The 71509-nt window shown below is 43.2% G+C and overlaps 3 protein-coding genes across 26 annotated transcripts; 2 read left to right on the top strand and 1 right to left on the bottom strand.

Moving 5' to 3' along the window:
- Positions 1-2555: 2555 nt before the first annotated feature.
- On the bottom strand, positions 2556-6851 carry LOC113013936 (golgin subfamily A member 6-like protein 22). Of its 5 annotated transcripts, none has more exons than XM_026155179.1 (8): positions 6696-6841; positions 5247-5315; positions 4994-5149; positions 4784-4909; positions 3585-3726; positions 3440-3493; positions 3019-3359; positions 2556-2727 (listed from the first exon to the last, which is right to left on the bottom strand). In XM_026155179.1, the coding sequence occupies exons 1-8, from the start codon at positions 6801-6803 to the stop codon at positions 2593-2595; spliced, it is 1131 nt and encodes a 376-aa protein (XP_026010964.1). In that variant the 5' UTR covers positions 6804-6841; the 3' UTR covers positions 2556-2592. The 5 variants fall into 5 exon arrangements, with proteins under 5 accessions (XP_026010964.1, XP_026010963.1, XP_026010962.1 ...); XM_026155178.1 differs by having other exon boundaries at positions 2556-3018; positions 3082-3359; positions 6696-6835; XM_026155177.1 differs by having other exon boundaries at positions 2556-3359; positions 6785-6851.
- A 193-nt stretch (positions 6852-7044) lies between these two features.
- Positions 7045-27808, top strand: LOC113013696 (uncharacterized). 20 transcript variants are annotated; one of them, XM_026154818.1, is made up of 23 exons: positions 7048-7292; positions 8681-8749; positions 8847-8957; positions 9087-9212; positions 10573-10787; positions 10925-11018; positions 16126-17022; positions 17123-17174; positions 17466-17640; positions 17725-17957; positions 18053-18124; positions 22610-22779; positions 23429-23683; positions 23786-23873; positions 23957-24162; positions 24273-24398; positions 24487-24591; positions 24704-24862; positions 24946-25071; positions 26127-26268; positions 26360-26413; positions 26494-27509; positions 27573-27808. In XM_026154818.1, exons 1-23 carry the CDS (start codon positions 7194-7196, stop codon positions 27705-27707), a joined length of 4725 nt encoding a protein of 1574 aa, XP_026010603.1. In that variant the 5' UTR covers positions 7048-7193; the 3' UTR covers positions 27708-27808. The 20 variants fall into 20 exon arrangements, with proteins under 20 accessions (XP_026010599.1, XP_026010611.1, XP_026010603.1 ...); XM_026154823.1 differs by having other exon boundaries at positions 27630-27808; XM_026154817.1 differs by having other exon boundaries at positions 26494-27389; positions 27447-27808.
- Positions 27708-53522, top strand: LOC113013773 (apoptosis-stimulating of p53 protein 2-like; the record flags this gene model as incomplete). The annotated part of the gene is made up of 12 exons (XM_026154921.1): positions 27708-27767; positions 43499-43663; positions 43832-44051; positions 44195-44317; positions 44620-44723; positions 45984-46380; positions 50258-51030; positions 51136-51273; positions 51461-51594; positions 51792-51958; positions 52448-52647; positions 53030-53522. Coding segments are annotated over 12 exons (2523 nt in total), but the record flags the coding sequence as incomplete, so codon positions are not given.
- Between the last annotated feature and the right edge of the window lie 17987 nt (positions 53523-71509).

A 71509-nucleotide genomic window follows, 5' to 3' on the forward strand; every position in this document is an offset into this window, starting at 1 on the left:
TGCAACAGATATTTGACTGATGTGGACACAGCATGATGGGACCACCCAGTAATTCCAACTACACAGACTATATCGATCCTTGGGGGAACAACCTATATATGGCATCAATCTCAATAAAATGTTGTAATAGAAACTGTACTGAATACCTCAATTTGTCATGCAAATCTTGCACCTAGTTCATGAATTCATTACATCTAGGCTGGTCTACTGTAATTCATTATTATCAGGATGTTCTAAAAACTGCCTGAAAAGCCTTCATTTAATCCAAAATGCTGCAGCAAGAGTACTGACGGGGACTAGAAAGAGAGAGCAGATTTCTCCAGTACTGACTTCTCTTCATCGACTCCCTGTTAAATCCAGAATTGAATTCAAAATCCTGCTCCTCACATACAAGGTCTTAAATAATCATCCCCACATCTTATCTTAATGACCTTGTAGTACCATATCACCCTATTAGAGCACTTTGCTCTCGCACTGCAGGCTTACTTGTTGCTCCTAGAGTATTTTACAAGTAGAATGGAAGAGCCATCACTTTTCAGGCCCCTCTTCTGTGGAACCAGTTTGGATTTTGGAGACAGACACTATCTCTACTTTAAAGTTTAGGCTCAAAACTTTCCTTTTTGCTAAAGCATATAGTTAAGGCTGGATCAGGTGACCCTGAATCCTCCCTTAGTCATGCTGCTGTAGGTGTAGGCTGCTGAGGGATTCCAATGAGGCATTGAGCATTTCTTCTTCAGTCACCTTTCTCACTCACTATGTATTAATAGACCTCTCTGCATTGAATCATATCTGTTATTAATCTCTTTCTCTCTTCTGTCTTTATCCTGTCTTCCTTCTCTCAGCCCAACCGGTCGCAGAAGATGGCCCCGCCCCTCCCTGAGCCTGGTTCAGCCAGAGGTTTCTTCCTGTCAAAAGAGTTTTTCCTTCCCACTTTCGCCACAGTGCTTGCTCATAGGGGGTCATATGATTGTTGGGTTTACATCTGTATGTATTATTGTAGGGTCTACCTTACAATATAAAGTGCCTTGAGGCGAATGTTGTGGTGATTTGCCGCTATATAAATAAAATTGATTTGAACCGAATTTTCTCCACAATAGATGTGTGTCGTTTGTCTTCAATGATGAGGTATCTGGAGACTGCTGTCTTCAAAAGTGTTTTGTCATGCTCAATGATGTTGTTTGACCACTGTCACTTTTCTGCAGCCATTGGTATAGCTAATTTGATTCCACCCCATGTTTTACAGGCAATCTCACTTTGGTTAAGTCACCCTAGCACTAGTGGTTTTAACTTAATCCAGATTAATTTAGTACAAGACTCAATAGTCCAGGTGGTAGTAATCACTGATTAGTCTGTGTTTCGGAAAGGGGATTATCAAGAACTGATTAACAATTATAGATTATATAGACGCATCTTTGTTCCCTACAAGAATTATGAGGAAACACTACACAATGTGTTACTCTTCTATCACTCCCAGTTTCAACATTTTGCCCATTTTCTTCTGAACAATTTGCCTGTTGTGCTCGAGTCAGGCTATGAGTGCATTATCACCCCAGGCTGTGTTTCAAAATAGCGCTCTATAAATGGTAAATGGCCTGCATTTGTATAGCGCTTTTCTAGTCCATAGGACCCCAGTCATTCACCCATTCACACACTGGCGATAGGAAGCTACATTGTAGCCACAGCTGCCCTGGGGCGCACTGACAGAGGCGAGGCTGCCGGACACAGGCGCCACCGGGCCCTCTGACCACCACCACTCTATAAGCAAAGTAAGTTTCTGGGGTGGCTGTAGCTCAGGTGGCAGAGCAGGTCAGCCACTAATCAGAAGGTCGGTGGTTCGATCCCAGGCTTCCTCCTGGCTGCATGCCAAATATCCTTAGGCAAGATACTAACCCCATGTTTGCCTACTGGTGGTGGTCAGAGGGCCCGGTAGCGCCTGTGGCCGGCAGCCTCGCTTCTGTCAGTGCGCCCCAGGGCAGCTGTGGCTACAATGTAGCTTGCTATCGCCAGTGTGTGAATGACTGAATGTAGTGTAAAGCACTTTGGGGTCCTTAAGGACTAGAAAAGCGCTATACAAATGCAGGCCATTTACCATTTAAAGTCAGGCAGGGGGGAGAACAAACCGCTGCAAAATTGAGGTCACTTTTTCTTTTATTAGATTAACAAGTTCAATGCGGCTCCCTATGTGGATGAGAGCAAGTGGTTCAGAAAATGTGGTAGATTGTGGTGCTTGGTCTTTCCCCCAGTGGTAGGACCTCTATGTACATTCTGATTAAGTTATGAAGTTTATGTGAACTTATTAGCCTTATGATTTTACAACTGAAACTTGTGTAGATATAGGACCAAATGGCATCAAATGGTTTGACTGTATAGTACAACATACCCCAAAACTTCAACATTTACATACTGACATTATATCTTAAGCTTTGACTTTTACTTCTTCAAGAAGCATGTCTCCTTTCTTAATTTGACTGATCTCACATATGGTGGAATTATATAATGTCAAGTCTGAGAGCACCAGTGATTCCAGAAAATAAACGTGACAGTAACTCATTGGACACAGTATTAGATGATCACTTTTTATTAACAACTCTTTTATGTAATAAAAAAAGTGGAATCTTCAAAAACAAATACAATGCAAAAGCCCTCAAATAAGGCATTTCTTGGGCTTACTGGGAGCAATGGAATAAATTGCACCTTATTTTCAGAGTCCTTTCCCCCTTCACTCATCTTCTCCTGAGGCTCCTGCTGTACTTTTTCTTTTCTCTTTCCTACTTTGGCTTCACTCTTCATCTTCTCCAGAGGCTCTGCCTGTATCTTTTCTTCCTTCCTTTGCCTTTTGCCGCTCATCTTCTCCAGAGGCTCTGCCTGTATCTTTTCTTCCTTCCTTTGCCTTTTGCCGCTCATCTTCTCCAGAGGCTCTGCCTGTATCTTTTCTTCCTTCCTTTGCCTTTTGCCGCTCATCTTCTCCAGAGGCTCTGCCTGTATCTTTTCTTCCTTCCTTTGCCTTTTGCCGCTCATCTTCTCCAGAGGCTCCTGCTGTACTTTTTCTTTTCTCTTTCCTACTTTGGCTTCACTCTTCATCTTCTCCAGAGGCTCTGCCTGTATCTTTTCTTCCTTCCTTTGCCTTTTGCCGCTCATCTTCTCCAGAGGCTCTGCCTGTATCTTTTCTTCCTTCCTTTGCCTTTTGCCGCTCATCTTCTCCAGAGGCTCTGCCTGTATCTTTTCTTCCTTCCTTTGCCTTTTGCCGCTCATCTTCTCCAGAGGCTCCTGCTGTACTTTTTCTTTTCTCTTCCCTTCTTTGTCTTCACTCTTCATCTTCTCCAGAGACTCTTCTTGTATCTCTTTCTCCTCCAGTTGTTCTTTATTTTAAGAAAATAATCATTTACTTACTGATTAACTTAACATTGTTCATATTGTGCAATATAATGTTAATATTTACCTGAGGTTATTATTGCTGCAGATGACATTCCACTTTGGTCTTTCTTGTTGTTATCTAAGACCATATGAGAAATAAATAAATACCACTCCACCTTAAAGTTCTTTGAATTTGTGTATTTTTACTACAGCTGCTGGTTTCCAGTTACCAGATCTTGGTATCGTGTCTTCAAAGAGAGTTGACTGATGAAAAGTGAGCCTCTTCAAGCATCTGGTTTGGTGAATCACCCTTTTTTCTGAACTCTTATTCACAGTCATTGCTTTGTCTTGGCTTACATAGGCCTGCTGCATCTGAAAAATGATGATCGACAAAGAAAAACAAGGTTACTTTAGCTCATCTAGATGTAATGTTCAGATTTGTTATGTAACAACTGGAATTTGGTGTTGTAATCGTAATGAGCTCATCGCCGTTTCCCTGTCCTGTACATATAACACACAGAAATGCAAGAAGAAGAAAAAAATTATAAACCAGTTTCATGTTGGTATTTATGGTTTTAGAAACAAATCAAACGGGAAGGAATGAACTTTAGCCCACTATTTGTGAGTAAAAGCATTTTGTAATAGTGCACCACTATAAGTGCCTGTGCTGATTTGTTAGCAAATACTTTTTGGACCGTCCAAGTCCTCAGAACTCACTGCTGGTATTATACATACACCAGCACGATCATTAGATTTACTGCAGCTTTCTACTCCTCCTCATGACCTCACTAAAAATGGACTGCAGCTAACTCACCTCTTCCTCAAACACATCTTTTCTGAATTGTCTTTGAATTTATCTGGTGGAGGTTTCCCATCATGTTCCATCCTCTTCGAATAAGCTGAGTTCTTCTTCTTCTTCTGGCTCCTCCCTTTAGAGGTCACTACAGTGGATCATCTGCCTCCATCTTATTCTATCCATAGCCGCCTCCTCGTTCATACCAACCCTATCTATATCCTCCATCACTACATCCACAAACTTCTTCTAAGGGCTTGCTCTTTCCCTCCTGCCTGGCAGCTCCATATGGAACAATATATTCACTATGCCTCTTCTACATATGTCCAAATCATGTCAGCTTTGCCTCTCTAACTTTGTCTCCAAACCACCCAACATGAGCTGTCTCTCTGATGCACTCATTTCTAATCTTCTCCATTCTGGTCACTCCCAAACAAAATCTTAGCATCTTGAGCCCTGCCATCCCCTGCCTGGCCTTGCACTGCTTGTTGCTTTGGATGCTTGACTCCAGGTATTTAAACTCATGTACCTTCAATACCTTTACTCCTTGCATATTTCATATGAGCTGACCATCTGACGTAGAAGAATACAAAGACATATTTTGTTGAATGCATTGAAACAGAGGACAAATTTTACCTTTTCCATGGCCACTTTGTGAATCATTTGTCCCAAATGTTCTGCTTCATCCTTTGAATCATCTTTAGATTCATCTTGTGTGGGTCTGCTATCATGTGTCCCATCCTCTTCAGATGCTGCCACCATCTGTTTTAAGAGAAGACAACAATATGTTTGGCTAATTTTTGATGGATTGATTGTGGAAGCAGTGAAACTGAGGATGAATTTCACCTCTCTTTGTGGCATAGGACACCCAGTTTTGTTTTTCATGGCTACCTTAGGAATCCTTTTACGTTCTTGTTCTTCCTCCTCTTCTGAATAGCCTTCAGATTCATCCTGTGTGGGTTTCCAGTCATCTGTCCCATCATCTTCAGATGAGCTCACAGACTGTTATTAGAGCAGAAAAATATATATTTTGCTCATTTTCCATGGATGTTTGAAAACAACATATTTACAGAAACTTAGCTGGATTTTTCTTGCCCACCTTAGGAACCCATTCTCTTGCTTCACTCTCCTCCACACCTGTCCTATCGCTTTTAGAAAAGATCACCATCTGTTTTTAGAAAAGTAACAGAACAAAACATAGAAAATAAAATAATTTCCAACAGTGCATTTTGAGGTCTAAGCATCCCAGAAACTGCACAGACATATGTCAGACATAACTTAAAACCACCAGTATAGGTTCATCAAGGCCCTGAGGGGAAAAACTACGTTTCCCACAAAATATTATGTTACTTCCGGTTTTGGCAGGTAATGGCAGACATGCATCCTTTTTTTTTTTTTTTAATTTTGTTTTTAAAATTTTGGTCGCCAACGGAGAGTGTTTGGTAGCGCTGTCCTCAGAAAACACCGTTTGTACTGTTTCGAATCATAACTCTGGTTTTACGTGGCCTATTAACACAATTAAGAGAATATCATTTGAAGTCCGCACTTTCAACACAAGTTGAAATGGAGACTGGGGCTGTGTCCCAATTCAGAGACCGCACGCTTGAAGTACGCATTCTGAGTGCGATTACGTCACCGCCACGTGACGACTGTCCCAACTCGAAGCGTACTTCAAATGCGCCGTCGATTTCCCCAAATATCAAGCGTGGTCCGGTGCACGCTTCGTGGTCCCATATATCCCACAATTCATAGCGCGGCGGTGGGTGTGGATAATTTTGCTGCAAAATCCACATAAAATGTAATAAATAAATCATATAATACAAAAATCAACTATTCACATTTCAACTTTTAACTATTTAAATTTTCATCTTTTTCCTTTTACAAATTTAAAGTGAAAACAACACAAAACACTGCAAACCACAACACAATTAAATATAAATTATAATATGAAAACAAAAAGAACATGTATATTCTCTGTCATATGGGCCCGCATGAATAAACTTTCTGAATCCTTTATCATCTGCAACCGAAAATAGTTGTGGATGATTACTATACCTTTCTATCCCTGGCTCTCTTTCTCTCTCTCTCCCTCTGGCTGTTCCTGTGCTACTGAGAGTAACTACCGCCCCTCCCCCCCTCTGCCCACGTGCAGAGTGAAGCGGAAAAACGTGCGAGAGAGAGAGCGAGAGAGAGAGAGAGAAAAAAAACCACGTGACGGCTCGCGATAAGGAGCCGGCTCGCGTCGTTCACGTCAAAGAGACGGCTCTAAGAGCCATTTCGTTCGCGAACGACCCATCACTAACACACACACAACAGCAGCCCCTCTCGCTCGGTTTTTGCATTTGCGCTCGCTAACAACGTGTTGCTGGCGCTCTCAACATTTCTGCCCGTGCGCGCTCAACTCTTTCTCTACACCGTTATATTTGTGCCACAAAAACAGCCAGACAGGACAGGGTTAAAAAAAAAACCAACCAAAAACAAGCAAACGAAAAAAACCCGACAAGGTACCTGTTTGTACTCATGTAACTTTTGAAAGTTAGCTTCATACCTGAGAGCTGGTACCTTCAAACTCTTTCTTCTTTCTTTCTTTCTGACAGTCGTATTGGCGGTTGGCAAACAATTGAAAGGTGCATTTACCTTCAAATTCATCATCCATGGTGCTTCGAAACTCTCACTAGAACAATCCGCTGCTGTACTCATGATCACATGACATAGATGATTCTGATTGGCTGCTCAAATGCTCATTAGGGGCGGAACATTTTTATAACATTAGTTACCATAGGGCATTGGAGCGTGATGTCACGGGGGTGGGCGTGGAAAGGATTTTGGCCTGATGCGCCATTTTCGGGGTCAAAATAATATGGCGCATCAGGCCAAAATCCTTTCCACGCCCACCCCCGTGACATCACGCTCCAATGCCCTATGGTAACTAATGTTATAAAAATGTTCCGCCCCTAATGAGCATTTGAGCAGCCAATCAGAATCATCTATGTCATGTGATCATGAGTACAGCAGCAGATTGTTCTAGTGAGAGTTTCGAAGCACCATGGATGAAGGTAAATGCACCTTTCAATTGTTTGCCAACCGCCAATACGACTGTCAGAAAGAAAGAAAGAAGAAAGAGTTTGAAGGTACCAGCTCTCAGGTATGAAGCTAACTTTCAAAAGTTACATGAGTACAAACAGGTACCTTGTCGGGTTTTTTTCGTTTGCTTGTTTTTGGTTGGTTTTTTTTTTAACCCTGTCCTGTCTGGCTGTTTTTGTGGCACAAATATAACGGTGTAGAGAAAGAGTTGAGCGCGCACGGGCAGAAATGTTGAGAGCGCCAGCAACACGTTGTTAGCGAGCGCAAATGCAAAAACCAAGCGAGAGGGGCTGCTGTTGTGTGTGTGTTAGTGATGGGTCGTTCGCGAACGAAATGGCTCTTAGAGCCGTCTCTTTGACGTGAACGACGGGAGCCGGCTCCTTATCGCGAGCCGTCACGTGGTTTTTTTTCTCTCTCTCTCTCTCTCTCGCTCTCTCTCTCGCACGTTTTTCCGCTTCACTCTGCACGTGGGCAGAGGGGGGGAGGGGCGGTAGTTACTCTCAGTAGCACAGGAACAGCCAGAGGGAGAGAGAGAGAAAGAGAGCCAGGGATAGAAAGGTATAGTAATCATCCACAACTATTTTCGGTTGCAGATGATAAAGGATTCAGAAAGTTTATTCATGCGGGCCCATATGACAGAGAATATACATGTTCTTTTTGTTTTCATATTATAATTTATATTTAATTGTGTTGTGGTTTGCAGTGTTTTGTGTTGTTTTCACTTTAAATTTGTAAAAGGAAAAAGCTGAAAATTTAAATAGTTAAAAGTTGAAATGTGAATAGTTGATTTTTGTATTATATGATTTATTTATTACATTTTATGTGGATTTTGCAGCAAAATTATCCACACCCACCGCCGCGCTATGAATTGTGGGATATATGGGACCACGAAGCGTGCACCGGACCACGCTTGATATTTGGGGAAATCGACGGCGCATTTGAAGTACACTTCGAGTTGGGACAGTCGTCACGTGGCGGTGACGTAATCGCACTCAAAATGCATACTTCAAGCGTGCGGTCTCTGAATTGGGACACAGCCCCAGTCTCCATTTCAACTTGTGTTGAAAGTGCGGACTTCAAATGATATTCTCTTAATTGTGTTAATAGGCCACGTAAAACCAGAGTTATGATTCGAAACAGTACAAACGGTGTTTTCTGAGGACAGCGCTACCAAACACTCTCCGTTGGCGACCAAAATTTTAAAAACAAAATTAAAAAAAAAAAAAAAAAAAGGATGCATGTCTGCCATTACCTGCCAAAACCGGAAGTAACATAATATTTTGTGGGAAACGTAGTTTTTCCCCTCAGGGCCTTGATGAACCTATACTGGTGGTTTTAAGTTATGTCTGACATATGTCTGTGCAGTTTCTGGGATGCTTAGATCTCAAAATGCACTGTTGGAAATTATTTTATTTTCTATGTTTTGTTTTGTTACTTTTCTAAAAACAGATGGTGATCTTTTCTAAAAGCGATAGGACAGGTGTGGAGGAGAGTGAAGCAAGAGAATGGGTTCCTAAGGTGGGCAAGAAAAATCCAGCTAAGTTTCTGTAAATATGTTGTTTTCACACATCCATGGAAAATGAGCAAAATATATATTTTTCTGCTCTAATAACAGTCTGTGAGCTCATCTGAAGATGATGGGACAGATGACTGGAAACCCACACAGGATGAATCTGAAGGCTATTCAGAAGAGGAGGAAGAACAAGAACGTAAAAGGATTCCTAAGGTAGCCATGAAAAACAAAACTGGGTGTCCTATGCCACAAAGAGATGTGAAATTCATCCTCAGTTTCAGTGCTTCCACAATCTATCTATCAAAAATGAGCCAAACATATTGTTGTCTTCTCTGAAAACAGATGGTGGCAGCATCTGAAGAGGATGGGACACATGATAGCAGACCCACACAGGATGAATCTAAAGATGATTCAAAGGATGAAGCAGAACATTTGGGACAAATGATTCACAAGGTGGCCATGGAAAAGGTAAAATTTGTTCTCAGTTTCAATGCATTCAACAAAATATGTCTTTGTATTCTTCTGCGTCAGATGGTCAGCTCATATGAAATATGCAAGGAGTAAAGGTATTGAAGGTACATGAGTTTAAATAGCTGGAGTCAAGCATCCAAAGCAACAAGCAGTGCAAAAGGCCAGGCAGGGGATGGCAGGGCTCAAGATGCTAAGATTTTGTTTGGGAGTGACCAGAATGGAGAAGATTAGAAATGAGTGCATTAGAGAGACAGCTCATGTTGAGCGGTTTGGACACAAAGTTAGAGAGGCAAAGCTGACATGATTTGGACATATGTAGAAGAGGCATAGTGAATATATTGTTCCATATGGAGCTGCCAGGCAGGAGAGAGAGAGCAAGCCCTTAGAAGAAGTTCGTGGATGTAGTGATGGAGGATATAGATAGGGTTGGTTTGATGGAGGAGGCGGCTATGGATAGAATAAGATGGAGGCAGATGATCCACTGTAGTGACCCCTAAAGGGAGGAGCCAGAAGAAGAAGAAGAACTCAGCTCATTTGAAGAGGATGGAATAGATGATGGGAAACCTCCACCAGATAAATTCAAAGACAATTCAGAAAAGATGAGTTTAAGGAAGAAGTGAGTTAGCTCCAGTCCATTTTTTCAGAATCAGAATACTTTATTGATGCCTGGTGGAAATTATTTTTTTGTTCCAGTACATGAGTCACTTATTAATAAATAGCTGAAAAAGAAACATGTGTAGTTGTAGCAGTAACCAGTGTGTTAAGTGGATGCGTTGTACAGGGAGATGGCCACAGGCAGGAAAGATTTCCTGTGTCGTTCAGTGGTGCTTTTCGGTACTCTCAGTCTCTCACTGAATGTGCTCCTGTGACTGAGCAGCATGTCATGGAGTGGGTGGGAGGTGTTATCCAACATTGTCTTTATTTTGGACAACATCCGCCTCTCCGACACCACCTTGAGAGAGTCCAGCTCCATCCCCACAACATTACTGGCCTCACGGATCAGTTTATCAAGTCTGTTGGCCTCTGCTACCCTCAGCCTGCTCCCCCAGCATGCAACAGCATAGAGGATCGCACTGGCCACAACAGACTCGTATAAAATCCAGAGCATTTTCTGGCAGATGTTGAAGATGTTGTTTAGTGAGGTCATGAGGAGGAGTAGTAGTGGGAAACGTACTCATGATGAATTCAAAGACAGTATATATATTCAAAGAAATATAAAGGTCAAATCAAAAGTAGTCAGAATTACTAACAGTACTGCAGATAATTTATTTTCATTGGCATTTGTAAATATTAAGTAAGAGTAAGACAAAAAATAAAACTTTTTTAGTAGTTGCATGCATCTTCTTTTTGTGTACAGGGGGCGTTCGTGAGCAGTGAGTTGCCGCAGAGGACAGAGGAACGGCAACAGGTTGCTGTCGCCTCAAAGTCTCAAAGGCATCACTGTGTCAGAAATGGACACAAGTGTCCCATATGTGGACATGTATATGCTGATATTGTTCAGCACCTAAGAGTCACAGAGCAGGTTGTAAATAAAACTGAGCTGACTCTTTTGAGCCAATTTTCTCATCGGCAGTAAGTGTCTTAATAAATTCTGAAAGAGACTAAATTTACATGTTTTCGAATCACTGCATTTATTTAATTGCTAACTTTTATATACACCCAATTTCTATTTCATCCTACTCAGCATTTTTTTTTGACTATTTTTACAGCTTTTCTACAAATCTGGACTGTCCAGTCCGCTTATGTCAGTCAAAACATCTTAAACGGCTTGACAAGCACCTGGAAAAGGTCCACAAATTACAGGTATGTTATTAGTGTGAATGCTTGAAAAGCATTCACAGTATTGTTCTTCTAATCTTTATTCTATTTTTTTATTTATTAGTGTGAATGCTTGAAAAGCATTCACAGTATTGTTCTTCTAATCTTTATTAGTGTGAATGCTTGAAAAGCATTCACAGTATTGTTCTTCTAATCTTTATTAGTGTGAATGCTTGAAAAGCATTCACAGTATTGTTATTCTAATCTTTATTAGTGTGAATGCTTGAAAAGCATTCACAGTATTGTTATTCGAATCTTTATTATTATTATTATTATTATTATTATTATATTTTATTTTTCCGTACGTTTTTTCAAAGCCTACTCCTTCAAAACCGTTCAACTTAGAAAAACCATTCAAACACCGTTAGATTCCTATTCTTTTGGACAACACTGCTTCTATTTTTCATATTTTTAACATTTATATTTTTAATTTTATTCAACTTTATTCAACAAAAATTTATAATGTATTTCAATGGGGAGACCCTTCAAATCCTCATTCAACTTACTCATTTTTAAACTCTTACTACTTCCACATACATTGACATAGAGCCACCATTCAAACTTTAAAACGAAGACAAGACATTCAACTATTCAACTTGTATTTATCTTTTCAATATCTATTATACTTTTTCTTCAGTTCCAGTTTAAGTTTCATGATGTTTTTTCACCCGTTTCAGAGTTTATAATGGGTGTGTATGGGACGGAATGTTGGGGCTAGAGTGAGACAGCTCAACTGCTAGAGTGAGAGGAGCAAAAAAATTAATCTTAAAATCTTTTTTAAAACTGCTGCTGTGTCCACAGCGTTTGCTCTACAGGTATGATTTTACCCTCAAAACGTAGCCATGGCTGTCCTCTTTCATCCAATGTGTTTACTATTGTCCTAGGTGTTACGGTTCTTTCATAAATGTCACCAATGCACAGCCTCCTCCCTCCAACTCTTCCATAGACTCTAATGTTAAAATGGCTCAGAAGGTTAGTTTGAAAATCAGAAGAGCATGGTGTCTTTACACTGTCACCACGTCCATATAATAAACTCCACAGGCATGAAAACTGAGAATTTGGTAGACTAGACATGGCTGTCGCTCACGGTGAAAGAATTTTGTCAGTACGACTTTTACTTTTCATTTGGGAACGATTTGTTTCGGCCTGACTTTTCTGTTCATTTTAAGCAGCAAAAGTGAGGCGCATGTCTGTGTACGTGTGTATGGAGCCATTGGGTGCGGTCACTATAGCAACCAGGCTCACACCTGCCTGCTTAACGAGCTCTGCCTGCCACTCTGCCAAGATTAATCTTAAACACTTCTCTTTCAACTGCTGCTGTGTCCACAGTGTTAAAGCCATCATTTTACCCTCAAAACGTCGCCATCGTTGTTCTCTTTCCAACATCTTGTCTTTCAAAGCTCAGACATTTAAACTTTTTAAACTGTGTGGATCAAAGTGGAGGGATCACATTTTAGTCATTCAGTGATTCAAAGAATATGACCTTTTAATATTCATTCAGATGTTTTCTAACTCTAAATGTTCTTTTCTCATTTCTTAGGGTTTTCTAATTTACATTTAAAACGTTTTCAGTTTTTTTCCAACTCCTTCTTCTGTGTAACCTTCAGCTTTTAGCAGTTCAGCACTTTTGTTTTCAGGTTAAATTCGGGTTTTTTTTTTATCTCATTCAAGATTTTTAACTTAAATTCAGTAATTAATTCATTTCAGTGCATACATTCAGATTCAAGCATTCACACTGCAGTTTCTTCAGAAAATGCACTTTCTAGTTATTATTCTATTTTATTATTATTATCTATTCCGTACGTTTTTTGAAAGCCTACTCCTTCAAAACCGTTCAACTTAGAAAAACCATTCAAACACCGTTAGATTCCTATTCTTTTGGACAACACTGCTTCTATTTTTCATATTTTTAACATTTATATTTTTAATTTTATTCAACTTTATTCAACAAAAATTTATAATGTATTTCAATGGGGAGACCCTTCAAATCCTCATTCAACTTACTCATTTTTAAACTCTTACTACTTCCACATACATTGACATAGAGCCACCATTCAAACTTTAAAACGAAGACAAGACATTCAACTATTCAACTTGTATTTATCTTTTCAATATCTATTATACTTTTTCTTCAGTTCCAGTTTAAGTTTCATGATGTTTTTTCACCCGTTTCAGAGTTTATAATGGGTGTGTATGGGACGGAATGTTGGGGCTAGAGTGAGAGAGCTCAACTGCTAGAGTGAGAGGAGCAAAAAAATTAATCTTAAAATCTTTTTTAAAACTGCTGCTGTGTCCACAGCGTTTGCTCTACAGCCACCATTTTACCCTCAAAACGTAGCCATCGCTGTCCTCTTTCATCCAATGTGTTTACTATTGTCCTAGGTGTTATGGTTCTTTCATAAATGTCACCAATGCACAGCCTCCTCCCTCCAACTCTTCCATAGACTCTAATGTTAAAATGGCTCAGAAGGTTGGTTTGAAAATCAGAAGAGCATGGTGTCTTTCCACTGTCACCACGTCCATATAATAAACTCCACAGGCATGAAAACTGAGAATTCAGTAGACTAGACATTGCTGTCGCTCACGGTGAAAGAATTTTGTCAATACGACTTGTACTTTTCATATGGGAACGATTTGTTTCGGCCTGACTTTTCTGTTCATTTTAAGCAGCAAAAGTGAGGTGCATGTCTGTGTCCGTGTGTATGGAGCCATTGGGTGCGGTCACTATAGCAACCAGGCTCACACCTGCCTGCTTAACGAGCTCTCTCTCTCACTCTGCCAAGATTCATCTGAAACACTTCTCTTTCAACTGCTGCTGTCTCCACAGTGTTACAGCCATCATTTTATCCTCAAAACGTCGCCATCGTTGTTCTCTTTCCAACATCTTGTCTTTCAAAGCTCAGAGATGTAAACTTTTTAAACTGTGTGGATCCAAGTGGAGGGATCACATTTTAGTCATTCAGTGATTCAAAGAATATGACCTTTTAATATTCTTTCAGATGTTTTCTGACTCTAAATGTTCTTTTCTCATTTCTTAGGTTTTTCTAATTTACAATTAAAACATTTTCAGCTTTTTTCCAACTTCTTCTTCTGTGTAACCTTCAGCAGTTCAGCACTTTTGTTTTCAGGTTAAATTCAGGTTGTTTTTTTTTTTATCTCATTCAAAATTTTTAACTCAAAATTCAGCAATTAATTCATTTCAGTGCATACATTCAGATTCAAGCATTCACACTGCAGTTTCTTCAGAAAATGCACTTTCTAGTTATATTTTCTTATTCCGTACGTTTTTTGAAAGCCTACTCCTTCAAAACCGTTCAACTTAGAAAAACCATTCAAACATCGTTAGATTCCTATTATTTTGGACATGACTGCTTCTATTTTTCTCATTTTTAACATTTATATTTTTAATTTTATTCAACTTTATTCAACAAAAATTTCCCATGTATTTCAATGGGGAGACCCTTCAAATTCTCATTCAACTTACTCATTTTTAAACTCTTACTACTTCAACATACGTTCACATAGAGCCACCATTCAAACTTTAAAACGAAGACAAGACATTCAACTATTCAACTTGTATTTATCTTTTCAATATCTATTATACTTTTTCTTCAGTTCCAGTTTAAGTTTCATGATGTTTTTTCACCCGTTTCAGAGTTTATAATGGGTGTGTATGGGACGGAATGTTGGGGCTAGAGTGAGGCAGCTCAACTGCTAGAGTGAGAGGAGCAAAAAAATTAATCTTAAAATCTTTTTTAAAACTGCTGCTGTGTCCGCAGCGTTTGCTCTACAGGTATGATTTTACCCTCAAAACGTAGCCATCGCTGTCCTCTTTCATCCAATGTGTTTACTATTGTCCTAGGTGTTATGGTTCTTTCGTAAATGTCACCAATGCACAGCCTCCTCCCTCCAACTCTTCCATAGACTCTAATGTTAAAATGGCTCAGAAGGTTCGTTTGAAAATCAGAAGAGCATGGTGTCTTTCCACTGTCACCACGTCCATATAATAAGCTCCACAGGCATGAAAACTGAGAATTAGGTAGACTAGACATTGCTGTCGCTCACAGTGAAAGAATTTTGTCAATACGACTTTTACTTTTCATTTGGGAGCGATTTGTTTCGGCCTGACTTTTCTGTTCATTTTAAGCAGCAAAAGTGAGGTGCATGTCTGTGTACGTGTGTATGGAGCCATTGGGTGCGGTCACTATAGCAACCAGGCTCACACCTGCCTGCTTAACGAGCTCTCTCTGCCACTCTGCCAAAATTCATCTTAAACACTTCTCTTTCAACTGCTGCTGTGTCCACAGTGTTAAAGCCATCATTTTACCCTCAAAACGTCGCCATCGTTGTTCTTTTTCCAACATCTTGTCTTTCAAAGCTCAGAGATGTAAACTTTTTAAACTGTGTGGGTCCAAGTGGAGGGATCACATTTTAGTCATTCAGTGATTCAAAGAATATGACCTTTTAATATTCTTTCAGATGTTTTCTGACTCTAAATGTTCTTTTCTCATTTCTTAGGTTTTTCTAATTTACAATTAAAACATTTTCAGCTTTTTTCCAACTTCTTCTTCTGTGTAACCTTCAGCTTTTAGCAGTTCAGCACTTTTGTTTTCAGGTTAAATTCGGGGTTTTTTTTATCTCATTCAAGATTTTTAACTTAAATTCAGTAACTAATTCATTTCAGTGCATACATTCAGATTCAAGCATTCACACTGCAGTTTCTTCAGAAAATGCACTTTCTAGTTGACTTGTGGTGTCTCTGTGTGGTTTTTGTGTGTTGGTGAGGCAGCCCTTGATCTCTGGAATCAGATGTTTATGTTAAAGGGACTTACATTTAGGACCTTGCATTTTACATATTTGTTACTCTGGTGAAATGAAAGTCTTCCAGTTTCTATAGAAGAATACGGTGGTTCTTTCTTTGTCCGTATGCTGCATTTATATAATGTTCCTCGAGCTCTAGAAAGCATGTTGTGTGCATAGATAAAAACGTGAAGGATGCCCAATTAATTAAAATACTGACAGTTTTGATATATGGTTACACAGAAAACTGTTTAAATTTAACCCTAATCACATGTAATACTAATTTTTTCAGACACCTATGATTAAACTTTACATGCAAAAGGCCAAGGACAGATGCATTGCTAAGGAACTTGCACTTCTGAGGGTATCAAATCCCACACCACAAATGGTCTCACATGTGGGTGAAGTGGATGATGCTGTAATTGAGGAGGGCATCTTTAGGGCACTGGAGGAAGGGTCAAAGGTTGCTTCTGCTATAGCCTCTTCCAGCAAGGCTCACAGTGACCATGCTACACTGATCCACTGGCCTGCTCCTCCCTCTGACAGCGAGGCTCCCAGTGACCATGCTACATTGAACCATCGGCCTGCTCCTCCCTCTGACAGCGAGGCTCCCAGTGACCATGCTACATTGAACCATTGGCCTGCTCCTCCCTCTGACAGCGAGGCTCCCAGTGACCATGATACATTGAACCATCGGCCTGCTCCTCCCTCTGACAGCGAGGCTCACAGTGACCATAGTACACTGATCCACCGGCCTGCTCGAGACGATTCCGTTGACTCTGACAGCGAGGCTCACAGTGACCATGCTATATTGAACCATCGGCCTGCTCCTCCCTCTGACAGCAAGGCTCTGGGTGACTCTACCAGACCAAACCTACAGCCTCCTCTCTCTGCCAGTGACACTCTCAGTGACCACACCATCCCAATTATGCAGCCTCCTTCTATCTCCAGCAGCAAGGTTACTTGTCATTCAACAGGGGTATCTCCTGATGTTTTAATCCCAAGCAGTGCACCTTACTATGCAGCAAAGCAAAGGAGGGGACGTCCTCTCCCGAGGACACCTGCTCCTGGTTGCAAAAACTGTCAGATACTGTTCACTGAGCTACAGGTGGTGAAGCAGTTGCTAGAGTGTGAACTTGAAAGTAATCATGAGCTCAAGCAGATACACTCTTCAACCAAGCGTGCAAATGTGAGTATTGTTTACCTCCTGTGATTGTACACCTCATTGTGAAACATTCTTTCATTTGCTATTGATAAACAAATCTGGTTAATGTCTTTTTTTATTTCAGGTTAAATATAGCAGACGGAAACGGTTTTCACTCAGCAAAGCCCCTCACTACGGTAAATAATATATCTTATCAAACTTACTACTGTAAAATGTATTAACTGGAGAGAATCTTACATAGTATGACTGACCATCCTGGAATAGGAATTCTTACTCAGTTAATTTGTGAAGAGTGAGTTCTTCTAGGCTAAGAATTGTTCTTCATTGAGGTTTTCTTTATGCATTGAGAAGCTTGAAAAAATATTTGTCTTTTGTCAACAAAATCCCCCTGATGTAAAAGACCTGAGGTCTAAATATGAGTGCTATACAAATGTACTTTGATATGATTTGTATTCTTGCCTCATCAGTAAGACTGGTGGAAGAATTTAGGGTCCATGCAGAAGGTGTGAACCCTAGCAGAAAAATACGTGACAATGCAAAGCAGCGGGCCACCCATGTCATCCATTTTCTGGAATTCATGGCAGACCCAGCGATTCCAAACGTTGACCTTCTGTTTCTGAGGAACCATGGAAAAGTCCGTGAGTAAGTGTTAAATTTGAATGATTATTAGTTTCTATATACATGTGTGCATATACAGTTTAACACATGAACTAATTTGTATTTTTGACTTTGGAGTTTTCTAGCACACCTGCAAGCAAAAGGGTTTAAACCAACAACTCAGAGAGCTTATCTCATGGATGCTATTGCTTTCATGAAATATATATTAAACATGTCACCACCACAAGTCAGACTTGGAAAAAAAAGGTTCAACGCCCTTTTGGTCGAACTGAGGGCACGTTACAGAGATGTTGGCCGTGAAGTAGTCGTGCACCAGCTGAATGTGTGGAGATCTAAGTCTAGTACGTCTATAATACATATCTCCACCTCTTTTATTAACATTATGTCATTAAAGTAGGTAAACTGTCTAAGGGATTGTGCTTACATTTGTTTTCAGACAGACTTGTCCAAGCAGAAAAACATGCTTTGTTAATTGAAGAGGCTCCCCAGAAGATTGCTGCCGCACTGGGTATGGATCACTGCAACGCTTAAATCTGTAAATAGATTGTATAATCCCTCTTAAGTAAAATTAACAGACTCCATGTCTGGGTTAAGACATAGCACCTACAGATCTTTACATCACTGTGATTCAATTCAATTTTATTTATATAGCACCAAATAACAACAAAAGTTGCCTTGATTAGGTGGTCATATGATTGAAAAACCCAACAATCATATGAACCCCTATGAGCAAGCACTTTGGCAACAGTGGGAAGGAAACACTCCCTTTTAACAGGAAGAAACCTCTGGCAGAACCAGGCTGAGGGAGGGGCGGGGCCATCTGCTTCGACCGGTGAGAGAGAGAAGGAAAACAGGATAAAGACATGATGTGGAAGAGAGACAGAGATTAATAACAGATATGATTCAATGCAGAGAAGGGAGTATTCAGGGTCACCTGGTCCAGCCCTAACTATATGCTTTAGCAAAAAGGAAAGTTTTAAGCCTAATCTTGAAAGTAGAGATAGTGTCTGTCTCCCGAATCCAAACTGGAAGCTGGTTCCATAGAAGAGGGGCCTGAAAACTAAAGGCTCTGCCTTCCATTCTATATTTAAATACTCTAGGAGCAACAAGTAGGCCTGCAGTGTGAGAGTGAAGTGCTCTAAAAGGGTGATATGGTACTACAAGGTCATTAAGATAAGATGGGGCCTGATTATTTAAGACCTTGTATGTGAGGAGCAGGATTTTGAATTCAATTCTGGATTTAACAGGGAGTCGATGAAGGGAAGCCAAAACAGGAGAAATATGCTCTCTCTCTCTAGTCCCTGTCAGGACTCTTGCTGCAGCATTTTGGATTAATTGAAGGCTTTTCAGGCAGTTTTTTTGGACATCCTGATAATAATGAATTACAGTAGACCAGCCTAGAAGTGAACTAGATTTTCAGCGTCACTCTGCCAACAGGATATTTCTAATTTTAGAGATGTTGCGCAAATGGAAGAAAGCAGTCTTACATATTTGTTTAATATGTGTGTTGAAGGACATATCCTGGTCAAAAATTACTTCAAGGTTCCTCACAGTGTTATTGGTGGCCAAGGTAATGCCATCCAGAGTAAGAATCTGGTTAGATGCCATATTTCTAAGATTTTCAGGGTCAAGTACAATAACCTCAGTTTTATCTGAATTAAGAAGCAGAAAGTTAGCGGCCATCCAGGTCTTTATGTCTTTAAGACATTCCTGCAGTTTAACTAATTGGTGTGTGTTATCTGGCTCCATGGATAGATAGAGCTGGGTGTCATCTGCATAGCATAGCATAGACATAGCTATGTCTTCTAATGATACTGCCTAGGGAAGCAGATATAATTCAAACAGAATTGGTCCTAGCACCGAACCCTGTGGAACTCCATAATTGACCTCAGTGTGTGAAGAGGACTCTCCATTTACATGTACAAATTGGAGTCTATTAGACAGATATGATACAAACCACTGCCGTGCAGTACCTGTAATACCTACAGCATGTTCTAATCGCTCTAATAGGATATTATGGTCAACAGTATCAAGCGCTGCACTAAGGTCTAGCAGGACAAGCACAGAGATGAGTCCACTGTCAGAGGCCATAAAAAGATCATTTGTAGCCTTCACTAAAGCTTTTTCTGTGCTGTGATGAACTCTGAAACCTGACTGAAACTCTTCAAATAAACCATTGCTCTGCAGATGATCTCCTAGCGTTTTGACAACTACTCTTTCAAGGATTTTTGATATGAAAGGAAGCTTGGAGATTGTCCTATCATATTTAAGATTGAAGAATTAATTAATGGCAGGACTTCTTTGAGCAGTTTTGTAGGAATGGGGTCTAAAAGACACGTTGATGGTTTGAAGTAAGTAAGTAATTATTGAAGTTAACTCAGAAAGATCAATTGGAGAAATAGAGTCTAACATTCAATGGTACTAAGAGTTGATTATATTCTTAAACATAGTTACAGTGCTTTGAGAAAGACATCTACTGTGATAAAGTCTACTCTCCTCTGCTGTGTAATCAATTATTGTAAATGTAAATGTTATCAGGAAATGATCAGACAGGAGAGGAAACACTGTTAAATGTTCAGTTTCTATGCCAGTGTGATTAAAGTGGTGGGTGGGTTCTTTTACATTTTGAGAGAAGCCAATTGAGTCTAATAACAGATTAAATGCCATGTTGAGGCTGTCATTTTTAGCATCTACATCGATGTTAAAATCACCCACACTAATTATTTTATCGGAGCTCAGCACTAAATCAGATAAAAAGTCTGAGAAATCAGAGAGAAACTGTGTGTAAGGCTCAGGTGGGCGATATATGATAACAAGTAAGACTGGTTTCTGAATTTTACAGCTGGGGTCGACAAGGCTAAGCATCAGGCTTTCAAATGAATTAAAAGTCTGTCTTGGTCTTTGGTTAATTAATAGGCTGATGTGAAAAATTGCTGCCACACCACCCCCTTGGCCTGCGCTTCGAGATTTCTGGTAGCTAGAATAACTCCGGAGTGTTAATTCATTTAAACTAACCTAATCATCTTGCTGCAACAAGGTTTTTATATAAGGCAGAGTAAATCAATTTGTTGATCAATTATTAAGTCATGTACTAACTGAGACTTGGAGGAGAGAGACCTAATATTTAATAATCCACATTTCACTGTTTTACTCTTTGGTTCAGGTATGGATACTGTATTGCTCTTTCTTTGTGATTTTTTTTTTTATGTTTTAGTTGTTTATTGCTGGTTTTTAGTTTGTTTTTTGTCTGTTTGGGAGCTGACACAGTCAATGTGATCCACACATTGAAATGGATTTCATGTCTTTTCTGTCTGATGACTACGTTTCTCTGATGTCCAGTTTAAATTGAAGAATAATGTGGAGCTTGGTTAATGTAATGCACATGAAGCCAGAGCTAAAACACATCACCATTGCAGTGAAATATGTGCAGCTCTGGATTAAGATGGAGCCCTGCACATTTTGATCTTGTTATTTCTGGAATGATTGGAAAGATTATTTTCAATATTATGGCTAGAGTAAAGTGTAAGAGCTATTTGCACTTATAAAGAATAATACTAAGACTTTTACCTTTATTGTTTCATAAAAGGTGTCCACAATTTAGAGGTTAAGGGCAGGAAATTTTATTAAAGGCATAAGAGGAAAAAAAAAAATCCCCCCAAAATAATCAGATTACTTAAACTCTACTTATCCAACTAGGCTGCTCTGAGGTAATGTTGAGTTTGTTCTTTTCTTTGGTGAAGAGAGGTTGGAGGAAGGATGAGCAATCAGCTGGGCATCTACTGGAATTATGATGTAAATTAAAATCCTTCTAAATTAACCCCCTAACACAGCAACAATGAGCAGACGAAAAGGAATGAATTCACAGGTTGGACAGGTTTTCAACTGTGAACCCCTTCGATCCAATCTTTTGGGCTGCTCATCTTGCAGAAGACAAAAATCTTTTCTTTACCTCACTTTTTCACCTTCTCACCCTTTCTCCCCCCTCTCCTACTGGACGTCACATCTTCTCACACCTTATCTATCAATGTATATCTATCTGACAAGATTTGACAAACAGTTAAAAATGTTTAAACTTGTAAAACGCTTCATTACATTTTCATTGTTATTCTTAACATAAAGAATTCACATTGAATCACATCTGGATGTAATCCCCTACATTTCATTCAGTTTATGTGATTCTACTTCAGTTAGATTTGTCTTTAGGACATTTTCACATGAACATTCATTGTAACATAATCCAATTTTCAATTTAAATGCTTTTTAGAATTCAGTTAATTGCCATTTATTTCTTTACTTTTTATCCAACCTTTTTTTTTATGAAAACATACATTTTGTTTGCCAGATATTCTTTGAGATTAGTAGCTCCACTGTGTCACATTATACATCACACACACCAAGGTCAGACACTCTGAGGCCTGTTATTAGAATCACTGTTATTCTATTCTCTGATTCATTACACTGGTTAACTTACACATTTCATTTGTTTTATGTATTCTGGATTATGTGTGTGACGAGGTGGTGGCACAGTTCTTACTTTCCTGTTGTCCTTCAGACACACACACAAAACTGCCTAGCTTGAAGTTGGATCATGTGTACACACACACACACACACACACACACACACACACACACACACACACACACACACACACACACAAAGAACTCAGTCATTATAACAGCCATTTGTACTACTCAAACACTTTTGCATTTGTTATCAATATATTGATCAGATTTACATTGTGATTTCTCTTAGATTAAGAATAAAACTACTTTATAATTAGGAAAAGAGAGAAAAGCTCTGTTTTAGCACTCTGATCATTTTTTATTACATATGTTTTATATTTTAAGACCTTTGACCTTTGGTCCTTGAGACATGGTGCTTGTAAAGTCCCTCTATAATCGGCACAAAGGGACTGAACATGTAAATGTAAATGCAGTGTATGTGTTACCATAGCATATTGATACATACAGTATTCTCTTTGTGCTTTTACAGATTACCTCGAGAAGCAACCCCAGAACAGATCAATAGTAAAATTGTTTTTTGGACTGTTGGGCGGATATATTATTGCCATAACTGGCCACCGAAAGGGAGTGATCATCAACATGACTACTGAGGAGGTTGACATGGCAGAAAAAACTAAGCAGGGTGGTCGCATCATCCGTGTATGTACTAAAACTATATAAATCTAAGTATACATAGACATTTTTTTATTCAGCTGAATAAACATGTTGATAGGTTTGTAGCTTGAACCTATTCTCTGGAACGTTGAAGACAATATAATTACACAGCAAAAGCATTGAACACCAAGTAGGCAAAGTTCTTCGTGTTACTCATGCATGAGGGAGACCTGCCTGGAGTCAAGTGTCGTTCCACCACTTGACCCCCGTCAGACTCTCAGCCAGGTTCCCCATAGCACTCCTTTTATTGTGGTTACATGAATATGCATAGGGTCATTAACATATAACATCTTACATAGGTATACATGTGAACAAAGAATACTGTGTGTGTGTGTGTGTGTGACTTCCCTAAACCTGCTGGTCTGGAAGTCCAACAGTTCATCTAAACAAAAGGCACTTAGCCTAAAACATATATAGCCACGTTTATCCTACCATAAAACAATAAGAGAAGGTACGACCTCTCCCATGCTCCCAGAGTGCTCTCTAATGCACACAAAGTTTGCAGACTATTAAGGATCAAACCTCTACCAATCTAAAACTAATTATAAAACTCTAAGCATACATAAGTAAATATTTCTAAGCATAAATGACAATAAACAATACAAAACCTAACACATGTCTTTTCATGTATTAGGTTAAACAGCACAAAACTCAAAGATATCATGGGCAAGCAGCTGTCCCCCTGTACAAGAATGAGTATACCTGGTTGCAGCGTTACAATCATATCAGAGAGTATGTTGAAGGCGGTTCGGAGGCACCGACTTTTTTCCACAGTTCTAGTGGAGGTGTTCTTCATAGACTACCGGTATTTTTCAAGGCAGCCTGGGAGATGATGAATCTGGGGATTGCCCCCACCTTCAACATGCTACGTTCCTCCTGTAGCACTTACGTGAGAAAACCTTTCATTTTTATTTTTTGACACACAATGAAGTAGGTTGAAGTGTCATGGGTTTTATTCATGTGGTTTCTTTTTAAAACATTATTCTTTCAGGCCAAGCGACAGTTGGGACGTAAATCTTACGACAGAGTGGCAACATTTATGTGCCATGATGCCATCACAGCCAAAAGATTTTATCAAGGTTATTTAAATAAGCTAAAGTGAAGTCATATATTTATCTATACACTTACATTTACTAATATTTAGTGATATTGCTTTGTACAGCTGAGGACCCTGCAGAGGACACACTCCAGAGCCGAGCACTGACCACCAATGCAATTGCAACATATGCAGCAAATAAAAGGAAAAGGAGAGAGGACAGAGGATCTGTGCAGGACGAGGACAGTGAAGGATCTGAAAAGGAAGAGCAGCAGTCATCAGGAACAGAGGAGCTTTTAGACAGAACGCTGTTCCAGTGTAGCAGTAACAAGGTATGTGTGCCCTGATTCCCTTGGTAAGAGTTTTGATTGGTTGCACTTCTTTCATATATAATCATTTACTCCATCATGAACAAAACATATTTAATTTGTACCATAAACAGATGGTGAGCCCAGGTCAGGGTGAGGGTGCCGGTAGTGCCGGAGCCACAATAAGAGAAACTAAACAGGATTTGAAAAAGGGGGTGGAGCATCTACAAAAAGTGACATACCAGTTGCGCAAGAGAAAAGTATGTAATGTATGTTCTTGTGCTTGTTTTTAGTGTTTTCACTGATTACTAATCTTTTACCTTTTTACTTTTACTTTTCTAAAATCAGATGGTCATCTTTTACAAAAATGATAGGACAGATGTGGGGAAACTCACACAAGAAGACAATCCAGAAGAGGAGGAGGAGGATGAAGCGAGGGAATGGGTTCCTAAGGTGGGCAGGAAAAATCCAGCAGGGTTTCTTCTCCTGCAGTTAAAGATGTAAGTGTTTTGTTTCCAAACATCCATGAAAAATGAGTAAAATATATATTTTTCTGCTCTAAAAGCAGTCTGTTAGCTCATCTGACGATGATGGGACAGATGACTGGAAACCCACACAGGATGAATCTGAAGGCTATTCAGAAGAGGAGGAAGAACAAGAACGTAAAAGGATTCCTAAGTTAGCCAAGAAAAACAAAACTGGGTGTCCTATGCCACAAAGAGAGGTGAAATTCATCCTCAGTTTAAGTGCTTCCACAATCTATCTATCAAAAATGACCAAACATATTGTTGTCTTCTCTGAAAACAGATGGCGGCAGCATCTGAAGAGGATGGGACACATGATAGCAGACCCACACAGGATGAATCTAAAGACGATTCAAAGGATGAAGCAGAACATTTGGGACAAATGATTCACAAAGTGGCCACGGAAAAGGTAAAATTTGTTCTCAGTTTCAATGCATTCAACAAAATATGTCTTTGTATTCTTTGACGTCAGATGGTCAGCTCATATGAAATATGCAAGGAGTAAAGGTATTGAAGGTACATGATTTTAAATACCTGGAGTCAAGCATCCGAAGCAACAAGCAGTGCAAAAGGCCAGGCAGGGGATGGCAGGGCTCAAGCTAGGATTTGTTTGGGAGTGACCAGAATGGAGAAGATTAGAAATGAGTGCATCAGAGAGACAGCTCATGTTGAGCGGTTTGGAGACAAAGTTAGAGAGGCAAAGCTGACATGATTTGGACATATGTAGAAGAGGCATAGTGAATATATTGTTCCATATGGAGCTGCCAGGCAGGAGGGAAAGAGCAAGCCCTTAGAAGAAGTTCGTGAATATAGTGATGGAGGATATAGATAGGGTTGGTATGAACGAGGAGGCGGCTATGGATAGAATAAGATGGAGGCAGATGATCCACTATAGTGACCCCTAAAGGGAGGAGCCAGAAGAAGAAGAAGAACTCAGCTTATTCGAAGAGGATGGAACATGATGGGAAACCTTCACCAGATAAATTCAAAGACAATTCAGAAAAGATGTGTTTGAGGAAGAGGTGAGTTAGCTGCAGTCCATTTTTAGTGAGGTCATGAGGAGGAGTAGAAAGCTGCAGTAAATCTAATGATCGTGCTGGTGTATGTATAATACCAGCAGTGAGTTCTGAGGACTTGGACGGTCCAAAAACTATTTGCTAACAAATCAGCACAGGCACTTATAGTGGTGCACTATTACAAAATGCTTTTACTCACAAATAGTGGGCTAAAGTTCATTCCTTGCAGTTTGATTTGTTTCTAAAACCATAAATACCAACATGAAACTGATTTATAATTTTTTTCTTCTTCTTGCATTTCTGTGTTTTATATGTACAGGACAGGGAAACGGCGATGAGCTCATTACGATTACAACACCAAATTCCAGTTGTTACATAACAAATCTGAACATTACATCTAGATGAGCTAAAGTAACCTTGTTTTTCTTTGTCGATCATCATTTTTCAGATGCAGCAGGCCTATGTAAGCCAAGACAAAGCAATGACTGTGAATAAGAGTTCAGAAAAAAGGGTGATTCACCAAACCAGATGCTTGAAGAGGCTCACTTTTCATCAGTCAACTCTCTTTGAAGACACAATACCAAGATCTGGTAACCGGAAACCAGCAGCTGTAGTAAAAATACACAAGTTCAAAGAACTTTAAGGTGAAGTGGTATTTATTTATTTCTCATATGGTCTTAGATAACAACAAGAAAGACCAAAGTGGAATGTCATCTGCAGCAATAATAACCTCAGGTAAATATTAACATTATATTGCACAATATGAACAATGTTAAGTTAATCAGTAAGTAAATGATTATTTTCTTAAAATAAAGAACAACTGGAGGAGAAAGAGATACAAGAAGAGTCTCTGGAGAAGATGAAGAGTGAAGGCAAAGAAGGGAAGAGAAAAGAAAATGTACAGCAGGAGCCTCTGGAGAAGATGAGCGGCAAAAAGAAAAGGAAGGAAGAAAAGATACAGGCAGAGCCTCTGGAGAAGATGAGCGGCAAAAGGCAAAGGAAGGAAGAAAAGATACAGGCAGAGCCTCTGGAGAAGATGAAGAGTGAAGCCAAAGTAGGAAAGAGAAAAGAAAAAGTACAGCAGGAGCCTCTGGAGAAGATGAAGAGTGAAGCCAAAGTAGAAAAGAGAAAAGAAAAAGTACAGCAGGAGCCTCTGGAGAAGATGAAGAGTGAAGCCAAAGTAGGAAAGAGAAAAGAAAAAGTACAGCAGGAGCCTCTGGAGAAGATGAGGAGCAAAAGGCAAAGGAAGGAAGAAAAGATACAGGCAGAGCCTCAGGAGAAGATGAAGAGTGAAGCCAAAGTAGGAAAGAGAAAAGAAAAAGTACAGCAGGAGCCTCTGGAGAAGATGAGGAGCAAAAGGCAAAGGAAGGAAGAAAAGATACAGGCAGAGCCTCTGGAGAAGATGAAGAGTGAAGCCAAAGTAGAAAAGAGAAAAGAAAAAGTACAGCAGGAGCCTCTGGAGAAGATGAAGAGTGAAGCCAAAGTAGAAAAGAGAAAAGAAAAAGTACAGCAGGAGCCTCTGGAGAAGATGAGGAGCAAAAGGCAAAGGAAGGAAGAAAAGATACAGGCAGAGCCTCTGGAGAAGATGAAGAGTGAAGCCAAAGTAGAAAAGAGAAAAGAAAAAGTACAGCAGGAGCCTCTGGAGAAGATGAAGAGTGAAGCCAAAGTAGAAAAGAGAAAAGAAAAAGTACAGCAGGAGCCTCTGGAGAAGATGAGGAGCAAAAGGCAAAGGAAGGAAGAAAAGATACAGGCAGAGCCTCTGGAGAAGATGAAGAGTGAAGCCAAAGTAGAAAAGAGAAAAGAAAAAGTACAGCAGGAGCCTCTGGAGAAGATGAAGAGTGAAGCCAAAGTAGAAAAGAGAAAAGAAAAAGTACAGCAGGAGCCTCTGGAGAAGATGAGGAGCAAAAGGCAAAGGAAGGAAGAAAAGATACAGGCAGATCCTCAGGAGAAGATGAGCGGCAAAAGGAAAAGGAAGGAAGAAAAGATACAGGCAGAGCCTCTGGGGAAGCGAATTAAGATTATGAAATAAAAGAAGGAAAAATCCACAGAGTCCTCAAAGAAATGGCGAGAGAAAGTCTCAGAAAATAAGGTGCATGAAAGAGTTTTTAATTAAAAGTGATCATCTAATGAGTTACTGTCACCTTTATTTTCTGGAATCACTGGTGCTCTCAGACTTGACATTATATAATTCCACCATATGTGAGATCAGTCAAATTAAGAAAGGAGACATGCTTCTTGAAGAAGTAAAAATCAAAGCTTAAGATATAATGTCAGTATGTAAATGTTGAAGTTTTGGGGTATGTTGTACTATACAGTCAAACCATTTGATGCCATTTGGTCCTATATCTACACAAGTTTCAGTTGTAAAATCATAAGGCTAATAAGTTCACATAAACTTCATAACTTAATCAGAATGTACATAGATGTCCTACCACTGGGGGAAAGACCAAGCACCACAATCTACCACATCTTCTGAACCACTTGCTCTCATCCACATAGGGAGCCGCATTGAACTTGTTAATCTAACAAAAGAAAAAGTGACCTCAATTTTGCAGCGGTTTGCACATTTGTTCTCCCCCCTGCCTGACATTACTTTGCTTATAGAGTGCTATTTTGAAATGCAGCCTGGGGTGATAATGCATTCATAGCCTGACTCGAGCACAACAGGCAAATTGTTCAGAAGAAAATGGGCAAAATGTTGAAACTGGGAGTGATAGAAGAGTAACACATTGTGTAGTGTTTCCTCATAATTCTTGTAGGGAACAAAGATGCGTCTATATAATCTATAATTGTTAATCAGTTCTTGATAATCCCCTTTCTGAAACACAGTGATTACTACCACCTGGACTATTGAGTCTTGTACTAAATTAATCTGGATTAAGTTAAAACCACTAGTGCTAGGGTGACTTAACCAAACTCAGATTGCCTATAAAACATGGGGTGGAATCAAATTAGCTATACCAATGGCTGCAGAAAAGTGACAGTGGTCAAACAACATCATTGAGCATGACAAAACACTTTTGAAGACAGCAGTCTCCAGATACCTCATCATTGAAGACAAACGACACACATCTATTGTGGAGAAAATTCGGTTCAAATCAATTTTATTTATATAGCGGCAAATCACCACAACATTCGCCTTAAGGCACTTTATATTGTAAGGTAGACCCTACAATAATACATACAGATGTAAACCCAACAATCATATGACCCCTATGAGCAAGCACTGTGGCCAAAGTGGGAAGGAAAAACTCTCTTTTGACAGGAAGAAACCTCTGGCTGAACCAGGCTCAGGGAGGGGCGGGGCCATCTTCTGCGACCGGTTGGGCTGAGAGAAGGAAGACAGGATAAAGACAGAAGAGAGAAAGAGATTAATAACAGATATGATTCAATGCAGAGAGGTCTATTAATACATAGTGAGTGAGAAAGGTGACTGAAGAAGAAATGCTCAATGCCTCATTGGAATCCCTCAGCAGCCTACACCTACAGCAGCATGACTAAGGGAGGATTCAGGGTCACCTGATCCAGCCTTAACTATATGCTTTAGCAAAAAGGAAAGTTTTGAGCCTAAACTTTAAAGTAGAGATAGTGTCTGTCTCCAAAATCCAAACTGGTTCCATAGAAGAGGGGCCTGAAAAGTGAAGGCTCTTCCTCCCATTCTACTTTTAAATACTCTAGGAACAACAAGTAGGCCTGCAGAGTGAGAGCAAAGTGCTCTAAAAGGGTGATATGGTACTACAAGGTCATTAAGATAAGATGAGGGCCTGATTATTTAAGACCTTGTATGTGAGGAGCAGGATTTTGAATTCAATTCTGGATTTAACAGGGAGTCGATGAAGAGAAGCCAGTACTGGAGAAATATGCTCTCTCTTTCTAGTCCCCGTCAGTACTCTTGTGCAGCATTTTGGATTAAATGAAGACTTTTCAGGCAGTTTTTTTGGACATCCTGATAATAAAGAATTACAGTAGACCAGCCTAGAAGTAATGAATGCATGAACTAGTTTTCCAGCGTCGTGCTGAGACAGGATTTCTAGAGATGTTGCGCAAATGAAAGAAAGTAGTCCTACATATTTGTTTAATATGTGCATTGAAGGACATATCCTGGTCAAAAATTACTTCACGGTTCCTCACAGTGTTACTGGAGGCCAAGGTAATGCCATACAGAGTAAGAATCTGGTTAGATACCATATTTCTAAAATGTTCAGGGCTGAATAACCTCAGTTTTATCTGAATTTAAAAAGCAGAAAATTAGAGGTCATCCAGGTCTGCCCTGGGACAAACCTGTTGGACTTACAACAGATAGAGCACCCGCAATGTGTGGTGAAAAAAGAGAAGTATTCGGCAGGATTCGAGTAAAAGATGCAGGATGTGAAACATACGGGTGAGTTAACAGCATATCACTGCATCATACACCAGCAAACGCTGTGTAGTAATGTCCTAAAAATGGAGCATGTAATGAGTACTGTAACGCAAAAGGTCAATTGTATTCTAGCTAAAGGTTTAAATTACCGTAAATTTCAGTCTTTTGTGCAGGAAATAGATTCAGAGTTTGCCGACATTCCTTATCATACAGAGGTCCATTGGCTGAGTTGGGGAAAAGTTCTCTTTTTTTTTTTTTTTTTTCCTGTCCCGTTTGGCTCTTTTTGCCATCAGAATTATTGTCTAAAGGCAAAGAAAGATGCCCAACGGATTTACTTTACCAAATTGACCATCCCAGCCTTGCCATAATGGTCCATTTGATTCACCTTTTATTGTTTATTTTATTTTCACTTGCTGAATACGGGACAGACTTGACTGGAGGAAAGAAGGGGAGAAAGAAAGAGGGAAAGAGAAACAGCTGAGAAGAGGGACGGGGGAGAAGGGCAAAAAACAAAACCAACAGAACGGGCAGAAGAAAAAAAAAAGAAAAAAAATGCATATATCGATCACCTGGATCACCTGTTGAGAAAGAAAAAAGAAAACAAGCAGAAGAAAACAAGAGTAATAGAATAAACAACATCACAATGATATATGGGAATATGACAGTAAATACTAAATATTAAACATTATTGTGCAGCACATAAGATCAACAGAACACAGTGTGCTTTGAGGTAGGAGCCAAAAAGGGTGTAGTTTGTGTGTGTGAGCACCCGTGTGTACACCTGTGACCATGGACGCGCTTGTTTTTTTAAAAGGTTCCTTCATGTAATGATCTGCTAGAGGGTGTGGGGGGGCCACAGCCCCGTCCCCCAGGCCATGAAGCAGGTATGGAGGATATCAAAACTCCAGACATCCAGAGGCCCTCAGAACACAAGAGACCAAGGAAGACCAACAGAGGGGCAGCCGCGCCACTGTCCCAGAAAGAGCTGAGGAGAGTCCCAGATGAGGGCTCACTCAGCAGCCGCGGAGCAGAAGCCAGGGGGAGTTGCAGTGACGCGCCCGTGAGCTCCGCCGGCAGCCAGCTGTGCCTCAGTGACCGAGCCCCAGGCCGAGAGGCCGGGGGCACCCCACCTCCGAAGTGGCCCGAGTGAGCCCCAGGCTCCAGGCCCCGACAAGCGGCCACCAAGGAGTGAGCCGGTGTGTACCTGGACGCCCATCCCCAGATACAAAGAACCACCAACGCACCGATGTCTGAGGGAGTCCGCCACTGGCAGGGGAAGTGGTGGTGGGGGGAGATAGGCCTCCAAACCTTGGTGTCTGATACCCAACCTGACATATAGACACAGACATACAGGCACACACAGACACAAACATCCATTCCCCCCCTCATGCTCTCATATACACTCACTCCACACTCAACCAACGTGGAGACAGACATAAAGAGACGCTGTACACACGATCACACTCCCCAAGCGTACTCTACGAACCGGGTCTACGAACCCTGCGGTGGGGAGAGGCAGACCGCCCCGACTCCGCAGCAGCAGGGAGGCCCCACACTCCAGACCGCAGTCGGACGGCCAACTCCTCCTCCTAGCCCCCCTGGGGGCTTTGTTGAGGAAAATAACTCAAAATGTTAGAAATATTCCAGTGTTAGAAAATCAGCACTGCTCAGTGTTAGCCATTGTTAATCTTCAAAACTGACTAGGTTACTTTTAAACATATAACACTGTCAAAAGTGTTAATTTAACACTCAGAGGTGTGGACCCATATAGACACTCTCTAGTGTTAATTTAACACTGGAGATTTTGCTGTGAAACACACACAAAGTAACTCCACCACAGTGCCTATTTCGGGTCACTTTTGCCAGTCCAAGCCCGGGTAAAGGAGCAGGGTTGGAATTGTGACATTAAAAAAAACAATAATTGCTAAAAGAAATTTAATTTGTAGTTCTAAATAAACTCTAAATGCATTTAGGACGTTTTTTACTCACATTATGTCTCTTCCATGATGTTATTTCTCTCTCCAACAACATAGGTTACAATTAGATTAGCATGACCAATTATGCAAATTAGACAATGACGTCATTTGACTTCTAGCGACTTTTAGGACAACCAATAGCAATTTTCCTTACTGAGGAGTTGGCAACACTGCCTCTGTCTTTGGTTCAGCTGACTGGAGCTACTTTTACATTTAAAACAGTAAGAGCTAAACTCACCCTCAGCTTTTATGTGAATGGAGATTATTATTAACCACTGTGGTGTAATTTTGTGGTGAAGACTGTATTTCTCTGCATACAGGGAGTACCACATCTTGCTGGTTGATGATTCAAACGCTGATCCAGCAAAAGTCGGCCAGAAAAGGTGAGGTGGCTACAATAAGTGATGAGTAACTCTGAAAATTGTTTTGAGGGAAATATTACTAAAAGATTGGAATGAATCATCAGGACACTAGAAAGACTACAAGAATTGACTTTCTCCTGTTTTTTCTTACAATTTTGTTGTGTTTTGATTAATAAGCTATAATGTTTAGCAAGTTACTCAGGTTTGCTAGCAAGTTCGGTTACCTGGTTGCAGATTTAGTTAGCCGATTATTTTGCAGGATATTACACTGCTGTAATTTCACAAATGTTGTTTGTAATAATTCAAATATTTAAAAAGTGTGTACAATATATTTGGTGACTCCCCCCCCCCCCCCCCCAAAAAAAAGAAAACCCTATCTGAAACTTTAATATCTTATTTTAGCATTAGCATAAAGTTAGCATAAATCCCTTACACTCCTGTTAGGAAAATTTTATTTTAGTCTGTATGCAGCGGAAATATTTTCGTTTTCCTGAATAACTCTTTTTTTTTCTAACATGTGGATCTTCTTCAGCAACTAAGAACCAAATTAGTAGTTGGATGAGCATGCTGTGTGGGTCTAAATATTACTATTTTAATTTAAATTCGTTTGTTTAATGAAAGACAGTTTGGTTCTCTGGCTAGGCAAGGCACAGTTATAGGAGCTAAAAACATAAACACAGATATGTGAAAATATTTTTTAAAAAGACTAAAAACCTTTAACTACACTCAACAAAAATATAAACGCAACACCTTTGTTACTGCTCCTATTCCCTATGGGATGGACGTAGAGACCTAAAATTCATTCCAGATACACAATATAACCATCCCTCCCAAACAGTGGTCACAAATCAGTCCAAATGTGTGGTAGTGGGCACATCTGCTATATTGAGATAATCCATCCCACCTCACAGGTGTGCCACATCAGGATGCTGATCTGACATCATGAGTAGTGCACAGGTGTACCTCAGACTGCCCACAACAAAAGGCCACCCTGGAATGTGCAGTTTTTTGCGCTATCGGGGGTCTGGGGACCCAGAACCGGTCAGTATCTGGTGTGACCACCATTTGCCTCATGCAGTGCAACACATCGTCACATGGAGTCTATCAGATTGTCAATTGTGGCCTGTGGAATGTTGGTCCACTCCATTTCAATGGCTGTGCGAGGTTGTTGGATATTCGTGGGAACTGGTACACGCTGTCGTATACGCCGGTCAAGCACATCCCGAACATGCTCAATGGGTGACATGTCCGGTGAGTATGCTGGCCATGCAAGAACTGGGACATTCTCAGCTGCCATCTGCCCTGAACAATGTGAACCATGATTCATCCGTGAAGCGCACACCTCTCCAACGTGCCAGACGCCATCGAATGTGAGCATTTGCCCACACAAGTCTGTTACGGCGACGAGCTGGAGTCAGGTCAAGACCCCGATGAGGACGACGGGCATGCAGTTGAGCGTCCCTGAGACGGTTCCTGACAGTTTGTGCAGAAATTGTTTGGTTGTGCAAACCAATTGTTCCAGCAGCTGTCTGGGTGGCTGGTCTCAGACGATCTTGGAGGTGAACCTGCTGGATGTGGAGGTCCTGGGCTGGTGTGGTTACACGAGGTCTGCGGTTGTGAGGCCGGTGTGATGTGCTGCCATATTCTCTGAAACGCCTGTGGAGACGGCTTATGGTTGAGAAATGAACATTCAATGCACGGGCGACAGATCTGGTTGACATTCCTGCTGTCAGCATGCCAATTGCACGCTCCCTCATTGCTTGTGGCATCTGTGGCATTTTGCTGTGAGACAAAACTGCACATTCCAGGGTGGCCTTTTGTTGTGGGCAGTCTGAGGTACACCTGTGCACTACTCATGATGTCAGATCAGCATCCTGATGTGGCACACCTGTGAGGTGGGATGGATTATCTCAATATAGCAGATGTGCCCACTACCACACATTTGGACTGATTTGTGACCACTGTTTGGGAGGGATGGTTATATTGTGTATCTGGAATGAATTTTAGGTCTCTATGTCCATCCCATAGGGAATGGGAGCAGTAACAAAGGTGTTGCGTTTATATTTTTGTTGAGTGTATATTGGCAACTTATGTTGGGGAGAGAAGTGTGTCATGACTTAAGTCTCAAGAAGAGGTTCCCAAAGTGTGGGGCCCGCCCCCTGGGGAGGGGGGGGGGGGGGGCAGAGCCATTGCAGGGGGGGGGCATGGTAGCATAATGGACAGGTTTTTGGCGGGGCTTCCACACATATGCAAAGCAGGGTATGAAGCATCGCCAAATATGTTTCCAAACCAACTGCCTTCCAAGCCAAAGACTAGAAAATATTGTGAAGCATATCTTCCCTTTGGCTTTACCTGCACAAGGCCAAGATAGGCCTCCCCTGCAGAATTGGTTTTCCCTGCGTCGGGAGCACGAACTGGGTTCTCCAAATCACAGACAAACAGTATCCCACATTCTTGATGTTTAGGTCACAAACACTTCTTATAATGACCAACTATATGGGCTCAAATTGTGGTCATAAATATTTTGTATTTGTAAATCAGGATTTGTATGTGTAAAACGAATTCGTATGTGTGTAAAAAAAGGTTTGTGTGTGAACTGAGCCAAAAATACACGTGAAACTCTGCACTCAAGTTTCAAGTTACAAGTACGAATTTTGACCCTATTTTTCTTCCTTTCATCTGATTGGCCAATGTCATGTCAATCACAAATTTAACTATCCAATCAGAGAACAGATAGGTTTGGCTATTGGAGGGGTGCTTTATGGAGCTTCAGGTCCTTGAAGGGAATAAATGCCCTTTTACATGCCAGCCCAGCGTTTTCCTTCATCACCACAAGGGAAAACAGTCTGTGGTCGTCCGAGTTTGGTGATTTTTGTGTGACAGGTTTACGTGCTTAATACAGGGACCTCTAGAGCCTTTTCAACAGCGCTGCGGACCTCGGGGTGGGGAGGGGGGGCAGTGTTGTGGAAATGACAGTCTTCACTAGTGGGGATAGTTACAAAGCATTCTTCGTTATGAATTAGCATACATGTTTTTACTGAACATTTGAAGGACCAGCAAAAAAAACCCAAACTCTTGTAGAGGACATAAAGTCAGAGATAGAAACGACAAGGAGCAGGTGCATCTAGTACAGGTAGAGCTGCTGCAAAAACCCACAGAGCTCAACAGCCAGCGCAACAAATTCTGGATCCTTGGCCTTTAGTTAGCATTAGCAGCACATGCTGCCGCCGATGTGAAAGGACCTTTAGGCTGCGCACTGTGACTCACAGCAATGCTCCCAGATCAGCACTAACTTTGTGTTAAACTAATCCCAAAGTAATAATGGTATTTATAACCACTGATATACCACAACTTTATCCTTTCAACAGCTACTGAAAGTTAGGGGTAGTGATGTGTGGATCGATCCTGAAATATCGGTTCCTCCAATACCAATCATTTCTGTTCTAGAATCGATTTTCACATTAAAATATCGATATTTTAGTAATTTAGGGTGATAAATGCATTTTACAGTGTTTATTTATCAGATAAAATACGTTAAATGTCACCGTTATTATTGGCCAGCCCGGAAACAGCGGGGGTGTCCAAATTCAGAGGCTGCTTCCACCTGAGAACCCGGCCTTCGCGGTCTAAAGAAAGCCGGGTAGTGACCATCTCCCCCACCAGTTGTAGAGCCCTCCAGGTGGCTCGACGCACCGGCGGCACCCTGCTCCAGGGCTGGGCCCCCATGCACCCACCCGCCCACAACCCCGGCAACACACCAACCAGGACCCAAGCCCCCGAGGCCCGGCCCGGGCCCCAGCCCAGAGACGGAGCGCCCCCAGAACCTCACGCCCGTCCCGGACCCACCCAGGGGCAGCCAGGCTACCAGCTCAGTAACCCACGTCCGTCAGCACAGACCCTCCCCTAGCCCCGCTGCACGCAGCCGCGAGGAAATAGTCACCTGAGAGCCAACAGAGCCCCTAACCGGACATGACCGCTACCCCGGGTTGAGCCCCCCAAGGAAGATGCCTCCGGGGAACCCCCCGACGCCCTAAGCCTGTCCCTACCCCCACACCAATCACAACAGTGAAGGCGGGACCAAACTATGACCCCCCACCCCCACTAGGTGATGGAGCTGATAAAAGGAGCCCAGAGCAATTGATCTGATGTGGTGGCAGAGGCTGTATCAAGACTAATATGATCTAATAGATAATTTCTATATTGGTTAGAATTAAGATTATTTTTATTTTTCCAGTTCATGAGGACAGTTTTCTTGGCTATGCATAGGGCAGTGAAAACCATATGGGCTATATTCTTTTCTGAAGTGACATTATCTAAGCTGCCCAACAAACACACTAAGGGGGAAGTTGGAATGTTACATTTCAGACACTTTGATAAGTCTTCACATATCTCGCGCCAAAACTTTTGCACTGGTGGACAGAACCAAAGAGCGTGGATGTAATTGTCTGGTGTATTGCCTTGACAGTGTGAGCAGTTGTTGGAAGATGTAAAGCCCATCTTGAACATCCGATGACCTGTATAGTGCACTCTATGTAGTATTTTGTATTGTATTAATTGCAGACTGGGATTTTTAATTAATTTAAAGGTTTTTAAGCAAATCTGAGACCAGAAGTTTTGGTCTAAGCTGACTGATAAATCTGCTTCCCACTTTGCAATAGGAAGGGATATTGATTCATCTAATTTAGAAAGTGTTCTGTATATTTTAGATAATAATTTGGGGGATTTAAGAGTAAGAAAATGTGCCGCACTTAGTGGTGTTTGTAATTCAACTTGACTGAGGTTAAATTTCTTTTTTACTATGGATTTAATTTGTTGATATTCTAAAAATCTTGTCGATCCCATATTGTGCAACTAGTCTGTCAAATGGAATAAATTCTGTTCCCTCTAATATATGTTCTAAGTATTTAATTCCTTTACAACTCCATTCTGGGAAATTAATCATATTATTGTTTTGTAATATGTCTGGGTTATTCCAGATAGGTGTACGTTTGCATGGGATTAATGAAGATTCCATTATTTTTAGAAACTCCCACCATGCTGTCAGAGAAAAGCTGATGTTGATACTTTTAAAGCATTCATGTCTTTTGATGTTTGAGCTAATAAATGGTAGGTCTGAAATCTCTAGATCCTTGCATAGTGCCTGTTCAACATCTAGCCAGGGCTCATCTAAGAAGGTATATTTTAACCATTCTGAGATGAACTGAAGCCTGTTGGCTAAGAAGTATTGGTAAAAATTAGGCAGATCTAATCCTCCTCTATCCTTGGTTCTTTGTAGCGTTTTTAAGCTGATACGCGGGGGTTTATCTTTCCAAAGGAATTTGGAAATATATGAATCCAGAGATCTGAACCAATCTTGTGATGGTTTGTTAGGGATCATCAAAAATAAGTAATTTATTTTTGGCAAGATCATCATTTTTATAGTGGCGACCCTTCCCATGAGTGATATGGGTAAAGATTTCCATCTAGTCAGATCGCCTTCTACTTTCTTTAGAAGTGGGATGTGGTTTAATTTAGTTAAGTCTGAAAGCTTAGGAGAGACATTAATACCTAAATATTTAATATTTCCGGATTGCAGTGGGGCAGAGGAAGAATTATGGAAGGAGCAGTTAATGGGGAGAACTGTAGATTTTGGCCAGTTAATTGAATAATCTGAAACTCTTGAAAACCAGTTTATTAAAGTAATTACCTCAGAGAGGTTGGTTTGTGTGTTTTGCAGAAAAAGCAACACATCATCCCCATAGAGACTGACTTTATGTTCTATGTTCTTACATTTTGTTTTATGCCCTTAATTGTTGTAGCCTGTCTAAATGTTGCTGCTAGAGGTTCGATAAAAATTGCAAAAAGTGAAGGGGAGAGTGGGCATCCCTGTCTGGTGCCCCTCAGGAGACAGAAGCTGGAGGATGTCTGGTCATTTGTTCTGATACGAGCTGTTGGGGAATTGTATAATATTCTTATCCAGTTTATGAAAGAGTTTCCAAAACCAAATTTGTGTAAAGTTGCGAATAAAAATTTCCAGTTAACTCTGTCAAATGCTTTTTCTGCATCTAGAGATAATATTATGGTTTCGATGTTTTTATCGTATGAGTAGTCTATTAAATTAAGTAATCTACGAGTGTTTGTTGAGGAGTGCCGACCTTTTATGAAACCAGTTTGGTCAGGATGAATTAAGAGGGGGGTCATTTTCTCTAATCTCTTTGAGAGAGCTTTGCAGATTATTTTAAGGTCTACATTTAAAAGAGAAATTGGACGATAGCTTGAGGGAAATAAAGGGTCTTTGCCTGGTTTTAGCAGGAGACTAATGTTGGCAGAATTCATATTTGGTGGTAGTCTGTCATTTTCCTCGATTTCCTGCAACATGCCGTGGAATACTGGTGCCAAAATTGTCCAGAATTCTTTGTAGAATTCTGCAGGGAAGCCGTCTGGACCTGGAGCCTTATTACTGGCCATACCTATCAGGGCTTCCTGGAGTTCACTTGGCGTCAGTGGCGAATCCAGTTCCATTGCTTCACTGTCTAGTAATTTTGGAAGAGTTACGTTGTCAAGAAACAGATCAATTTCATTTTTAGATGGGTTTATTTGTGGTGAGTATAAAGTTTCATAGAAATCCCTAAAAATGTTGTTTATTCTTCCAGGATCATATATTGTGTTCCCCGATAAATCTTTAGCAGCACATATAGTTGTTTTTTCTTTCTTTATTTTTAGCTGGTTAGCTAGAAATCGACCTGATTTGTTACTGTGTTCAAAATTCTGCAAGCGTAGTCTTTGTATAAGGAATTGTGTTTTTTTATTAATAATTTCATTTAATTCTAGTTTTGTTTTGCATATTTTGTTCAATGTTTCCTGATCTTGGTTGCACGCGTAGGCTTCTTCTAGTGATTTGATGGTTTTTTCTAATTCCTGAATATTTTTGTTTTCTTCTTTCTTTTTGTGTGATGAGAAAGAAATTATTTTACCTCTCATCACAGCTTTCCCTGCTTCCCATAGAACAGAAGCAGATATTCCGGGAGTGTCATTAAAGTCTAAATATGAAATCCATTCCTTTTTAAAATATTTAATAAAGTCTTCATCTTTTAGTAGAGATATATTAAATCTCCAGTTTTTTCTTGGCGTAGTGTTATTCTTGTGCATTAGTGTTAAAGATACAGGAGCATGATCGCTGACAGCTATAGGATGAATCTCAGTGTCTGAAATGTCACACAGCAGTGAGCTGCTGACCAAAAAATAATCCAGACGAGAGTAAGAGTGATGAACATGCGAGAAAAAAGTATATTCCTTACTGGTGGGGTGAAGAGAGTGCCATGCATCGCAAAGACCAAAGTCGCTCATATACTGATTGATTATATTTGTGGACTGCCAATTGCGCTGAGTTCCTGTTGTGTTGAGCCTATCCATGTCTTTATTTAGTCCAAGGTTGAGGTCACCGCCAAGAATGAGTGTGCAATCAAGGTGTTCAGAGAGTGCACTAAAAAATCCGTGGAAGAATGAGGGTTCATCAACATTTGGACCATATATACTTACAATACATAGTTTTTTGTTCAATATTGATAGTTTAATAATTAGAAATCTACCCTCTGGATCTATAACTGTATCGAGTACTGTAAAATTAACATTTTTATGTATTAAAATTGCTACTCCCCGTTGTCTAGAATTATAACAGGCTGCAAACACGTTAGGAAACTCAGGTGTTTTAAGTTCGTTTAATCCTGTGACAGGTTTGTGAGTTTCTTGTAATAAAACAACATCTGTAGTTTTGTAGTAGCCTGTAGTTTTTTAAGCTGGTTAAATATCTTTAACCTCTTTCCTCTGGAGCCAGCTCCATTTACATTCCATGTGACAAACCTCAGCATGCCCATAATTGTGTGTGTATGTCTAATGATGTACGCTGGGTGTTTCGTTTAGACAGGTGGAGAGGATGTGGAAACATCACTTGTTTGTAAAATAGAAAGAGAAAAAGAAGTGTGGTGAGAGGCTCCATAAATCTGACTATGTGTGTGAATATTCACTAATATGAACAAGCGTGGCTTGTGTTATGTGTCCTGCAAATCTGTGCGTGCTGTGAGGCTGTTGTGAATGTGCTGCCATTGAGCTGATGTGTTTGCGTGATCGTGGTGTGAAAATATGGAGAAATAGAGGGTGTTGTTTGTAGGTGAGTGGGGAAGTGGGTGATCACAGCAGTGAAAGACAAGAGAAAGAAAGAAACCACATGAACTGTGAGCAACACCAAAAAAAAAGAAACGAAACGGAAACATTCCAATTAAAGCAATGACGGAGGGTGACGGTGTTATATCTGCTATGACATCATATTGATATTACTAGGTTAAACTCATGTTAAAGGAGAGAGTGTGAATGAATAAGAAAAGAGTGTAGCGGGTTCTTATCTGGAGTGCAGTCAATATAACCACGGTGTGGTGCCGGGGTTGCTGTAGAGCTGTCCGTCCACGTAGAGCCGGTCCACGGCGATGACAGCACGGGAGCCTTTCTGGATAAAGCTACGTCGAACTGGGAACAGGACCTTGCGTCGTTCCAGGATCTCTTTGGGGAACTGGTCGTTCACGCTGAAGTCAGTTCCTTTCAGCTCTCTGCCGCGACTCTTCACCTGTTCCTTTTGTTTGAATTGACCGAATTTGGCCACAATAGGCCGTGGTCTCCCGGTCCGCGACCGCACGCCCCCCAAGCGATGCACTCTAACGAAATCGATGTTCTTTACGGTGTCCTCCGGCAGCTTCAGGTGGATTTTAATGAAGCTTTTCACCGTTGCCTCTGCGTCCTCTCCGGCAGATTCTGGAATACCAGAAAACACAAGATTATCTCTCATGCTACGGGCTTGTAGATTGATAACGGATTCTTTTATTTTTTTATTTTCAATGTTTAGCTGGGTCACGTTATCGGTGAGAGATTTAACCGACTCCCGTAGCGTGGCATTTTCAGCGGCAAGCGTTTCCACCTGCTGCTGGCTGAATTCCAGGGATTCTCTCAGAGATTTAGATTCCCGGTGTAAGATCTCCACCAGGGCCAGCCTCGCATCGAAACTGGACAATCGCTTGTCGATTGACTCCAGGATGTCTGTGATGTCTTTGCCGGCAGGCGATGATGTACCGGGGGAGTCTGCTGGGCGACATCTCTTCGATGACGGCGTCTCAGTTTTAGCCGGGGAAGATGCACTCAGGGCCTTCTTCATTACTAAATCTTGAAAACAGCGGTCGATGTAATCTTGGAGAGCGTCTAAACTCTCCCCGTTGTCATCCAGGGTGATAAAGGTGATAGGACAGATGATGTTAGTTATATGACAATTGATTAGTATATTTGGTAATACTGAAGCTTGAAAAACCTTTGTTAAACTCTATGCTACCATTTGCTTTTTTTTTCTCCGCCAAAATCTCTGGCGTCTGACGTCACCTACAACATGGGTCGCTTACCTTGTCTGTCACTTCCCTGATGGACAAGGGACTTTCTCTGCAGGAGGGGAAGATACAGGAGAGGTGGAGGAAGATCTCAGCCTGGGCGTTTACTGTCTTATGTAGACTGGAAGATGAGTGGATGGTGGGGTGGGTGCAGTTTTCTCTGTGGTGGGGTTGGGTGGACTGTCCCGGGCTCTGTGGGGCCGGGAGGCGCTGCTGCACTGGGCCCCGGTCTGGATGGGCCTGGGCCCCCTTTCCCTGGCGGGTCGCGGAGTGTGGGAGTGCCTACTGGGGTCAGCGGGGGAGCTGGCCCCAGGGAGGGGTTACCTGCCCCTCCCTTCCTTCCCTCCCCATCTCCAGCTGCCTCCCTCTTCCCGCTCCACCACAACCACCCACACATGTAGGGCCTTGGAGTAGGGGTATGTCACCAGGGTGCAGAGGAGGCTACCCCCCCCCCCCCCCTCTGTCCCCTTCCGGCTGCCTCTGCCTCAATTTTATCCCACAACTTAGACATTCACATTATTCACACTCTCATTACACATACATATAGGATCTTGGGGGTGGGCACAATCACGGAGTCCATATTACCATCAGGGTGTACACCTCACCCCTGGCGTCGTTGCCCACCTCTCAATTTTAAATACACTTAGACATTGAGGGCTATCAGGAGGGACTATGCGCTTACCTGCTGCTCCTTGGCAGGTAGCTCCATGCCCTCCTGGGTTTTAATTGCACCTTAGAACACACATGCATCAACACTACAATGAGCGGGTGGAGGGAGGTTTGGAGTCTTCTCCCACCCCCATTCTCTGCGGCCTGCTGGAGCGGGAGGGCTAGGAGGAGTTGGCCGTCCGACTGGGGAGGAGTGGGGCCTCCCTGCTGCTACGGAGTCGGGGTGGTCTGCCTCTCCCCACCTCAGGGAAAAGGGTAACACCACCTGGGTCTGGGTGCAGTTCCCCCCACCAGGGGCAAGGGTACCTAGACCCGGTTTGTAGAGTACGCTTGGGGAGTGTGATCGTGTGTACAGCGTCTCTTTATGTCTGTCTCCACGTTGGTTGAGTGTGGAGTGAGTGTATATGAGAGCATGAGGGGGGGAATGGATGTTTGTGTCTGTGTGTGCCTGTATGTCTGTGTCTATATGTCAGGTTGGGTATCAGACACCACCTCTCTGGGGACACCTCAGGCCCTCCAAGGTTTGGAGGCCTATCTCCACCCACCACCACTTCCCCTGCCAGTGGCGGACTCCCTCAGGTGTCGGTGCGTTGGTGGTTCTTTGTGTCTGGGGGTGGGCATCCAGGTACACACCGGCTCACTCCTTGGCGGCCGCTTATCGGGGCCTGGAACCTGGGGCTCGCTCGGACCACTTCGGAGGTGGGGTGCCCCCGGCCTCTCGGCCCGGGGCTCGGTCACTCAGGCACAGCTGGCTGCCGGCGGAGCTCACGGGCGCGTCACTGCAACTCCCCCTGGCTTCTGCTCCGCGGCTGCTGAGTGAACTTGTATTTGTTTAATTGTTTACTAAACGTAAAAGCAAAAAAAGCTTGGGAACCACTGATATAGGGAGTGATTTGATATCAGGCTGTACATACCTCTATCTCACACTGTTAGTACTTCCAGCTACAGTTGCTAGGAGGTTAAACCTAGTGTCTAATAAATTATTCTAGACAATATTTTTTCTGTTGGTTTTCAATCATACTTTGACTTCTCACCCCCTCCTTTCCAAACAGCTAAGAAACAAGCTGAATCAGGATCATAGTGGCAGGCTTCAGCAGCAGAGAGACAGCTTGAACAAAAGGAACTTGGAAGTAGCTGCGATGGACCGTCGGTTGGTTGAACTCCGGGAACGGCTCTGGAAGAAAAAGGCTGCTTTGCAGCAGAATGAGAACCAGCCAGTGAGTTTATATAGGAAAAAAATATCAGCAAAAGTAGATTTCTACAATTTCAAGGTTTTTTTGTTTGTTTTTTGTACAAAACATTTATTTTTGCTTTGTTGTTGTTTGCTTAATATACAAGTACTGATCGAAAAGGCTGCAGCAGTCAAACATTTCTGCTCACTCTAGGTGGCTTCAGACTGTACAGCCCCACAATATAGCATGGGCTCCAGAGTGGCAGCGGTGGGGCCGTACATCCAGTCATCCTCCACATCAAGCTCTCAGGGGCCACCTGTGCCGGTCCGCCAGGAGATTCTGGTGAAGCCAGCATACCCAGATGGCACTGTCACCCTGCCCATGGCTGATTCATCACTGAAGCCACCTCCTAGGCCTGTCAAACCAGCCTCAGGTACATGTTTCCGTGATGTAAGAAATATATTTTTCTATGTTTTGAGTCTGTCCTAGCATGCTGAAACACTATTTGAGTCTGAGTTAGTCACTTCTATTTCTAGTACCAAAACTCTACTTGATGTAGTTATCTCTGCCTCACAGGTTTCAACACCTTAAAAACAAGCAAGATCTTTGACTGGGAAAGCTCATTTTCCGAATCCAGTAGGGGTTACGAGCATGCCTCCACTCTGCCTCGCATGTCGAGTCTAAGCTGCCGCAACTCAGGTCAGTTAGGTCCTGTTTCTGTTTTACCTTTTGCAGAAAGAGGATTTAAACTTTCTATGCCTTTACAATCATTTGTTACTACATTTCTAATCTGACACATAAACGTTCAGGCACGCTGATTCTTTGAGACATTGAGACATTCACTGAAAACCTAATTTAAGGATGGTCTATCCATGCATTCATAGAATACCATGTACAAATGACAGGCTAATCAACCTGAGAATAGAAGGAATGAGATCTGGGAGATAGAAAATTGTTTAAACAAAGTCCCATGGATGTTAGAGTTACTTTCTCTTTTCTAGGTGGTGAGACCGCCATAGACAAGAGCTACTCTGGGTCCGACATTCCTCCTCCCATCCCCTCACGATCTAATCGTTCCACAGAGAACCTGCTCAGGGACAATCAGGTATCAGTGGGCTTCCATTTAGTCTCTACATCTCATACAGCTAAAATCAGGAGAAAATCCTGTTTTGTACATACATTAGCCGCACCTGACTAAAAGCCGCAGGTGTTTCAATGTTGACTTATCATATGTAAGAGAATATGCACAAAGCGAATTGTCAGGAAAGAGATGGCTGTTTGGAGACACACCCCTTTTATTAATATTTTGAAAAACAAGTTATGGGTACATATTTGCATAACTTTTTAGGTATATGTACAAGTAGCGGTAATTACAAGTACGAAACATATACTGTGCTTCATAAATGAGTAAGAAATGTAGTACATAACAATAACCTACAGCACACCAGAAAAATAGCTTCGGACTACCTTTTAGGCTCAGGTGCAGTGACACGGCTTTAACAAGAAGAAAAGTCAGTCATTCACCACCATCTTTCTCTTCTTCCTGCGCACTAAAACCACCAAAGTCCTCTTCTCCAGTGTCGGAAACGAACAGGCTCAGGGTGGCTTCGTCATCCACTCTCAGCTTCTCTCCTTTGTTGTCACTTTCAAAACCAAACAAATCCTCGTTGTCAGTGTCAGAGTCGAACACCCTCAGAAGGGCCGTGGCGGTGTCCTCCTCTCCATCATGCAGCAGTCCAGCCCTTCGAAATCCGTTGGTGATCGTGGATGTTTTCACACTTTTCCACGCTGTCAGAATCCACCGGTGGAGTTGAGCATAACCTGCTTTTCGCAAGTTTATCGCCGCTCATCATCCACGCCTCCCGCTGAACGCGTAGTGCTACTTTGAAGTTTGTTTTTCGCGCTACTTCGTACGGCACTACGTTGCCTGGCGGACGGACATGTGACCAACATACAACTCTTGAACCCCGATACTGTGTGTCTGATCACATGCCCTTTCGCCAGGCAACGTAGTGCCGTACAACAGCGGAACAAACAAAACAAATCCTCTTACGATATCACAAAAATCATGGACAATCCATAGAAAAGCCGCACCTGACTAAAAGCCGCAGGGTTCAAAGCTTGTGCAAAAAGTAGCGGCTTATAGCCCGACAATTACGGTACAATAATTGTAAGGCTAAATATGAAAAGTCAAACTCAAACCGGTTAATAGCTGCTGAGCACTTACAATTTTAATGTAAAGCCATTTTACATTTCAGCTCATTTTGATATTTGATTTATTGCTTCATTTTCTGTATTTTGCAGTTATATCATCAATCTCTGAGTATAACCCTGTGTTTCCACGTTTGCTATATTTTACTTTCAGGTCTCATCCAAAAGTCTTTCCAAGTTGACAGCACCTCCTCCAGTTCCCAGCAAGCCCAAACCATTCCGATCTTCTGGCCTGTCAGCCTTCTCCAAAGCCCCCTATAACACTGGCACCTTCCCAGGTAAGGTGAAGCCAGTTGGGGCCCCCCTCAGGGCTCCAGGAATTCTATCCAGTCATAGCAACACCCTCCCTTTGCCCAACAAGCAGGAGAGTCCTCCAGCTGCTGCTGTGCGACCCTACACCCCAGAACTCTCTGATTGTCCCCCACCTGTGCTTCAGAAACCTCAGACCCTGGCGGCTTCCTCAATCTACTCGATGTACACCCAGCAGGCTACACTGGGGAAGGGATACCAACACAGTGGCCAAGGAACACTGCCTCGGAGCCAGCCCCGAGGTAATCCACTGATACGATTGCCCGTGTATTAGAATACTCTTCCTGTTAAGATAGGGCTGCACAATTATGGCCAAAAGGATTTTTCTGATTATTTTGATCAGTGTAAGATTGGTCCTTGGAAGCACTGGTCCTCCTTATTCACCAAAATGTAGTATATGTCTTAGTAGAAAAATATGAATTTAAAAAATTTCACCAAAACACCAAAATTCAGTCAACAGGGGAGAGGCTTTTGCATTTACATCGTTGCAGAAAAATAAGGTGTGTGCGACAAACTTGCCAACACTTGGTCTTGGGGTAGAGCATCACTTCCTGTTCCTGTTACAGCACACAGTGGTGTTTTCTGTAGCTTATTTCGATTCAAATTTGATCTAAAAACTTATATTATTACATAGTGTAATCCTTAAATGCTTTATCCAAAGCACACTTTCTGTTGAATAACCTGCTAATTATATTCAAAGTATTCATTCATCTTTAGGGACTCACTACCTTAGCTTAGCTCGTAGCCGACTGACTAGTACCTTGGCCTCTCCACTCTTCACACCACCACACCACCAAACTGTCCATGTCTCTAATAATTTCCCCCCCACAAAAAAAGCGTGACTATCGAGAGTTGGGATCAGGAAGCAGAGTCGCAGTCTTACACGCCTCTCCACAGCTTCTCTCCCCCTGTTATCCCCCAAAACCCCTTAGAGACTGTGTCTGTTCCCAAACCAAGAAAAAACAAACCAAAAATCAGCAAAATAATGACTTAAACATAAAAAATAACAACAAAAGAAAAACATAGTATCCACAAATGCACCAAAGAGTAAAATAGTGTCTATTATTAAATAATATAAGTCGGGGTGTGACAGCAATCTTCCACTCCAGCTTATTAATCAACCAAAGACACAGGCAGAGTTGTAATTTATTTGAAATTACAGCCACACAAACAGCTTTATTTGTTATTGTTCACTTGGGCCTCGTGGTTTCTGGCTGTTTTCTCAGAATTTTTATCTGATTTAGTGCTCAGCTCGGATAGGATAATTATTGTAGGTGATTTTATCATCCATGCATTTAATCCGTTGTATTCAAAATGAAAAAATAACCCACCCACCACTTTAATCATACACTAGATCTTGTTATGACATATGGGATCGAAACTGAACAGTTAACAGTATTTCCTGAAAACCCTGTTTTGTCTGATCGTTTACTAATAACATTTCAATCTACAATAATGGATTACACAGCAGTGAGGAATAGATTTCATCACAGCAGATGTCTTTCTGAAAGTGTACAAGGGGATGAATTATATCCTTAATTTAAGGATATAATTCATCCCGTTGTCTTCTTCAATGTCATGTGCCAACACAGTGCAGATCAGCAGTAAAAAATTACTCATAACAATCTCACAGATGTAACATCATGTACTTTCAGAACCACTGATATTTATTTTGTCTCTTTTTCTCCAATTGATCTTCCTGAGTTAACTTCAATAATTACTTTATAAAAAACCATCAGTGGTCCTTTAGACACCATTTCTACAAAACTGCTCGCAGAAATCCTGTCATTACACTGAGGACACTGAGGTGAGACCAGGCATGAACAGGACCAGATACCAGACAACCTAGGCTAGAAATACAGGGAGTGCAGAATTATTAGGCAAGTTGTATTTTTGAGGAATAATTTTATTATTGAACAACAACCATGTTCTCAATGAACCCAAAAAACTCATTAATATCAAAGCTGAATGTTTTTGGAAGTCGTTTTTAGTTTGTTTTTAGTTTTAGGTATTTTAGGGGGATATCTGTGTGTGCAGGTGACTATTACTGTGCATAATTATTAGGCAACTTAACAAAAAACAAATATATACCCATTTCAATTATTTATTTTTACCAGTGAAACAAATATAACATCTCCACATTCACAAATATACATTTCTGACATTCAAAAACAAAACAAAAACAAATCAGCGACCAATATAGCCACCTTTCTTTGCAAGGACACTCAAAAGCCTGCCATCCATGGATTCTGTCAGTGTTTTGATCTGTTCACCATCAACATTGCGTGCAGCAGCAACCACAGCCTCCCAGACACTGTTCAGAGAGGTGTACTGTTTTCCCTCCTTGTAAATCTCACATTTGATGATGGACCACAGGTTCTCAATGGGGTTCAGATCAGGTGAACAAGGTGGCCATGTCATTAGTTTTTCTTCTTTTATACCCTTTCTTGCCAGCCACTCTGTGGAGTACTTGGACGCGTGTGATGGAGCATTGTCCTGCATGAAAATCATGTTTTTCTTGAAGGATGCAGACTTCTTCCTGTACCACTGCTTGAAGATGGTGTCTTCCAGAAACTGGCAGTAGGACTGGGAGTTGAGCTTGACTCCATCCTCAACCCGAAAAGGCCCCACAAGCTCATCTTTGATGATACCAGCCCAAACCAGTACTCCACCTCCACCTTGCTGCCGTCTGAGTTGGACTGGAGCTCTCTGCCCTTTACCAATCCAGCCACGGGCCCATCCATCTGGCCCATCAAGACTCACTCTCATTTCATCAGTCCATAAAACCTTAGAAAAACCAGTCTTGAGATATTTCTTGGCCCAGTCTTGACGTTTCAGCTTGTGTGTCTTGTTCAGTGGTGGTCGTCTTTCAGCCTTTCTTACCTTGGCCATGTCTCTGAGTATTGCACACCTTGTGCTTTTGGGCACTCCAGTGATGTTACAGCTCTGAAATATGGCCAAACTGGTGGCAAGTGGCATCTTGGCAGCTGCACGCTTGACTTTTCTCAGTTCATGGGCAGTTATTTTGCGCCTTGGTTTTTCCACACCCTTCTTGCGACCCTGTTGACTATTTTGAATGAAACGCTTGATTGTTCGATGATCACGCTTCAGAAGCTTTGCAATTTGAGACTGCTGCATCCCTCTGCAAGATATCTCACTATTTTTGACTTTTCTGAGCCTGTCAAGTCCTTCTTTTGACCCATTTTGCCAAAGGAAAGGACGTTGCCTAATAATTATGCACACATGATATAGGGTGTTGATGTCATTAGACCACACCCCTTCTCAGAGATGCACATCACCTAATATGCTTAATTGGTAGCAGGCTTTCGAGCCTATGCAGCTTGGAGTAAGACAACATGCATGAAGAGGATGATGTGGACAAAATACTCATTTGCCTAATAATTCTGCACTCCCTGTACAGATAACTAAACTAGGAACGATTGACAGAGAAAACTGGTGGTGGTCAGAAGGCCCGGTGGCGCGGTGTCCGGCAGCCTCGCCTGTGTCAGTGCGCCGGGAGTGCGCAGGGTGGCTGTGGCTACAATGTAGCTTGCTATCACCAATATGTGTGAATGTGTGCGTGAATGGGTGGATGACTGAATGTAGTGTAAAGCGCTTTGGGGTCCTTAAGGACTAGTAAAGCACTATACAAATACAGGCCATAAGCCTGTCTCCTAGAAGTAAAATACGGAGTATTTCACTCCATTAATTATACCTGCATGATGGATGTAAATAAAACTTATAGCCCAGTACTTGATAGCATTTCCTCTGTGATGTTGTACTTGTTCAGACTATATTTTGGAAACTTCACCATGTGAGGTGAAGGGAACAGCTGTGACTGGTATTTACTGGCATGTTGTCAGGGACTGATTTAGATACCACTTGATTTGCCTTTGCTTTGTAGTTTATTGGCAAAGCAAGCTTTTTCAGTATCAGTATTTAGGAAAAACAGGTACTTATCTATCAATAATGAAGTTTTTTGGGGGAGTTTTTTTTCCTCTCACCCCAAACAATAATCAAACATGTAATTTGTAATCTGTGCTTTTGTTTAATGGAGGTCAAATAGAGCTTGCTGTGAGAAATGTCTTGTGAATCCATGTATTCTCTTTCTTTTCTTAGTGTATGGAAAACCAGTCCTTCCAGCCAGCAGCAGGCAGCAATCAATCAGCTCAGAAAACCATTCCTTCAATTCTGAATTTTGTGCACCTGACGGAAGTGAAGCTGACAACAGTTGCCCAGGTAACACTGAAGGTATCGGAGGAGAAACAGCGGAACACAGTATCCCTTGCCCGCTCAGACCCACCAAGCTCCTCCCCTTCATATCAAACTCTCACAGGAACCCCAGTGATGCTGACCTGGATAATCTGCGTCGCTGGCTGCAACATGCACCCCGACCCCTGAAGAAACGCAACTCAATCACAGAGCCCGAAGGCCCAGCAGGACCCAACATTCAGAAACTGCTCTACCAGAAAACCACTCTGGTTGCTATGGAAACCATCCCCATGGAGACGGCTAATTCTGCAGGGATCCATATACAGCCTACAGTTCATGAGGACAGGATGGGTGGCATAGATGGAGTAGCCAGGGTTCAGGATGAAAGTGAAACTGACTTGAAAGAGCCACTCCCTGAGAAAAGTTTGACCCCACCCCCACTACCCCCTTGCTCACCCATCTCTGATCCTACTTCCTGCCACTGCATGCTATCACTGCTGGAAGACAAGGACAAGGAGAAAGAGAAATGTCCATCAACCTTAGCTCACCAGGAACCGTTTCTAGAGGAGTTCCCTCCTTACCCACCCCCACCTTACCCCAGCTGCGGGGAGTTGGAAGAGGGAGATGATACTGTTCCCCTGCAGCCACCAGAGGTTGCAGGACAGGTCACAGTTCTGCCGGTGAGTGAGGTGACTCAGATTTTGAGAGGTTATTAAAAATCCAGTTTGCCTAAAATACAAACACAATTTTTTTTCTAATTTATTGCAGTTCTGTTTTCTTCTTAGGGTAAGAAATCAAACCTCCATAAAGCTGGCAAAGAGCGAGCCAACCACAATTTGCGGGTCAAGTTCAACCCTTTGGCCCTGCTACTGGATTCATCTCTGGAGGGCGAATATGATCTTGTCCAGAGGGTTATCTATGATGTGAGTCACACAAAACAAATAGAATAAAATAGCCCATTATTATCATTGTACATGTACCAAAAAATTGTGGGAGCTACACACTGCTATACTTATTTTATAGATCCACTAAAAAGATTTATACTTGCAAATTCCTTAATTGTTCTTCACCCCAGGGTATATGGTCAGTATGTTACTGTGTGTCTTTCAGGTGGATGACCCTAGTATGCCGAACGACGAGGGCATCACAGCTCTGCACAACGCAGTTTGTGCCGGCCACACCGAGATTGTCAAGTTTTTGGTTCAGTTTGGTGTCAATGTTAATGCTGCCGACAGTGACGGCTGGTGAGCCTATGTAGGAAACAGTAGAAAACATGGGCAGTATAAAAGATGGACTTAGCCATGGTGACACCTCCGGACATAACTTCCGGATGTTATGTCTGTCTTTTACATTGTCTATGGTAGGAAGAAAACAAATTAATTTGGCACAGCACCAGTCCTTATTAACTAACTACTCATTCTCCTTCTGTTCGTGTCTCCAGGACGCCCCTTCACTGTGCTGCCTCCTGTAACAACGTTCAGGTCTGTAAGTTCCTTGTCGAGTCTGGAGCAGCTGTATTCGCCACAACATATAGTGACATGCAGACAGCTGCTGACAAGTGCGAAGAGATGGAAGATGGCTATGTCCAGTGCTCCCAGTTCCTCTATGGTGAGACAAAACCTGTTAACATATTAACAAAAGGGGTTCAGGGAGATAAGCCTCATAGTTCATAACACATTTGTTGATTTCAAGGACAATTTCGCAAATCTTTCAAGGGGTTGAGCGTGTTCTGTAGCAACAAGAGATTTACTGATTTATGATGGGTGTCTGTACAGGTTACAGGTGAGTTTGGAATTTGCTTAATTGTTCTTTAGGAGATTTAAAAGATCTTGGGTGCCATAAGGATCTTGTTGTGATCTGCCTGGATTTTGAGGACTGTTGAATAGGTTCATGCATTTTAAGGGGGTTTGGTTCAGACCAGTTATATCAAGGAAGTAAATCAATTTTGTAAAAGTTTTCTAGACTTGTGAGGCTTGTGTTTCAGCAAATGGACTTGGACTTAAAGTAGTTTAAATTTGTCTCAGGTTATTACATTTTCACATAAAAGCTTAAAGAATATCAGACTCATTAACTTTTAATCTATTTTTGTCTTTTTAGGTGTTCAGGAGAAGATGGGTGTGATGAATCACGGTGTAGTGTATGCCCTGTGGGACTATAAGCCTCAGAGTGACGACGAGCTTTGCTTCAGTGAGGGTGACTGCATGACAGTGCTGAGAAGGGAGGATGAGGTGGAAACGGAGTGGTGGTGGGCACAATGCGGTGACCATGAGGGATACATTCCCCGAAACCTTCTGGGGGTGAGCCGCCCATGCCAAATTTAGCAGAGCTTGTATAAACATTTTAGACTGAAGCTACTCATAAGGAAATGTTCAGATTTCTGGGTTTAGGGTCCCATTACATCAGCATTTAAAACTTTCTTGTTAAAGTAAAAAAGCATCCCAGGAGAATATCAGAAAAATGTAATAAAGAATAAGACGGTAAGATTTCCTAATGTGCGGGAATTAAACTGTCTAGTCTGCCAATCTGTTGCTACTTCAGGTTGGCCTTAAATCACATGTTTTAATCAGATTTAAAAACTGCTTTGAGAATCCTGTTACTTAACAGTCTTAAGTTTGACGTTTCAGTATTTAATGTTATCTTAATGGTGTTTTAATGAGAAACTCTATCTTTCATTCCCAGCTATATCTGAGGATTAAGCCCCGGCAAAGAAGCCTGGCCTAAAAGACGGCTTGTGTCTCTTTCAGAGGACTACATGTTTCCACGAGAGAAGTGCATCATGGGAATAAACCTCTGGGTTCTTATAGTAGAGGAAAAAAAGTCAGATGTTGTTGATTTTTAAAAAATAAATGTAAAAAAGGAAATGTTTCTCAATCTTTCATTGAATGTGAAAAGGATTTAACCTCATCTGGATTTCTCAGGAGCTTTTTTGCATATTTGTCACACTTAAACATTTCAGATTTCATGGTTCCAAATTACAGTCGTCCATGTCTTCAAGCAGCAAAACAGCCATAGACCATCACATTACCACCACCATGTTTGACTGTTGATATGGTGTTATATGAAATGCTGCATTATTTTCACAACAGTTGTAATAGGGTTAAATTTAAATTTAAAAAAAAAATGCAATTCTTTTTCTTGGCAGTTCGCATTTCAGCGATTCCTGAGATTAGGGACAAAACAGGTAAAAAAGTTATTTTTTGATTTTTTAAAACATATTTACATATAATTGTTACACAAAGTTTTGGCTGTCTGAGTATGTTTTGGTACAATCTCCCAGGTGTTTTTTAATTTATGTTTTTGCTGGGGAAGTGCAAGGTTTTTGTCAACACCATCAGACACAAAGAAATGTAAGTATATATATATATATATACACTCAACAAAAATATAAACGCAACACCTTTGTTACTGCTCCCATTCCCCATGGGATGGACGTAGAGACCTAAAACTCATTCCAGATACACAATATAACCATCCCTCCCAAACAGTGGTCACAAATCAGTCCAAATGTGTGGTAGTGGGCACATCTGCCATATTGAGATAATCCATCCCACCTCACAGGTGTGCCACATCAGGATGCTGATTTGACATCATGAGTAGTGCACAGGTGTACCTCAGACTGCCCACAACAAAAGGCCACCCTGGAATGTGCAGTTTTGTCTCACAGCAAAATGCCACAGATGCCACAAGCAATGAGGGAGCGTGCAATTGGCATGCTGACAGCAGGAATGTCAACCAGATCTGTCGCCCGTGCATTGAATGTTCATTTCTCAACCATAAGCCGTCTCCACAGGCGTTTCAGAGAATATGGCAGCACATCCAACTGGCCTCACAACCGCAGACCTCGTGTAACCACACCAGCCCAGGACCTCCACATCCAGCAGGTTCACCTCCAAGATCGTCTGAGACCAGCCACCCAGACAGCTGCTGGAACAATTAGTTTGCACAACCAAACAATTTCTGCACAAACTGTCAGAAACCGTCTCAGGGACGCTCAACTGCATGCCCGTCGTCCTCATCGGGGTCTTGACCTGACTCCAGCTCGTCGCCGTAACAGACTTGTGTGGGCAAATGCTCACATTCGATGGCGTCTGGCACGTTGGAGAGGTGTGCGCTTCACGGATGAATCATGGTTCACATTGTTCAGGGCAGATGGCAGCTGAGAATGTCCCAGTTCTTGCATGGCCAGCATACTCACCGGACATGTCACCCATTGAGCATGTTCGGGATGTGCTTGACCGGCGTATACGACAGCGTGTACCAGTTCCCACGAATATCCAACAACCTCGCACAGCCATTGAAGTGGAGTGGACCAACATTCCACAGGCCACAATTGACAATCTGATAGACTCCATGCGACGATGTGTTGCACTGCATGAGGCAAATGGTGGTCACACCAGATACTGACCGGTTCTGGGTCCCCAGACCCCCAATAGCGCAAAAAACTGCACACTACCCACTACCACACATTTGGACTGATTTGTGACCACTGTTTGGGAGGGATGGTTATATTGTGTATCTGGAATGAATTTTAGGTCTCTACATCCATCCCATGGGGAATGGGAGCAGTAACAAAGGTGTTGCGTTTATATTTTTGTTGAGTGTATTTAAAGGTGTCAGAATAATCATATTGTGGAGGTAAGCATCAACGATACAGAGCTCTCAGTTCTCACTCCTTCTTTATTCGTCTCCAACATGAACTGCGCATATCGCGCCACAAAACACAGGAACACACTTCCTATACACTGGGTGTGAGTGGAGCCCTCTAGTGGTCCAACACGCTCCACTCACACCCAGTGTATAGGAAGTGTGTTCCTGTGTTTTGTGGCGCGATATGCGCAGTTCATGTTGGAGACGAATAAAGAAGGAGTGAGAACTGAGAGCTCTGTGTCGTTGATGCTTACCTCCACATTGGTGACCCCGACGTGATTGAGGAGCTTTTCGGCTCGTTCAGCGTCGGAGAAGGCGTAGCGCCGAAGAAGCAGCTCTTTGATGGCAGCGTATTTCCCTTGGGCGGGTGGGTCCCGGAGGAGCGCCATCGCGCGACGGGTGGCCAGCGGGTCGAGCGAGGCCACCACATGGTGATACTTTGTGTCGTCAGCCGAGATGCCGCGAAGGGCGAACTGAGCCTCCACGTGTACAAACCATGACGGGGGGTCATGGAGCCAAAAGTCCGGCAGTTTCAGCGCCACAGCGAACGTAGCTGTAACAGGAGGCGGAGGTCCGGCGGCCGCTGATGCATCCATAGCGGAGTCTGTGTTATCTGCGGCCCGTTGCATGCTCGAGTCAGGGGTCACCAATGTGGAGGTAAGCATCAACGACACAGAGCTCTCAGTTCTCACTCCTTCTTTATTCGTCTCCAACATGAACTGCGCATATCGCGCCACAAAACACAGGAACACACTTCCTATACACTGGGTGTGAGTGGAGCCCTCTAGTGGTCCACCACAGTATGATCTTTCCTTGCAGGTGTAACCATGATCATTTTTATACATATTGCAGTTTGTTGCTCATTATAGAGTTGTGCTCAAGTTAATAAGGGTTAAAAGCTACAGTCAGCGCGATGTTTGGCTGATCTATGGACTGGAGTGACTTTGAGCATAGAAGGCCGCACGCGCTTACATAACACTGATATCATGCTTTTCTTTGTGATTTTTTATTCAGTTATATCTTTTAAGTTTTAAGTAGTGGCAGTTAATTAAACAACATTCATTTACAGTGTTGGGACTAACGCGTTATTAAGTAACGCGTTAAAGTAACTACGTTATTATTGTGGTAACGAGCACGGTAACTAGTTATTATGCCAAAATCAGGAACGCGTTAGTCGTTACTGGGATTTAGATAGGGTCGTTACTCGTTATTTCGTGTGGTGGCTATTGTGGAGCTTCCACAGATTCAGTAACATTAGCAAGTGGTGGAGGCCAGCAGGTGGATGAGAGAAAGCAACATGTTCTCGGGCTGGAGAAAGGGGACGCAGAAGGAAAAGAGACCCGAGGCGGCCGCCGGTCCAAGTGTGAACTGAACTTCAGGTAAGAAGTTATGACCTGCAGTCTCTCTGGGTCAGATATGAACCAAGTTTAGGTGGAGTTTATTTTCGTTATTCTGACTTTTTCCGTACTGCGTGCTAGCTAGCATGACGGAGTTTCTATACAGCTGGGTGGGTGCTATGAAGTTAATGATGTTGAACTTACAGGTCATCGGATGTTCAAGATGGGCTTTACATCTTCCAACAACTGCTCACACTGTCAAAGCAATACACCAATTACATTCACGCTCTTTGGTTCTGTCCACCAGTGCAGAAGTTTTGGCGCAAGATATGTGAAGACTTATCAAAGTGTCTGAAATGTAACATTCCAACTTCCCCCTTAGTGTGTTTGTTGGGCAGCTTAGATAATGTCACTTCAGAAAAGAATATAGCCCATATGGTTTTCACTGCCCTATGCATAGCCAAGAAAACTGTCCTCATGAACTGGAAAAATAAAAACAATCTTAATTCTAACCAATATAGAAATTATCTATTAGATTACATTAGTTTTGATACAGCCTCGGCCACCACATCAGATCAACTGCTCTGGGCTCCTTTGATCAGCTCCATCACCTAGTGGGGGTGGGGGGGTCATAGTTTGGTCCCGCCTTCAATGTTGTGATTGGTGTGGGGATAGGGACAGGCTTAGGGCGTCGGGGGGTTCCCCGGAGGCATCTTCCTTGGGGGGCTCAACCCGGGGTAGTGGTCATGTCCGGTTGGGGGCTCATTTCTGACTATTTCCTCGTGGCTGCGTGCAGCGGGGCTAGGGGAGGGTCTGTGCTGATGGACGTGGGTTACTGAGCTGGTAGCCTGTCTGCCCCTGGGTGGGTCCGGGATGGGCGTGGGGGTCTGGGGGCGCTCCGTCTCTGGGCCGGGGCCCTGGCCGGGCCTCGGGGCCTTGGGTCCTGGTTTGTGTGTTGCCGGGGTTTTGGGCGGGTGGGTGCATGGGGGCCCATCCCTGGTGCAGGGTGCCGCCGATGTGTCGAGCCGTCTGTGGGGCTCTTCAACCGGTGGGGGGGATTGTCACACCTTGCAGGAGCTTTCCTCTCCTCAGGAACTCTCTGCAGGAGGGGGAGATACAGGAGAGGTGGAGGAAGATCTCAGCCTGGGCGTCTATTGTCTCATGTAGTCTGGAAGATGAGTGGATGGTGGGGTGGGTGCAGTTTTCTCTGTGGTGGGGCTGGTGGACTGTCCCGGGCTCTGTGGGGCCGGGGGGCGCTGCTGCGCTGGGCCCCGGTCTGGATGGGCCTGAGCCCCCTTTCCCTGGCGGGTCGCGGAGTATGGGAGTGCCTACTGGGGTCAGTGGGGGAGCTGGCCCCAGGGAGGGGTCACCTGCCCCTCCCTTCCTTCCCTCCCCATCTCCAGCTGCCTCCCTCTTCCCGCTCCACCACAACCACCCACACATGCAGGGCCTTGGAGTAGGGGTATGTCACCAGGGTGCAGAGGAGGCTACCCTCCCCCTCTGTCCCCTTCTGGCTGCCTCTGCCTCAATTTTATCCCACAACTTAGACATTCACATTACTCACACCCTCATTACACATACATATAGGATCTTGGGGGTGGGCATGATACACGGAGTCCAAGTTACCATCAGGGTGTACACCTCACCCCTGGCATCGTTGCCCACCTCTCAATTTTAAATACACGTAGACATTGAGGGCTAGCAGGAGGGACTATGCGCTTACCTGCTGCTCTCTGGCAGGTAGCTCCATGCCCTCCTGGGTTTTAATTGCACCTTAGAACACACATGCATCAACACTACAATGAGCGGGTGGAGGGAGGTTTGGAGTCTTCTCTCACCCCCGTTCTCTGCGGCCTGCTGGAGCGGGGGGCTGGGAGGTGTCGGCCGTCCGACTGCGGTCTGGGGTGTGGGGCCTCCCTGCTGCTGCGGAGTCGGGGCGGTCTGCCTCTCCCCACCGCAGGGAAAAGGGTAACACCACCTGGGTCTGGGTGCACTTTCCCCCTCCAGGGGCAAGGGTACCTAGACCCGGTTCGTAGAGTACGCTTGGGGAGTGTGATCGTGTGTACAGCGTCTCTTTATGTCTGTCTCCACGTCGATTGAGTGTGAAGTGCACATGAGAGCACGAGGGTGGGAATGGATGTTTGTGTCTGTGTGTGCCTGTGTGTCTGTGTCTATATGTCAGGTTGGGTATCAGACGCCACCTCTCTGGGGACATCTCGGGCCCTCCAAGGTTTGGAGGCCCATCTCCACCCACCACCACTTCCCCTGCTGGTGGCGGACTCCCTCAGGTGTCGGTGCGTTGGTGGTTCTTTGTATCTGGGGGTGGGTGTCCGGGTACACACCGGCTCACTCCTTGGCGGCCACTTATTGGGGCTCGCTCGGGCCACTTCGGAGGTGGGGTGCCCCCGGCCTCTCGGCCTGGGGCTCGGTCACTCAGGCACAGCTGGCTGCCGGCGGAGCTCACGGGCGCGTCACATGCAACTCCCCCTGGCTTCTGCTCCGCGGCTGCTGAATGAGCCCTCATCTGGGACTCTCAGCTCCTACTGGGACAGTGATGCGGCTGCCCCTCTGTGGGTCTTCCTTGGTCTCTTGTGTTCTGGGGGCCTCTGGATGTCTGGAGTTTTGATCTCCTCCATACCTGCTTGATACCATAGAGGACAGGGCTGTGGCTCCCCACACTCCCTAGCAGATCATTACATGGAGAAACCTTTGGAATGCAATCTACAGCAGGCGGTGCTGGACCAAGGCCAGGAAGATCGTGAAGGACCTCAGCCATCCCAACAACAGACTGTTCTCTCTGTTGAGGTCAGGAAAGCGATTCCGGTCCCTGAAGACCAACACAGAGAGACTGAGGAGGAGCTTCTTCCCGCAGGCGATACGGTCTCTCAATCACACCACCACACAGTACTGACCCACACATATGGTTCTTACACACACACTGGACATTCTGGACATTGTTTTCACTTCATCACTTTAAGCATATTTGCACTGCACAAGACACTTACAAATGTGGATTGCACAACATGGACATTATATTCTTCATTTCCATTTAATACTTGTACAGCTGCTGTTATTGTGTATATATATTTATATTTCTCATACATTCTTATATATTTCTATACTGTGTATTGTGTATTTTGTTGTACAGTTATTTTATTTTCAACTTTAATTTATATATTTTTATTTTATTCCTTCCTAGTTAAATTTACCCTTTTCATATTTATTTCCTATCTTATTCATAGCCTTTTCATTTTTCTTTAGGTCACGAGCAGTTGTGTAAGCATTTCACTGCATATCGTACTGTGTATGACTGTGTATGTGACAAATAAAAATTTGAATTTGAAATAGAATTTGACGGTCCAGGCGTGGGATTTCTCTCGTGGAAATATGAACATTATCTTTTCCTTTCTATTGGTAGGTGGCACAGTGCACTTGTGGCAAGTAAGCAAGCTAGAAGACTGGCAAAGTTATGGAAGCAACACATTAACAAGAGAATTCTGAGTAAAACCAAAGTTACTTTCCCTAGTAACTAGTTACTTTGAAAGTAACGAGTAACTTGAAGTAACTGAGTTACTTTTGAGAGAAGTAACTAGTAATGTAACTAAGTTACTATTTTAAAGTAACTTACCCAACACTGTTCATTTAATATTACATACCTGATTCAGAGCATTACACACAGATCAACTTAACAATCTGCAGAACCTTGTAGCTGCAATGTTGTGTCTCCATAAGGGACAGTTGGCTCCGGGAGATAAGTGGGAGTCAGTGCCTGTCTTCGAGGAGGAGAGAATCTTCCTTTGCCGTGTCAAAAGTAGTCAACAGGTTCATATTGAAGTGAATTTCATATTAATACAGGTTTTGTTTCTTGGCAATTCTGCGGACGCAGGCTCTGGGCGGAGCCAGGAGTTGAACAGATCTAACATGACAATTAAATTGATTTCATTCCCTGGCACAGGATGACAGGACTGGAGCAACGACACTGGATAGGAGAATGTCTGATACTTTCTGAGGTATGAGGTCACTAACCTTTTCCTTTAATTTTCTAGCTCCGTTGAATTGACACATGGGAATGTGTCAGAAGGGGGGGAGTTGAGTTTTAACATCAAACAAGGGTTATATGAACATTTTTATGACTTCATTTGTGTTTTTAATAACTTAGGTATGGTAAAACTTAAGCCAATAATGACCCAAAAGGTTTCCAGACTTTTTAGAGAACCAGGGAGAAGCATAAATCATTATTTCCATGTTTAAGCATTAATCATTAAAATGAACTGAATAGCGTTTAGAAGATAAAATGCCTGTGTTCATGAGAAGCTGAGTACCACACCGAGGAAACCGTGGAACGGTAGGCGGAAGGAAACACATGATTTTTGTGAAAGGGGGGGGGCAAATGTTAGAATTAAAAATGGCTAATTTGTTTTTTATGTCTTTTGTTAAAATGAGTGGTTTTAATAATTTTCATACACACCCTGCAAATGTGCTTATAATGAGTTGGCACTCGGTCTTTTGAAGGTCATAAGCTTCGTTCGGCGTGATGGTCCGGACTGATATATTGCAGGTATTGACTTTGAGTGCAGAGGGCTAAATGCAAACACGCTTACACACACTTAAATTGTGATTAGAATAAGTTACTGGTCAGGGGGTCCTGAACATGATGTGCTAAACCGATTTTGAATCACTAGAGGAACAATGGATAACAACATTAGATTATTGGAGCTAGGAAGAGAGGTGTTTTGGTTTTCTGTCTCTTACAGAGAAAGGAACAGACACCAGATGAGGTCACAGATATACGAGGATCCTTGGCAGCAGAGATAGACGTGGAGACTGCCGAGACACCAACTGGGTTCAAGTGTCATGGCATTTTGGGCTCCAGCTAGTCACCTCAAAAGGATGGATCCCATTAACACAGCAATAACCATGAAGGGGTTGGTGGAAATCCAGGAACACCAGACCGACGAGGTTCGAGAGGCTCTTGGTCAAAAGGGGGACACGTTCCTGTTCTTTTCTCTGGGGGACACAGCTGTGACCCCAGAATACACAGATCGTTGTTTAAAATCGGGGCAGAATAATCCCCTGATCTGTGCAACGACTGAAGGGTTGTCTAACCCCTGAGGTTGAAAAAGAAGAGCAGAGGATCACCCGATTGGAAGACACTGGTGGCTGCAGCAATAAAATAAAGGCTAAAAGCTCCTCGGACAGAGGTTCTAGTCTGAGTACGTCTGAAGGGTATAAGGTAGCACCAAAATAAAGCTGTGGGAGAACTGGGGAGTGATGGGAGTGTCATCTGTACCTGCTATTGTTGTTGTAATAATAGTTTTTCTTGCATCTGAACTGCGCAAACACAGAGGTCATCTCACATATGGTTCACCCAACAGGGGGACAAAGGGCCTCAGGAGTGAGAAGAAATGAACCCGGCAACTCTGGATTGCAGGGTGTAGGTGATCTCTTTATTCTAAAGAGCTCATCAGGGGGAGTGTGGGATTATAATATTACTTTATGCCATGTTAGACCCCTAATTAAAAATTGTGAATTATTATGTAGTTTTAGTTTGCATTATTCTCCTGAATTAGAAGGTGATAACTATTGCATTTGTTAAACTGATTTGCATTACATTAGACTGCTGATTTATTGTGAATGAATGATATTGTTTTATGATGCATTATACTGCTGAGTTATAAGAAATACTGTTCGCAGAAAGTCATCGCCTTATTTATCTAATTAGAAGAGAACCGAACATGCTGGAGTTTTCTGCCCCATCTCAGCAGGAGCAGGTAAACAGGGAGCCAAGGTCGTAGCTTAGGCGCTGTGTGAGAGAAAGAATGTGAATGTTTAGGCTTTTATGATTAGGTGGGGGCCACTAGAGGCTATAAGAGTTTGATCAATGCTCCACCATTTTGAGATCTGATGCTGTCTGCGTACGGTGTCCATCTCCTATGCGTGTGATCATTAAAATCATCGTTTGACTCAACCCGGCCGGACCAGTGTTGTTATTGTCAAGTCAAGTCAACTTTATTTGTCAATTCTGCCACATGTACAGGACATACAGAGAATAGAAATTTCGTTACTCTCAAACCCTAAATGAAATAGCAAATGAACATTTAAATATAACAGAATGATTAAAAAATGCAAGTAAAATAATTAAAAAGTAAAAAATTTAAATAAATACAATACAATTTTACATATAACAAGAAAGCTATACAATATACAATATACAATGTTCAAGTAAGGGTAAATGAAATTGAGTGTAAACCAGGCAGAGTAGTGCAAATAGGCAAATAGTGCAAATGGAGATTTAGTAATGTACGGTAAAAGATAGTGTAACAACAAAGTCTTATGAGGTAATGGCAGTCCAATGCTCCACAAAGTGACTTGTAACTGGTGCAGGCCAGTGAGTGAGTCAGAGAGAGAGAGTGTGTGTGTGTGTGTGTGTGTGTGTGTGTGTGTGTGTGTGTGTGTGTGTGTGTGTGTGTGTGTGTGTGTGTGACAGAGTTCAGTGAGACCATGGAGGAGAAGAGGGGAGAGGGGGCAGAATCGGGAGGGAGTTTAGCTTCCTGACAGCCTGATGGATGAAGCTGTCCTTCAGTCTGCTGGTCCTGGCCTGGAGACTCCGCAGTCTCCTCCCTGACGGCAGCAGCTTGAAGAAGCTTTGAATTGGGTGCATGGGATCAGCCGCTATGCAAAGGGCTTTTTTTAGTGAGACGGGTGCTGTAAATGTCCTGGAGGGAGGGGAGAGAGACACCAATGATCCTCTCTGCAGCTCTCACTATGCGTTGGAGGGTTCTATGACAGGACGCATTGCAGGCTCCAAAACACACAGTGATGCAGCTCGACAGGATGCTCTCGATGGTGCCTCTGTAAAAAGTGTACATGATGGGGGCTGGTGCTCCTGCTCTTCTTACACTCAACAAAAATATAAACGCAACACCTTTGTTACTGCTCCCATTCCCCATGGGATGGACGTAGAGACCTAAAATTCATTCCAGATACACAATATAACCATCCCTCCCAAACAGTGGTCACAAATCAGTCCAAATGTGTGGTAGTGGGCACATCTGCCATATTGAGATAATCCATCCCACCTCACAGGTGTGCCACATCAGGATGCTGATCTGACATCATGAGTAGTGCACAGGTGTACCTCAGACTGCCCACAACAAAAGGCCACCCTGGAATGTGCAGTTTTGTCTCACAGCAAAATGCCACAGATGCCACAAGCAATGAGGGAGCGTGCAATTGGCATGCTGACAGCAGGAATGTCAACCAGATCTGTCGCCCGTGCATTGAATGTTCATTTCTCAACCATAAGCCGTCTCCACAGGCGTTTCAGAGAATATGGCAGCACATCCAACCGGCCTCACAACCGCAGACCTCGTGTAACCACACCAGCCCAGGACCTCCACATCCAGCAGGTTCACCTCCAAGATCGTCTGAGACCAGCCACCCAGACAGCTGCTGGAGCAATTGGTTTGCACAACCAAACAATTTCTGCACAAACTGTCAGAAACCGTCTCAGGGACGCTCAACTGCATGCCCGTCGTCCTCATCGGGGTCTTGACCTGACTCCAGCTCGTCGCCGTAACAGACTTGTGTGGGCAAATGCTCACATCCGATGGCGTCTGGCACGTTGGAGAGGTGTGCGCTTCACGGATGAATCATGGTTCACATTGTTCAGGGCAGATGGCAGCTGAGAATGTCCCAGTTCTTGCATGGCCAGCATACTCACCGGACATGTCACCCATTGAGCATGTTCGGGATGTGCTTGACCGGCGTATACGACAGCGTGTACCAGTTCTCACGAATATCCAACAACCTCGCACAGCCATTGAAGTGGAGTGGACCAACATTCCACAGGCCACAATTGACAATCTGATAGACTCCATGCGACGATGTGTTGCACTGCATGAGGCAAATGGTGGTCACACCAGATACTGACCGGTTCTGGGTCCCCAGACCCCCAATAGCGCAAAAAACTGCACATTCCAGGGTGGCCTTTTGTTGTGGGCAGTCTGAGGTACACCTGTGCACTACTCATGATGTCAGATCAGCATCCTGATGTGGCACACCTGTGAGGTGGGATGGATTATCTCAATATGGCAGATGTGCCCACTACCACACATTTGGACTGATTTGTGACCACTGTTTGGGAGGGATGGTTATATTGTGTATCTGGAATGAATTTTAGGTCTCTACGTCCATCCCATGGGGAATGGGAGCAGTTTATATTTTTGTTGAGTGTAGTTTGCGGAGAAAGAAGAGACGCTGCTGTGATTTCTTGGCCAGTGCTGTGGTGTTGTACGTCCAGGAGAGATCCTCTGTGATGTGCACACCCAAGAACTTGGTGCTGCTCACTCTCTTCACAGACGCTCCGTCAATGGTCAGAGGAGCATGTTGGGTGTGCATTCTCCTGAAGTCCACAACAATCTCCTTCATCTTCTCCACATTCAGAGAGAGATTGTTGTCAACACACCACGTGGCCAGGCGTCTCACCTCACTTCTGTAGTCGGTCTCATCCCTGTTGCTAATGAGACCCTCCACCGTTGTGTCGTCCGCAAACTTGATGAAGAGGTTGGAGCTATATGATGGAGTGCAGTCATGGGTCAGCATGTGGTTTTTCCTCTTGTATCCATCCCCAATATTTGAATCCGTAACAGTTGCTAACCAAATTTGACATGTCCCCTGAGACGTATCAGCAGAAGTTCCGGTCCAATACAGTTCCACCTGGTGAGAGCCCCACTGAGACCTATTATCGCCTGAAGGGCCTCTATCGGTGCTGGATCCGACCAGAGTAGCATACTAAAGAAGAGATGGGAGAAGCTATCATCTTGGAGCAGTTAATCCGGGTACTTCCAGGGGAGGTGAGGGAGCATGAGCCAGCAGATGGACTGACCGCTGCTAAGCTGGTGTCACAGTACTTCAATGTGCGTAAAGGAGCACCACCTGCACGCTCATGTGGGACGCCACAGCGACCACCACTCCCATCATCGGGTCTTCTGAAGAGGGAGAGCATCCCAGAGCCACCAGAAAACCCCAAGGCATCAAACTTACGAGCAGCGGGTAAGGACTTTCTTTGTTATTATTGTTACAGGTCATAAAGCCTCGGTATGCCCTATCCGGAAGGCTACAGTCACTGGTGCCTGCTATGCACCCCGGCTGGAGATGGAGCCCACAAGGGTCCAGCCAGTGGATGTGCAACGCTATAAAAAAGTAAAGGTCAATGGTCAGCAAGCTACTGCTTTGCTGGACACTGGTAGTTTTATGTCTTTTGTAGCAGTCCCTTGGACCAAGGAAGAAATAGAGAGAGCCTCGACGGGTGCAGTAATTTTTACTTTGAGATTCATTCAGAATCTAACAGTGCTGAGGTGCACCAATGCACCGTGAAAACTAAACAGAAACACAAAATACATTTTCTTAGACGCTTATTACAAATATGAACTCAAATAAAGCAGAAAATACAACAAAATATCAGTTAAGCAAAGAAATACAACTTAAAACATGTACCTCGCTCCGCATTCCAAGGGCTGCAAATTGTTAATTTCGCTAGAGTCCGGTATCACGCTGCTTCACGCTTCATTGAGAGCTGCCTACTGGGACATGTGCTCCACAAAAACCGGTCTGACCTGGAAGTGCAGCTTGCCGCTAACTAAACAACAGAGCCCTCTACTGGACACTACGCGTAGCTGTTCAGGCTTAGATCAATAAACAAAACTGGACATTTACATCTTTAATTAAGCATAGTTTCGTACCAGTGAACAGTGTGGACTATAGCAGATAGGAAGAAGTTTTGTGTGTGCATGGTGATAAACATCCATACCCAAAAGTGGCGGTAACAGTGACTATTAATGAACAGCCCTACCTGTTGTCAGTTGGGGTGGTGCAGAACTTGCCTGTAGAGGTTATTCTGGGGATGGACTTGCCTGTACTCATGGACTTGCTGCAATAAAAAGAAGAACAGTGGACAGAGACTGATGTGGGGGATAAGGGGAATGCTAAATTAAATGTGTCTGGCCCAGTGGTCACTAGAGCCAAGGCGAAGGCTGAATGCCAACCCTTGCCAGACTTTGACAGTAGTCTGTGTGAGGGTGGCACTAATGGGCCAAGAAAATCCCGCCGCCAACGCCGCTTTGAGAAGCAGCTATGGTCAAATGGGCCGGACACTAAGAGCATGAAAAGGGATGTACCAGAAAATATCACTTTGTTGCCAAGGGAGGATGAAACGTTGAAAGTTTCGTTTGCTAATGTGACTGAAGGGAGAACTGGAAAATGGGGAGGGAAAGAGAAGTTCATTGTTGACAAAAATGTGTTGTATGCAGTTGACGGTGACCACCAACAGCTTGTGATACCTTCTAGTTGTAGACCCCTCATTATGCACCTAGCACATACCCTCCCCTGGGCAGGTCATCTGGGTCGCCAAAAAACCTATATGCGAGTTAGCTCACGTTTCTTTTGGCCGTCAATGTACACAGACATACAAAAATATTGCCGTACATGCCCTACCTGCCAGAAAACTTGTCCAGCTCGCAAGTCTGACAGGGCCCTGCTACAGCCACTTCCGGTCATCTCCACCCCCTTCCGTAGGATAACTATGGACATTGTGGGTCCTCTGGTAAAAAGTAATCGGGGTCATCAGTACATCTTGGTGGTGTGTGATTATGCGACTCGTTTCCCAGAAGCTTTCCCTCTGCGTGCGCTCACGGCACCCAATGTTCTGCGTGCACTGGTACAGCTGTTCTCCCGGGTGGGGATACTAGATGAGATTTTGACTGACCAAGGGACTAACTTTGCCTAGAAGTCGGCACTCAAAGTGTGGCTTCAATCCCGCAGCGATGGCGACTACCAGCAATACAGGGCCCTACGATCGGCCGCAAAGAAGGCGGTAGCAGCGGCAAAGGCATCGCACTATGACCAACTGTATGAAGAGTTGGACACACCCGGAGGAGCGAACAAAATCTACCGCCTTGCCAGTAGCCGCCATCGAGCAACACAGGATATTGGCCAGGTCAAACACATCAAGGATGCTAACCATCAAACCCTCCGCGACCCACCCGCCATCCTCAATCGCTGGAGCGAGTATTTCTCCGATATCTGCAACGTGGAGTTCCCTCACCAGCCAATCCACAGTGCCCCGCCCGTCCCAGGACCTGTCCCGCCAATCACCGTCAAGGAAGTGGAAACAGCCGTTAAAAATATGAAGAATGGCAAAGCGACCGGACCAGACGACATACCAGCCGATGTCTGGAAACTGCTCGGGCGCCAAGGCGCCTTAGTCCTCGCCATCCTGTTCAATAGCATCATCAGAGACGGGACCGTCCCAGCAGCCTGGTCAACCAGCATAACGGTGCCCATCTGGAAAGGGAAAGGCGATGTGGCTGAATGCTCCAACTACCGCCCGATCCGACTCCTAAGCCATACCATGAAGGTTTACGAACGGATCATCGACGCCAGGATGCGAGAAATCGTCAACTTAACGCCCAACCAATGTGGCTTCATCAGGGGGCGTGGCACGACAGACGCCATCCATGCTGCCCGCCTGCTTTTGGAGAAGCACCGAGAGAAGTCCAAGACCATCCACATGGCCTTCCTCGACTTGGAAAAGGCGTTTGACCGTGTCCCACACGACCTCATCTGGCACTCCCTGCGATCACATGGAGTTCCTGAAGCCTACGTCAACTGGACAAAGCTCCTCTACCGACAAGTCACCAGCGTGGTCAGAAGCCCAGTGGGAACATCGTCGCCCTTTAACATCAATGTGGGCGTCCACCAAGGTTCAGCACTCTCCCTGCTGCTCTTCATCCTTTGCATGGACACTGTGATGGCGGATCTCCAGTCACCCCATCCCTGGACACTTCTCTACGCCGACGATGTCTTCCTGGCTGATGAATCGCGAATAGAACTGCAATATCAAACGCAGCAGTGGAAGACTCGCCTAGCTGACTTCGGCCTGAGGCTTAACACCAACAAGACCGAATACTTAGAGGCTGGCCCCCAGACCGACGGCACGGTCAACGTCGATGGAGAAGATCTGGCGAAAGTACCTCATTTCAAATACCTCGGATCGATGATCAGCAATGACGGCGATATCCTACTAGATGTACGAGCCAGGATCAACGCAGCGTGGATGAAATGGCGCCAAGTCACTGGCGTCCTGTGTGACCGAAGAATGCCCAATCGCCTCAAGTCAAAGATCTACAAGAGTGTAGTGCGCCCTGTCGCCCTCTATGGATCCGAGTGCTGGCCAGCCACCGCAAAGCACGAACAAGCCCTCCACACGATGGAAATGCGGATGCTGCGATGGTGCCTAGGCTTGACACGATGGGACCACGTCATGAACACCGACGTTAGAAAGAGGATGGGAGTCGCGCCAATCACAGATAAGATGCAAGAAGCGAGGTTGCGGTGGTACGGACATGTGGTTCGGAGCGATGAGAACTCAGTGGTGAGAACAGCACTGCGGCTCAGCCCCCAAGGACGTCGACCTAGAGGCAGACCAAAGCGGAGATGGATGGACCGAATCAAGGACAACGTGAAGAAGATCGAAGTCGATCTGACCGACGCCCTTGACCGACCCAAGTGGAGACGACTTTGCAGAAAAGCGGACCCTGCAACCAAGCGGGAAAAACGCTAGGAGGAAGAAGAAGAAGAAGAAGGGACTAACTTTACCTCTAGGTTGATGCAGCTCTTCCACAACCAGCTAGGCATCTCTGCCATCAGGACGTCACCCTACCATCCACAGACAGATGGGTTGGTGGAGAGGTTCAACCAAACTCTGAAGAGGATGCTGCAGAAGTTTGTGTCAGCCACTGGGAAAGACTGGGACCAGTGGCTACCCTTCCTGTTGTTTGTGTACAGAGAAGTTCCCCAGGCTTCCACTGGTTTCTCACCATTCGAGCTACTCTATTGTTGGGATGTGCAGGGGCCGTTGGATCTCCTCCGGAAGGGTTGGGAGTCTCCTGCTTCTGCTCCAAATGATAAAGGAGTGGTGCAATTTGTGCTGGAAATGAGAGATCGGTTGGGGAGATACCATGAAGAGGCCGAGGTCAACCTACGAGATGCTCAACGAAGCCAGAAGACCTGGTATGACCAACAGGCCTGGCAACGTGAATTTCAACCTGGTCAAAAGGTGTTGTTACTTCTCCCCTCAGCCAACAGTAAACTTCTGGCAAAATGGCAAGGGCCATACACAGTTCTTCGCAGAATGGGGCCAGTGACCTATGAGATTCATCATCCTGAAAAGAGGAAACCGAAGCAGACTTACCATGTGAATCTCCTGAAAGAATGGGAAGAGCGTGCCCACCAGGCCCCTGCGAAAGCTCTGGTGGCAAGAGAATGGCCAAGAGAAGGGAAGACAGAACCCGAGCAGGGATCCGATCCAAGGACCACCCTTGTCAAACATGTGATACGCCTAAAGGATGGACATCCCATCCGCCAACGTCCATACCGGATTCAACAACACTTAGTGGATAAACTGCGACAGGAGGTGGAGAAGATGCTGGAGCTTGGGGTGATAGAGCCGTCCTGCTCAGAGTGGTGTAGCCCGGTGGTCATCATCTTCAAGAAAGATGGCTCCCTACGCATCTGCATTGATTTCCGGAAGCTTAATTCCATTTCAGATTTTGATGCTGTTATGGTTCAAAAATATTGGAGATGGACACCAGAGGAAAAACCCACAATAACAACACTGGTCCGGTCGGGTTGAGTCAAACGATGATTTAATGATCACACACGTGGGAGATGGACACTGTATGCAGACAGTCTCAGATCTCATCTCAAAAAACACATTTCCATAGTTTTATGAAATCAGGGTATTAGAACGCCCCCTCATGCGTAGTGACAGGTGTAATACAATCAATGTTGACAATTTTATTTAACACAAAGAATAACATTGTCTCCTTCCCGAGGGCAGACGCTAACTGCCCCCCCTTCTCCTGGAACCGTCTGTACCCTGCTGAGACACAACATGGCAGCTACAAGGACTCTTTCATTTATTAAGACCATTAGTGTGTATTGCTCTAAATCAAGTATACAATATTAAATGAATATTGCTGGATCAGCTACTTCTACTTAAAACATATTAAAACATGACTAAGCACAAAATCACCAAGAATGACATCTTATAAGTGCTGTGTAAGCGCGTGCGGCCTTCCAAGCTCAAAGCCTTTGCCCTCCATAGATCAGCCAGACTCGCACTGGCTGTAGCTTTTAACCTTTAATTACCTTGAGCACAACTCTAAAATGAGCAACAAACTGCAATGTGTGGAATGATCATGGTTACATCTGCAATGGAAAATCATGTTATTATTCTGATACCTGTAAGAAAGATCAAATTAAAGTTATCACCATCACTGTAATGCAAAGAATAATATAAGATCAAAAACTTCAATTTATGCTTAATGCAAAGCTGGTTATATACTTCTAATGAACTAATAATGACATATTAAAATATTAAATGATAATGAGAAAAACATCCCCTCCTTATTCTACAATGCCTACCCCATGCCTCGAATCGAGGATTTGCTGGAGAAGATCGGAGCAGCCAGGTACAACACCACCCTGAATTGCACTAATTTTTTTTCAATGTTGAGATGAAATCTGGCTGCATATTGATACGCAATTCTTTGAGAGGATGCTTACTTCCTATTTAAAAGCTGCAAATTGCTAAAGAGCTGCAAAAGTCATGCGAGTTACTCTTTAGTGGCCAGCAAAACATGCGATGACCCCTTCCTTCACCTCAAATGATTATCACCGAGTCCCGTCTGGCCAAATGTACGTGCTCTGAATTGCACTAATTCTTTTCAACATAGGGATGAAAATCTGCCTGCATATTAACCGCCCCATTGCCGTGTATCTGCGCCCAAAGAATTAAAAAGTATTTGAAGTACGCAGCGCTCGGCACCCGGGCCAGAAGGACGTCTTTTGGAAGGCCATCTTCGCCGTATGCAAAGAGCAAAGACCCAACATCGTCGGTGCAGACCCTTCATTGTGGACAATAATGAAACTCGGGGTTTTTTCATTGAGAGGATGCTCACTTCCTGTTTGAAAGCCGCAAATTGCTGAAGAGCTGCAAAAGTCATGCGAGTTACTCTTCAGTGGCCAGCAAAGCATGCGGTGACCCCTTCCTTCACCTCAAATGATTACTGCCAAGTCGCGTCGGGCCGAATGGGCGCGTGCTCTGAATTGC

The sequence above is a fragment of the Astatotilapia calliptera genome, chromosome 20 (genome assembly GCF_900246225.1).
Source record: "Astatotilapia calliptera chromosome 20, fAstCal1.2, whole genome shotgun sequence".
NCBI classification, from domain to species: Eukaryota; Metazoa; Chordata; class Actinopteri; order Cichliformes; family Cichlidae; genus Astatotilapia; species Astatotilapia calliptera.

What these genes read in the sequence shown, in the direction of transcription:
- LOC113013936 (XM_026155175.1), bottom strand. Translation starts at nt 6,803, where the DNA reads ATGGATGATGAATTTGAAGGTAAATGCACCTTTCAATTGTTTGCCAAC. An exon ending in CAAGAGAATGGGTTCCTAAG is followed by an intron (nt 5,150 to 5,246) that starts GTGGGCAAGAAA and finishes CTCTAATAACAG; the next exon opens with TCTGTGAGCTCATCTGAAGA. An exon ending in AGACACGATACCAAGATCTG is followed by an intron (nt 3,494 to 3,584) that starts GTAACTGGAAAC and finishes ATATGGTCTTAG; the next exon opens with ATAACAACAAGAAAGACCAA.
- LOC113013696 (XM_026154809.1), top strand. Translation starts at nt 7,194, where the DNA reads ATGGATGAAGGTAAATGCACCTTTCAATTGTTTGCCAACCGCCAATAC. An exon ending in AACGTAAAAGGATTCCTAAG is followed by an intron (nt 8,958 to 9,086) that starts GTAGCCATGAAA and finishes CTCTGAAAACAG; the next exon opens with ATGGTGGCAGCATCTGAAGA. An exon ending in TGTGTGGAGATCTAAGTCTA is followed by an intron (nt 17,958 to 18,052) that starts GTACGTCTATAA and finishes ATTTGTTTTCAG; the next exon opens with ACAGACTTGTCCAAGCAGAA.